Source organism: Syzygium oleosum, unplaced genomic scaffold (genome assembly GCF_021117445.2).
Source record: "Syzygium oleosum isolate NSW1041296 unplaced genomic scaffold, Sole_v2.1 Sole_v2.37, whole genome shotgun sequence".
NCBI classification, from domain to species: Eukaryota; Viridiplantae; Streptophyta; class Magnoliopsida; order Myrtales; family Myrtaceae; genus Syzygium; species Syzygium oleosum.
Window position 1 is genome coordinate 145,953 of NW_026607521.1, and position 51,404 is coordinate 197,356.

The 51,404-nt window shown below is 40.6% G+C and overlaps 1 protein-coding gene and 1 non-coding gene across 2 annotated transcripts; one reads left to right on the forward strand and one right to left on the reverse strand.

The window, feature by feature from the left end:
- The first annotated feature begins 15,060 nt into the window (after positions 1-15,060).
- LOC115688535 (uncharacterized) lies at positions 15,061-31,860 on the forward strand. Its single transcript, XM_056305319.1, is given in 12 exon segments — positions 15,061-15,287; positions 15,290-15,444; positions 16,197-16,335; positions 16,747-16,779; positions 16,782-16,965; positions 17,049-17,149; positions 18,115-18,236; positions 18,319-18,410; positions 18,522-18,627; positions 23,107-23,261; positions 30,528-30,649; positions 31,578-31,860. Coding segments are annotated over 12 exon segments (1,464 nt in total). The 5' UTR covers positions 15,061-15,169; the 3' UTR covers positions 31,715-31,860.
- A 994-nt stretch (positions 31,861-32,854) lies between these two features.
- Positions 32,855-32,960, reverse strand: LOC115688629 (small nucleolar RNA R71). Its single transcript, XR_004006599.1, has one exon. It is a non-coding gene; the product is annotated as a small nucleolar RNA R71 (small nucleolar RNA).
- Positions 32,961-51,404: the final 18,444 nt, after the last annotated feature.

The following is a 51,404-nucleotide window of genomic DNA, read 5'->3' on the forward strand; positions in this document are numbered from 1 at the left end:
GGGATATATTGTAACCAAGGAGGGCATTCAGATGGACCCAGCTAAGGCTGAGGCTATTACAAATTGGGAGATTCCGAAAAATATTCATGAGGTACATAGCTTTCATGGGCTTGCGTCTTTTTATCGGAGATTTGTTCGGGATTTCAGTACTATTATTGTACCTCTGACGGATTGTCTGAAAGGAAGTAAATTTGTGTGGACTAAGGAGGCAGAGGCTGCCTTTCAATTATTAAAGAAGAAGGTGACTGAAGCACCTGTTCTCATTCTTCCTGACTTTAATGAGATTTTTTAGGTGCATTGTGATGCTTTAGGTGTTGATATTGGGGGTGTCCTGAGTCAAAAATGTGAACTTGTAGCATTCTTTAGTGAGAAGTTGAATGAAGCGAAAAGGAAGTATTCAACTTATGATAAAGAATTTTATGCTATTGTGAGGAGTTTGGTTAGAGATAATCCGCGACAATGGGACTTGACATTGCCTCAGGCAGAATTTGCCTATAACAAATCTGAGAACCGAACTATAGGCAAGACTCCTTTTGAGGTGGTTTATGGGCGTAATCCAATTACTCCATTGGATCTCACACCGATATCAGTTCTCAAACAATTTAGTTCGGAAGCTGAAGAACATGCAAAGCATATCAAAGAGCTGCATTCCCAAGTCCATAATCAGATCAACAGGCAGAACATGAAGTATAAGCAGCGCGTGGATATATACAGGAAAAGAGTCGTCTTCAAGGAAGGTGATCTAGTTTGGATTCACCTTAGGAAAGAACGATTTGCAGCGGGTAGGTTTAGCAAGCTTCAACCTAGAGCTGATAGACCCTTCAGAGTTTTGGAGCGAATTAGTGACAATGCTTACAAGATCGATTTGCCGGGTAAGTATAATGTATCCGGAACTTTTAATGTAGCAGATTTGTCACCTTACTACGCTGAAGAGGAAGAAGATCCTGAAGAGATTGGCGACAATGAAGACGAAGCAGATTCGTGAACAAATCTTTCTCTAGCAGGGGAGGATGATGCACTTAGGGGACCGGCGGACCCGTTATGCGACTAGACGAACCGACGGGCTCGAAGTCAACGATCTCGGATTAAGTTCAAATTTGGTCGGCTGAAGAGAAACGGCATGCTGATCAATACTCACTGCCGTTGGCTGTGACTAATGATGGATTTTCGTGATTCGGGGTCGTTTAGATGGATTTTTCTATTATTTTAGTATTTTTTTAATGGGTTAATTTAGTAAAGGGCAGTTTCGTAATTTTGCGTTTTGATGTTTATTAATCCTAGTAGGGTTAGGTTTGGAGATATATAAGCTTGTTTTAGGGTTTCGTTTGAGCAGACTTTGGATATTTTGATTGTTAATCGATTGAGAGAACAGTTTGTTCCCCGTTATCGTTTCGATTCTTCTGTTTAGCCTAATTTCTTTCGCGCTTCGGCATCAGAAAAGAAATACAAATGGATTGAAAGTAGAACATGACCAAACCATCTCACGACCTTCTCTCATCTTATCTTCAATTTGGGCAACACCTACCTATGTAGTCGTTTCCACATCTAATCACACCAACTTAATTGAAAATGGGAGAAGTACCAGCTATTTGAACGGCAATTCGAAAGACTATAGCCACACTAGATTCATTTGGACAATCACCAAACTTTATAGGGGACCCCGATCAAAAACTTTTTTTTAAGGATATTAGAATCGGAGATTGGTTTGGGGACCAAATCTGTCATAACATAAATAATAGGAACAATTTATTTTATTCCTTTTGGAGTTGGGCAAGCCGACCCACCCCGGTTCGGCTAGACCGGCCTCGTCTACTTAGCATCAAAGCCAAAGTAACCCTTGAACCTACGATATCTAACAATCGGGTCATTAAAACGTTTGACATCGTGTGGAAAAAGAGGAAAAATATCCTCTACCACGTATAAACTTGGCCTATCTTGCCATTATAATTCCGTACAATTCTTTTGGCCTGCCTAGAAAAAAATTAGATTAATTTCCAATCTAAATACCCAAATACGCTTGGCCTCTTAAACGTATACATAAACTGCAAGAATTGCGATTTTGGTGCCATTCTGTTTTGATGACCCTCTAAAAATAATGCTTGGTTGCTCGTGGTTTTGGCTCAAGGCCGATGGCGGAGGTGATCGATTTTGGGGTATCGTTCAGGGTAGCGAATATGCAGAGCGATACTTCCAGTCGCCCATGATTTGCCTTTGTTCTCCTCAGCCGTGCCTAGAATCTTCTGACTTGTTGAGGGTAATTCGTTTCTTTATGATGCATTGTGCCGGCGCAGCGTCGTTGGTGCTCTTTATGTTTATCTTGTCCTTTCCATTGCTGGCTTACCATTAGTACTTCTTTCAACAGTGAATAGGGAAGCAAAGATGCACATCATTGTCGAGTGTCGTGTATACAAGCATCTTTCGCAGAACCTTCATCGTAGTTACAGTTTTTAAATTAAACATTTCCTGGTATGCAGGGGGGAAATGTATCTTCTTCTTCCACTACAAAAAAACACGAAATTTGCGACGGAAATTTGCAACGAACATTTTTCCATCGCAAATTTGCGACGGAAAAACGTTCGTCGCAAATTTCCGACGAAAAATAAAACCGTCGCAAAATCCGTCGCAAATTTGCGACGGCATTGTAAGTCCATCGCAAATTTGCGACGAAAACAACGTCCGTCGCAAATTCGTAGTTTATCAGCCCGTGATATTCCAACCCTATCTCTCTCTCTCGCTCTCTCTCATTTTTCTCCCTCTTTCATATGTCTGAAATCAGCAAAATCCGCGCACGCACATATTAATCTCGGTGAAGCTTTTGTACTGGTAAGTGTCATAGCTAGCTTCGTGACTATTCGTCGTTGCATTGTAATTTCTTTTTTTTTAATATATGTTTATGTTTGTTTTTTTTTGTATCTGCATCACCGGTTTAACGACCGGCGACCGGCGACACCTCGCCGGCCTTTGGATGAGGCCGAACGGCCACGCTGTTTTGCGACGGAAATAGTTTTCGTCGCAAATTTGCGACGAATAAATGAAAATTCTGTTGCAAATTTGCGACGGATACTGTGTGCCGTCGCAAATTTGCGACGGATACCTGATTCCGTCGCAAATTTGCGACGAATAAATGAAAATTCCATCGCAAAATTTGCGACGGAGTTGAGTATCCGTCGCAAATTTGCGACGGAAAACTATTTCCGTCACAAATTTGCGACAGAACATAGTATCCGTCGCAATTTTGTGACGGATACTCTATTCAATCGCAAATTTGCGACGGATACCTGATTCCGTCGCAAATTTGCGACGAATAAATGAAAATTCCGTCGCAAAATTTGCGATGGATACTATGTTCCGTCTCAAATTTGTGACGAATACATTCCGTTTCCATCGCACATTAAAAATTATTAAAAAATGATTCTTAAGTGATTATTCTTTTTTGGGTATATGCCTAATTGAAGGTCTCGCAATCCAAGTGGACGTTGCAATTCTCATCAAATTGATCACTTTCTCCTACAAATATTTCAGTCAAATATTTGGGTAAGTTTTCTTTACATTGTAATTTTTTCTATTTTTGCAATTTCATATTAATTGTTGCGCGAATAACAAAAATTATAATTTCCAAAATTTTATGGTTTTAATTAAGAACAATAGATATGATATTTTAACTATTTTACCAGAATTTTTTATTTTAATACAGACACAATGCAAAGAGAAAGGGCTTGGATGTATAATAAGAACTTACCTGGACGTCAAGGATTGACAGATGAGTTTCGTACTGGGTTGGAACTATTTTTAGACTTTGCTAGTAGTAAATATGAGTTTATGGATGGAAATAAGTTAAGGTGTCCGTGTAAAAAGTGCGGTAATGGTAAATTTCTTGTGTGTGATCAAGTTAGAGAACACCTTATTAGACTTAGGTTTACCCCGAACTATTATAATTGGACTACCCATGGTGAACCATTTATATATGATGAAGGATATGGAAGAAGTGACCAATTTTCAGTTAGGGAAGAATGTGGCTATTATGAGCAATTGAACACATACGAGAGGATGGTGATTGATGCAGCTAGTTATAATTTTGTCACAGAATCAAATCATGCAAGTACTAGTTTTACTCCTACACGTGAACAAGTGGGTACTAGTCATGCTTCACAATTGGAAGATATAGGAGTAACGGGTTTTGAGGAGAATGTGTATAATGAAACTTTTCAATCTAATCAGTTCTGGGATGTCTTGAAAGTAGCAGATGAACCTCTATGGGCAGGTTGTGAGGACCACACTCAGTTATCGGTGACAGCCCGACTATTAAATATCAAGGCAGAGCATAATGTGTCTGCGGATTGCTTCAACTCTTTTGTTGAAGTAATGCGGGAATCATTGCCTCGTGATAACAACATGCCAAGTGATTTTTATGATATGAAAAAGCTAGTGGATAACTTAGGTCTTCCGGTTGTAAGGATTGATGTATGTAGTAGGGGTTGTATGATATATTGGAGAGATGATGAAAATGCAGAATCTTGCAAATTCTGTAGCCAACCTAGGTACAAGATTAACAGGAGGCCGGGTCGTAATCAGAAGCGTAAACCATGCAAGCAAATGTTTTATCTGCCCTTAATCCCCAGATTGCAAAGGCTTTATGCGTCTAAAGCCATCGCTGAACACATGACTTGGCATGCAAATCATGAAACGAAGAGGGTCTAATGTGTCATCCTTCGATGCGAGAGGCATGGCAACATTTTGATAGAACATACCCTGAGTTTGCAATGGAGCCTCGGAACATCAGGTTAGGTCTCTGTGCCGATGGATTTGCTCCATTTGGGAAAATAGGAAAAAGTTATTCATGCTGGCCAGTTATCTTAACACCGTACAATCTTCCACCTGGTATGTGCATGAAGACACCTTATATATTTTTGACATTGATCGTGACAGGGCCGCAAAATCCGAAAAAGTTAATAGATGTTTATATGCAACCATTGATTGAGGAGTTACAACGGCTATGGGTTGAAGGTGTCCCTACGTATGACGTTTCTACCGATCAAACATTTGTTATGAAGGCTGTCCTTCTTTGGACGATAAATGACTTTCCAGCTTACGGAATGTTATCTGAATGGAGTACAGTTGGGATCTTAGGATGTCCGATATGTTTGGAGAGGACAAAGTCATTTAGATTAAAACATGGAAAGAAGCCTAGCTATTTTGACTGTCACAGACAATTTTTACCGCTAAGTCATCCTTTCAGAAGGAATAAGAAAGAGTTCAGCAAGAATAAGACTGAAAGAACGTGTCCACCATTGAGGTTGACTGGCGATCAAATTTGGGAGCGTGTGCAGGACTTTCCAGCGGTTGTTGAAAACCCGCACGGCACGACTTTTGCGTACGGAAGTATACATAAGTGGACAAAACGCAGTATATTTTGGGATCTACCATATTGGAAGGCCCATCTTATTCATCATAATCTTGACGTCATGCACATAGAAAAGAATGTTTTCGACAATGTCATAAATACTGTGATGGATGTCGCCGGAAAAACAAAAGACAACTTGAACGCAAGAAAAGATATGAGAGATATTTGCGATCGGCCAATACTAGCTGTGGATACAAGCAACAGGGGACTAAAACCGAAAGCAGTTTATACATTGGATAAGGAGCAGATGCGAGTTGTTTGTCAATGGTTGAAATCTGTGCGGTTTCCTGATGGATATGCTTCGAACCTCGGGAGATGTGTTGATTTGAAGGAATGCAAGTTGACAGGTTTGAAGAGTCATGATTGTCACATCCCGATGGAAAGACTAATTCCAATAGCTTTGAAGGAAGTTTTACCAAACTTTGTATGGGGCGCCATTACAGAATTAAGCAATTTCCTCCATGATATTTGCTCGACAGTGTTAAAAGCATCGCACATGGAAAAACTAGAGAGAGATATTCCAATTATTCTTTGCAACTTAGAAAGGATATTTCCTCCAGCGTTTTTTGATTCGATGGAGCATCTCTTAGTTCACTTGCCTTATGAGGCCAAAGTTGCAGGTCCCGTCCAATTTCGATGGATGTATCCATTTGAGAGGTAATGTTTTCTTTAAAATACAGTTCAAATGAGTTTATCATATAATATGTCCCGATAAGCTTCTTTCTATTTTAACTAGATTCTTATATCATTTGAAGAAAAAAGTGAAGAATAAGGCATGTGTTGAAGCTTCAATTTGTAATGCATATATTGTGGAAGAAGTGACGACATTTGCATTATACTATTTTGAGCCGCACGTTCAATGCAAGAAGCGGAGAGCAGGCAGAAATGATGAGGTCCCTATTGATCCCAATTGCACAGCATTCTCTATTTTCAATTATCTGGGTCGACCAAGCGGCGCATGTCAGTTTCGTTACTTATCAGGCGAAGAACTTCATGCAGCCCATACTTATATTTTACTGAACTGTCCAGAAATCGAGCCATACTTCAAGTAAGTGTAAATTTGTAAATATATGTTTTGCATGTCAAATATTTGCTAATAATGATATGGTTTTTAATATTAGGATTTTCCAAACTTCAATGTTTGGACTACAACCAAATGAGTTTGACCGTTTGTGCGATGAACAATTTGCAGCATGGTTCAAGACATATGTAAGTTGCCTATTGATCAAAACCAAGTTATTAAAATTATATACACCATTTAGTTAAATACATATTATTAACTTTGCATGTGTAACCTTAGGTTCACAGTAATTATGATGAAATTGGAGGGCAAGGATTACTATATTATCTGTCATGGGGTCCACAGTTAAGAGTTCGAAGTTGGCCAACATATTTCATAAATGGATATAATTTTCATACTCAAGAATATGGAATGGGAAAATCCACAATGAATAGTGGTGTGTCTGTTCGGTCATCCAATGGTGACAGTTCGAAAGATGATTTTTATGGCTTGTTGGATGAAATCACAGAGATAGAGTACCCTGGACCATTAATGATGTGGGTTGTGTTATTTAAGTGCACGTGGTTCGACCCCGTCAAAGGAATGAAGGTGCATATGAAGTTCAATTTGGTTGAAATAAATCACAAGAAAAGGTATATGAAGTATGAACCATTTGTTTTGGCACAACAAGCAATTCAAGTATGTTATGCATCATATCCTAGTTTGAAACGTGACAAAGCTGATTGGTGGGCTGTATGTAAAATCAAAGCACGAAGGAAAATCGAGGAACACTGGAAGGATAGAGCCTACCAACAGGAGGAAGTATCTAACACGGTTGAAATTGAGGAATATAACATACCAACTTTACGAGATCCGTGTGGAGCAATGATAGATGTGGATTCAACTGAAATTTGCGAGTAAAATGTACAAGAATGTTCAGAATTTGATTTTCAGACAGATGACGAAGACGAGGACGAGGACGAGGATGAGGACGAAGACGAAGACGAAGATTAAAATTTTTATCACAAAACACTACAGATGTGTAATTATTAATACTACAAGTGCTATTTTGGTTGTTATCATTATTGTTCTTGTTATTATTGTTATTGTGCTTTTTTATTATTGTTATTGTCGATTATTCTTTTTATTTTAATTGATCGTCCGAAATTTTGTCCCTAAATGCCGACAAGTCTAATATTATTAACGTGCCCTAACATTTCCGATATTCTAATTTCTATTGCAACATTTGAGATGCCTAAATTTTGGATTGAAAAAAAGATGTAGCAAATTTAGGACCCAAATAAATGAGATGCTAAATTTTTTACCGAAAAAAAAGTCACAAATTTAAAACGTTCATGTAGTATGTACATATTTGCGCCGGACTCATGCTTTCCGTCGCAAATTTTGCGAGAGAATTTGTACCGTTCGAAATTGTATACGGATAATTTAATCCGTCGCAAATTTGCAACGGAATTTTTTTTACGTCGCAAATTTGCGACGGATTTTTATTTCTGCTGGAAATTTTTTGTCGATCGCAAAATTTGCGACCGATAAAGAAAGTCCGTTGCAAATTTGCGACGGAAAGTTGATTTTGCGATAAGATTTTTACCTCTCGAAATTTTCGGCGTAAAAAAAATCCATTGTAAATTTGCGACGGACTAAGATTTCCGTCGCAAAATTTGCGACGGACTAAGATTTCCGTCGCAAAATTTGCGACGGACTAATCTGTCCGTTGCAAATTTGCGACGGACTTAGCCGTCCGTCGCAAATTTTGCAAAGGACTAAGATTTTCGTCGCAAAATTTGCGACAGACTAATCTGTCCGTCGCAAATTTGCCGTTCAAATTTGCGACGGAAAAATTAATCCATCGCAACTTTGCGACGGAAAAATTGATCGGTCGCAAATTTTGCGACGGACTAAGATTTCCGTCGCAAGTCCGTCGCAAAATTTGGGATGGACTAAGTTGTCCGTCGCAAAATTTGCGACGGACAACCACAGTCCGTCGCAAATTTTAGGAGGGAAATTTTGCCGTTCCAATTTGCGACAGAAAAATTAATCCGTCGCAAATTCGCGACGGAAAAATTAATCCATCGCAAATTTACGACGGATTTTTAATTCCGTCACCAATTTGCGACGGATTTTTGTTTTCGTCGGGAATTTTTGTCGGTGGAAAATTTGCGACGGACCCTTACGTCCGTCGCAAATTTGCGACGGACTTACCCGGTCCGTTGCAAATTTGCGACGAAACGTGTAGGTCCGTCGCAAATTTGCGACGGACATCAGCGTTCTGTCGCAAATTTGCGACGGAACGTGCAGGTCCGTCGCAAATTTACATCGTTATTACCCCTCCCCCTTCCCCGACGCCGCCCCTCGCCCGATCTGCGCATTCCCCCCCGCCCGTCGCAGTCGCCGCCCAGCTGTCGCCGCTCGTCGCCGGCCCGCCCACAGCCCCCCGCCCGTCGCGTCGCCCCTGCAGCCCCCGCCCGTCGCCGGTCGCCCCCGACCCGCACCGCAACCCCCGCCCGTCGCCCGCCCCCGGTCGCGCCCTCGCCCCGCCTCGCCGACCGCCCCGCCTCGTCGCGCCCTCGCCCCGCCTCGTCGCCCGCCCCCGCCCGCCGCCACCCCGCTGGCCCGTTGCCCGCCCCCCGCCGGTCGTCCCTTAGCTCCGCCTCGTCGCCCACCTCCCCGGCGGTTGCGTCCCAGCGGCGGCCGGCCGCCGTCGCCCGCCCACTGGGAGCCGGCCGGCCGCCACCGACGCCGTCGCCACTTGCGCCGCCGCTGGACCGCCGAAGCGCGCCGTGCCGTCGCCGACTGCCCTGCCACCGCCTCCCGGTCGCGGCCGAGGCTGCCGCCTCGGCCCGCCGCCGCCGCCCGCCCGACGCCGTCGCCGCCCCACGCCGTTGCCGCCACCCGACACCCTCGCCGCCCCTGACGCCGTTGCCGCTGAGCTCCGCCATCGTTCGCCCGGTCGTGGCCGAGTACCTGGCCGACTAGTCACCATTTGAGCTCACGCTTGCGCCGGGACCGCCACTGTTCTATCGGCCGATTTTTATTGTCCTTGAACCAAGTAAGTAACTCTCTAAACCCTAGTTAGTATAATTAGGTAATTAGTCGGACTTGTTTAAAGATTATTTGGGATCACTTTTCGTTGGCTAAGTTACGGGTCGATTTCAGGATTGCATGTGGCTTTGATCGATAGTCGACTGGTTAATTTGTCTATTATACAGATGATTAAGCGTTAAATGACGATAAGGTGATTGATTAAGCGTTTTCACAGAAAATGATTGAAAATTGAACAATTCTATAAAAAATCACGGAAAATTACGGAAAATTAAAACAACGGTATATGTTGGCAACAAATATGAAATTTGACCGTAAAAATTTTTTAAACATTTTAAAAAACAAAAATTTCATAATATCACAAAATGGCAAAAATTAATAGTGACCACCCATTTTCAATGAAATTTAGATTTTTTAACGTTCCGGGGAAAAAAATATTAAAAAATTAAAAATTTCCATAACCTTATAAAATGGCTTAACATAAATGTAGTCACCCATTGTGAGGGAAATTTTTATTTTTTTGGGTAAAAAAAATTAAAAAAATATAAAATTTCAATACTGCACAGAATTGCCTAGAAAACATGTGGCCATCAACTTGCAGTGAAATGTAAATTTCTTTAGATGGCCAAAAAAAAATTAGAATTTAAAAATTTTCAAAACTTCACGGAATGACTTATAATACCTGTGGCCACCCACTTTTAGTTATATTTAATTTTTTTAACGTGCCCTAAAAATTATTAAAATAAATAAGGACAAAAATTTTGGAAACTTTACTTAATAGCTTAGACTACCTGTGGCCACCCAATTTTAGTATAGACAAATTTTTTTATTTCACGAAAAAAATTTATATTAAAAAATAATAATTTAAAAATGCTTAAAATTTTAAAATTTCAAAACTTTACAAAATATCTTAGAATATCGGTGGCCACTAACTTTTAGTGAAATTTTTTTTTAGGGCCCAAAATTTTTTTTTGAAATAATAATAATTTTTTTCTTACAAAACTGTATAGAATGACTTAGAATACCTGTGGTCACCCACTTTCAGTGAAATTTAAATTTTTGTACGTTGTCAAAAAAAATTTAATCAAAATGAATGCGATTCATATAGTGATGTTTAATACCTGTAGCCACCCAAATCGTGCTCATACATTGATGTTTCATATCAAAATGAATGGGATTCATAGTATATTTGTTTGTAGGAAATTGCACGTCATAAACACTCGACATTGGCTCATTTCAAGAAAACATTTTCTCAGTCTTTCCATCAAAATGATAAGCTTCGTCATATACATCATTATGTGTTCGTAATACGTGTCAATAGTTCTTTACATATTCGCATAACCTTCCTACTTGTCAGTATAAACGTGGAGGTCACATGCCTAGAAGACAAGGCTCTTCCTCGTCCTCGTCCCCGTCCCTTTCCTCTTCGCCTGTCCCGGCATCTAACCCTCAACCACAGTATGGTCCGTCACAATATGGACACGTTGGCCCTTCCTCCAACACTCAACAACATGTTACGGGACTTGGCCACATGCGAACTGAACGTTCTCCAGTTCAATCTCCTTTAGCTCCCTCTCCTTCCGTTCCACCCCATTATTCGGCGGAACAATCGAATATTGACGGAAACAGAGGTCAAGAAGATAATCGATTCTTCATATGCCCATTTGGAGATTCGTAAGTACTTCATTTTTATTTTAGTATATGTAATATTTAGGGCTTTAGATATTGATGTCAATTGAATTGTCCATATTGCACAATATTCATATGAATGCAGATTCACGAATGCTCCGTCTGTTGTGAGGGAATTGAACAAAATAGTAAGAAACTTTTGGATGGGAGAGTATATTACTTACAGAAATGCTCCACAAGAAGTGAAAGAAATGTGGTGGAATGAGTTCAAGGTAAGTTTTACATATTTTATTTTCTCACCAATTAAGTGTGGTGTAGTATATTGATGGTCAAGAATGATGTAAAGAGACCATAACAACTCTGTAGTTTTCGATACCTAAAGGATCAGATATTTTCCCCGACATGAACTTTACAAAATCTGTCTATATTTGTCTGGTGCATGGTTATGGATATGTAATCATCATAATAATTTTCAATTTGTGTTTTTATTCATTGCAGCGGAAGTTCAAGTGGGAGGAAGCGGAAGACAATGAAGTGAGAAGAATTTTCGATAAGAAAATAAGTGATTTTATGCGAAATGTCATGAATAGAGCGAAGAGCAAGCAAGCGAAGCCGTCTTTCTTTACAGCTGACAATTAGGAGGCAATTAACACATTTTGGGCATCTGAACAGAATCGGCAACTCTGTGAGCAGAATAAAAAGAATCGATCTTCTAGTTCTAGTGATGGGTCAGCCACATATGCTGGGGACTCTATCAACATTGCGGAGCATCGCAAACGACTGGTAAGTCTGTTAAATGAGTTATAAGTTAATTTAATTCAATTACTCATGTTTACATTTTGTAGGCACATGAATTAGGGACGGAACCGACATTTGCAGCTACATTTGAACGCACATTTCAAAAGAAAGATAAGATATGAACTGGCGATCGAGCAAAAGCTGTTAAGGTATGTAAGGTTATACTTTGGCTTATATTAAACTATAATGAAAACCGTGAATGCTTTCAATATTTTTGGTAGATATATATATAGTGATTTTATTTTCATCTACATTGTTAATGTAGGAAAAATATGATGAACTTTTAATGAGCAGTGCTAGTGGTAGTGATGATTGTCCTGAGTCCCGGCCACCAGTTGATAATATGGCATTATAGATGGAGGCAATGGGTGGGGCGAAAAAAGGGAAAATATTTGGGATGGGATCATTATCAAGGATGTACATGCTGAATAGTCCTGGAAGTTCATCATCCACTGGGACTGGTCGAAGGAGGTCACGAGCAGACGAGCAATTGACCCAAGAAGTGAATCGTCTGAATAATTTACTTGTTAAGAAGGATGAACGAATACATAACTTGGAACAACAAATGAGAATCGTTATGCAACACCTTAACATCAATCGCTATGACGATCCTCCTGTACCTCCAGCCAATCCAGTAGGTGATGGGTACAATGATGACCAACACATTGATGCCGAGAATGCTGCTGATGATGATGATGATGAAGATTTTCTCCGGTCTTTCCAGTTAAAATTCTCAAAATCAGGGGTAAGCTTGCTTCATAATCTTGGTTTTTCATAATTTCACTCATATTCATATGTAAGAACATTTATGTTCATCCCGAAACGTATTTTTGTTAACCCTTTTGTTATTTTACACCTAGTTCCACATCCATGCATAAACGCTTTTTTTATATTCTAGACTGATTTATGTATCGACATTTCCTCAGGTCTCGACAAAAGTGACTACTTTTGGTGTCCTGCCATCGTACCAAAGCCGCGTCTTCTTCTGTATGGTTTTTTTGCGTCTTCTATGGTTGTCCCGTCTCTTAGTTCATGTTTTGACTGTATTGTAAGATTGGATATCAAATAGTATCATGTCAAACTCTACAACTTTTCCTTCTGTTATTTGTTTCAATTATATGTCATTGTGGCTGGTTTGTCAGAATTTATGGTTTGTTCGTTTTTCTGTTTCAATTATATATCATTGTCTCCTTTGATTGATATGGACAAGAATTTATGGCCGAAATGATATAAAAATAGCGACGAATATTTTAAGCCGAATTTTGCTATCATTAAAGTTTGTCACTAATTTGCGACGAAATTCGCGACGAATTTTCTGACGAAATTCGCGACAAATTTTACGATGATTTTGCGACGAAAATTGCGACGAAATTGCGATGAATTTTGCGACGGACAGAGTCGTCGCAAATTTGCGACGAAATTGCGACGGATTTTTGCGACGAATTTTGCGACGGACAAAGTTCGTCGCAAATTTGCGACGGATTTTTGCGACGAATTTTGCGACGGATTTTTGCGACGAATTTTGCGACGGATTGAGTTCGTCGCAAATTTGCGACGAATTTTGCGACGGATTGAGTTCGTCGCAAATTTGCGACGAAATTTGCGACGAATTTGCGACGGATTTTTGCGACGAATTGAGTTCGTCGCAAATTTGCGACGAAATTTGCGACGGATTTTTGCGACGGACAAACGTTCGTGGCAAATTTGCGACGAAATTTGCGACGAAATTGCGACGGATTTTGCGATGGATTTTGCGACGAATTTGCGACTGATTGAGTTCGTCGCTAATTTGCGACGAAATTTGCGACGAATTTGCGACGAATTTTGCGACGGACTTATTTCCGTCGCAAATTTGCGACGGAATATTTGCGACGAATTTTGCGACGGACTATGTGCCGTCGCAAATTTGCGACGAACTTGTGAATTTTCCGTCGCAAAATTTTGAGACGACCTAGTAGCGACGGAATTTTTTCCGTCGCAAAATCCGTCGCAAATTCGATTTGCGACGGATTTTTCCACGTTTTCCGTCGCAAATTTCGTCGCTAATCTGGTGTTTTTTTGTAGTGTTCTTCTTCTTGCAACGACAGCCTTTAGTCCGGTAACTCTCCTTTTAGCCACACTTCTTTTCAGATTACATTCACAAGGGTGCAGTTGATACTCCAACCTGCACAATAGAACGGAAATCAGCTCACAGCTTCTTTGGTACATGCACAGAGATTTTGGTGGCTTGTAGTGTACATAGAATAGCTTTTGACGCATTTGTCTGCTTAAAATGATTTACCCACTATAACCAGTTGGGCATTGTCGAAGTGGAAGAGAGAGGAAGAGAGGAGGAGATGAAAAGAAAACCGCACTTTACTCATTCACCTCACCTGGACATGGACGAGGGCATGGACAGTGGAAAGTGGCTTGCTGGGTTCTTGATAGATTTGGGCGTCGTCAAGTGTTCACGTTGCCGTGGAAGAATGATAATCTTTTTTTGACGATTTGACTTGTCCATATTTGGTGCTTTGTCAAAGATACGAAGTTCTCTCGACAAGAACTTAATCTTATTTCTGAAAAGTTAAAAGTGATTACAAACTGTGGAATATGTAAGCACAAAACAAGATTACAATTTGACTTTGACGTAATATGCGCTCTGGCTTATTGACCTTGAATGATTAAACGTGCTATCTCTGCATGGCTTCATACTGTGACCCAAGATCTAATAGCGGGGGTCTTTTGACCATTATACAAGCATGATACAACAAATTACGTACCGAAGACAATTGCCTTAATCATGCGAAAGAAAGAACTTATCCAAGAAGAGAAGGCGAAGAGCGTGGACGGCTCCGTTTGACGCGGAGCAAAACCCGACATGGATCAAGAACGGATATAGTGCGAACCCATTAGAACTCGTATCTAGTTCGGCTTTGCTGCTCTGTAAGTACAGTAGAAGACTATTAAATAACCATAAAACATGTTTTGTTTTGTTTGTTTTTTTTTAAATTTCAATGTATTATACAAATGAAATTAAAAAAAAAATAGAGAGAGAGAGACTGGTGGGGGTCCCATCCATCACCGTTTTTTTTTTTTTTTTTGGTTAAATCCCATCCATCACCGTTAATCTCTACGCCAAGCCAAGCCAACCCCCATTAGACGGACAGAATCTTCCTTTGCCATTGCTTGGCTTCTTCATTCGAGATATCACACTCGATCAATCCGTTCTGGAGAAGCGACGTTGCCCCCCCATTAGAGCAGCTGCCGACGGCGGAGGAGGAGGAGGAGGAGGAGGAGGAGCGATGGGGTGGTGGAGGTGCGGCGTGAAGAGCCTGAGGTACTCGACCATGGTGCTGGGCTCGTCCAACGCGGCGGTGGTGGCCCTGGGCGGGTGTCTCCTCCTCCTCTCTCTCCCCTCATGCGGCCTCGCCGGACGCTCCCTTTCGCCGCTGTCGCCTTGGCCGCGGCCGTCCGGATCGTCGCCAATACGGGGATCGCCCAGCAAGCCACGGCCACGACCGTCCTCGAGTCTTCCGAGAGCCCGGTCGTCGATGCCGTTATCCGCCATCAGAGACAGGTATTCCTTCGTTCCTTCCTCTCGTTTTTGAGCGAATCGAATTTCAGCTTCATTTTGCTCGGAAACTCCTTTCTCGTTTACCTCGTGGGGGTTGATATCCTTCTTTAGTGGAGAGATATCTAGGGATGATTCATTGCGACAGATGACTCGTGCTGACTTGGTTTTGGAGGTCTTCCCCGGTCTCCATTTAATGATATAGATTGAATTTCAAGGAATGCTGTTAAAATCTGTTATTGCTTGCTTGAATCTCATGGACTTTCTTCCAGGAGCCTCTGTTGTAGAGCGAGGAAAATGAAAGCTTGATTTTACACGAGTGTGCTGGACCCTGTTAGAAAGCAAGGGCCACTCTACTCTCATCTTCAGTAGAGATGCTAGATAAATTTGATAAATTTTAAGACTTTAGGTCCAGATGTTCTTGCAGATTTCTTCCGACCGTCTTAGTTGCGTATATCCGGATCTCCATTTTGAAGACAGATTTATCTGAAGACATCTAATATGACCCATTTCATGAATGTCTGACTTTGTGCCTTTCACAATTCAAGTTAGAACCCACCACCTGTTTTGCCTTCAAGTTTGGACATGCCAATCTTGATGAAAAAATTAAAGTACGCTATATTTTTCCATTTTTCACATTATCCAGCCAGCTTGACAAAGATTTTAAGCAGCCTGCATACTTGAAGAGATCAACTTCACCTCACTGTGGGCACATTCCATATGATTCTGAATCATTCCTTTCTTTTCTGCATGGACAGACGAGGTATAAAAAATGGATTTGGTGGACCCGATTTGTGACGGTTGTCATGATGGTGCAATTTGTGGGTGCAACTTATCTTGTGCTCAAGATATCTAAGTCTGTTTCCCACAATGAAACAACGAGTGACTGCTTCTTAGGTGAGGGAATATCTTGCACCAATCTTCGACGATTAAGCCTTCTGTTTTCCCAATTCGATTGTTTGAAGTGTCTTTGAGTGCCGTTGCTCACTAGTTGACGAAACATTGTTCAGTTGAAGATATAATGTTTCTTTCCTTTGTTTCACCTCTTTGCATTAGTTTTTATCCATGAATCAACTTGTGCAGTTTAATCGCGTATTTCTTTTTGCTATTATGATCATGAGAAAAAAGAGGTAAAATCTAAATGGAATCATTCTGTTTGATTCTTGATTGAAGCATGACTTAGAAAGGGTATCTTGGGCATTGTTTTCTTTGTGTTCATCTGACTATTTTCTACTAAAAGTTATTTGAAGATTTCTGCTTTGCATATCCACAAATCTTTGCTCAAACCCTAAGGCTATTGACATGTAGGGATTGTCTCCAAAGGAAGCATGTGGAAGTGGAATTGCTGGCTTTATTCATTGTCATGGTGTGTTTTGTTGCGCTACTTCAGTGTTTTACGGGCTCTGATGTTCTAAGGTGGAGATCATTTTATGCAACTGAGGACAATGCATGGAAGGCCCACTATAGGGAGGTATTTGATCATGGCATGCGTGAGGCATTATGCTGTCTTGGACGTGTAAAATACCTGTAGGCTTTTCTCCAACTTATTTGCCATTCCCCTAATTTACGTCATGATTGGTTTTCTAATTCCACTACGCTTGTCTCTCCAGGAGTGTTATGGATGAAGATGAAGTTTATTCAGTAGCACGAGTACATGGGGATCTTGTTGCCTATCGTGCATCAGGCACTGGCCACTTGGAACTTTTGGCAGGTTTGCAGATTAGTTTGTACAAATTTCTTGGTCAATCGAGCAAAAGAGAGAATGCTGATGTTCATTAAAAAGTTGAGTTGCATTTGTCTCTTCTTTTTCGTGTGATGTCAAAACTGTTGGTTTTCTGGAGCTCTGATTCTTTGCAATTTAAATTATGTGCTTTGGTGCCGATTCTGGAACATATATGGTGTGATGTGCTTCTAGAATACTTACGTTAGGAAATTTGCTCCCCCATCCTTGGCCATTGCCAATAGAGCTGAAAGCTTAAACCATATGATGCCCCCAGTTTCATCTCATGACGATAGTAGTCCAAGCAACAGAGCAAAGTGCAGAAGTAGCATAAGAGGGAGCTGGCACAATCAGATGGAGAATGAAGATGACCTTAATTTTGTGATTAGTTCTTCTAATATTGTAAAAAATAACTCTTTTTTAATGGTTTAGCTCTTGTCTAGGATTACTTCAAATATGTTGAGGATTTCAAAAGGTCTATATATAGAGAATTTAAGATGACAGGCAACGCTACAGCTGCTTTGGGGCATGCCATTGTGAACTTGCATACTTCTACTTTTTGATAATTATATGTGGGTTCACCCACTGTCCCGACCTGGCTTTCGTCAATTCTGCTTTCTAAGTAATTTAAGAGGTCTTTGGGCATTGCACATTGTAGCTCTTATCAGTAACATTTTTGTACATACAATTATGCTTATTCCACTGGTAGGAGACTTTATCATTTTATTTATGCTGCATTTTCTTTATCTTGTATGGAGAATAAAAGCTGCTTATCATCACCACTCTGCATTTCTGATGGTTATTTCTTTTACATATATTTTTCTGATTGTCATTTCTTTTACAATTTTTCTGATCGTCAGTTCTTTTACATATACTTTTTTTTATTGTTGTTGCATTTCTCTTTTAGTTTACATTTGCATTGTATGAATTATATCATTTTGCATGACAATTTTCAGGCCTAGCTCTGTTTCAGAGGAACAGTTTTTCGTCACAACCTCATGAAGTGCTAATAAATGCACCTAGAGGACAAATCGAGGAGGCTGCCACTCTTCATAAGTTTGCTGAAGCTGCATACACAGTATTTGATCTTCTAGTTTATTGAATCATCTCTCGATGAATATTACTATTTCCACTTCAATTCTAATCATCACACTATGCAGGGTCCTTTGCTCGATTTTGGAAGAAATCCCTTCATCTTTCCATGTGCATGGCTCTACAGGCAGGGGATCTTGACTCCCTGGTCCTGCAACAGGTTCTTATTCCATTTGTCTTTTAATGCCTCAGTATATAGTGCCTCTTACCTCCAAGGCTGATGTCGTCTTGTTTCACCTGTTCTTCATCTTTTTAACTTATGTCTTGCCAGGAGGCCAAAACTTCATGGCGATAATTGGTGGCGTGGTCATGCAGCTGCCTTCTTGAAGTATGCTGGTCTGCCTCCTGATGCACTTCGCCAAGGCCGTGTCTGTCAGGTATGTATTTTTCTGAAAAATGTAATATTCCTCTTCATGGATTCTATATAGTCTACAAGAAGATCAACATGGTATGGGCACAAGTTTTATCCCGGACAAAACACAATGTTTTGGCTGCTTCCACAATTCTCCAGTTAGAGGTGGCTACATTAAGTATGGACATGAAAGCAAGAACAAATAGGAACACCAAAAAAGTGAAGTTAGTTTGACAGGCCTCTGATTTTTTTTCCACCAAAGATGTTCATGAAAACTTCCTTTTGTTATCTACTGCTTTTTATGGACGTGCATTGTCATGTGTTTTGATGTCCAGAGATTACAAGACGTGGTCAAATTATTCGGGCCAAGGATTACAAGATCCAAACTGGTGTCTTCACCCAGATAGCCAGGAACTATGAAACAATCTAACCCAAGAGACTTAGCCTTTGCCTTTTGCTTTGATGGAACCTGAAACATGAGAGTAAAGGCCTAATGCCGAGCCAACTCTATCTATCCATTGTTTCCTACACTTTAAAATTCAGCAAACCAAGTAGTGATCTAGACAACTTTGGCAAGATGCTAGTGAAAAGAAAGAAGCAGATATCCCCATTATTGGAAATTGTACATTTGTGATTGCCTAACTACCATTGAGTGTGTAGATATATGTGACCATATTTTGGTGACGAATTCACTTTATAGTTGACTCTGGGTTGGAGGCGAGTTCAAGTCTGGATTTTCTGTAAAATGCCTGTTGACAGCATTTTGCTTCAGTTATGGCAGATTTGGATGGCAACTGATCCTTGCCTTCTGCCACTTATAGTAGGGTAATGCTATATCTCACTAACTTTGATCAATTGGGATTGGCAAAATTGAGCTGGGTTGCGAGGGTAAAATAATTGGTTTAAACTTCTTAGCTCCTTTGGACTTGTCAGTTCTGCGGCAACAAGGAAGATGTATTTCAATTTGAAATCTGTACTTGATGGGGTTAATAATTTATGGACAATTAGCACCTGCAGGGTATGCCTTAGAGGGAACAGGGTTTCTTATTGTAGCATGCATGGTATTGGAAATTCGCTCGAGTAACATGGTGATCATGTGGATCTGCCATTTTTCCCAGGGAATTGCTTATTTAAAGGAGAATGGAACCTTCTTTTGGAAGGTGGAAAGAATTCTTGTAATTCGTAAGTCAAGTAACTGTCATTGAGCAGTGTAATCTCATTATTACCCGAGACCAAGTTTAGCTACAATTCATGTTAAAGTGGAATCTTCCAATACAATAGTAAGTTTAATTGATAAACATATAGCGACAGGGAAGTTGAGTTTTTTTAAAGGAATTCCCTAATATGTATTTGTTATGAGTTCAAAAGTTATTTCCTGTCCTTTACAATGAATTACAACTATGCTGTTTCATTCATGCAAATGTATTGCAACTTTGATGCCTCATTTGGTTATGATAAAAAATTTCAAGTTCGTAACTAAGGGAAGAAGACCACACAGTTTCCTGTGTTATTTTTACGTCTACCGCAGCATTACTGATTGATCGAGTTATGTCCCCATTTGATAATGAAGAAGTACAATAAGCACAAACTCAAGTCTTATTTGTCAACACCAAGTCTATTATACTTAGTCAGACAGTCAAATTCTGAGGACATGTTCCAATTACGAATTAAAATGCTAGAAAAAGGAACTTGGATAGGTTGCATGATGTTATCATATAGCTGAATTATTCTCTGCAGCATTAAATTTTCTTGCTTCTAAGCCAAGGTCTGCTTTTCTTTATAAAATTTTGGTTTCCACCACCAGCTAAAGTACATAGAGAGGCTCATTACCATGCTTGTGATGGGCATGGGCCAGGCTGGTTCTCCAACCGCCTTTCTCGCCTCGTGGAGAAAATCATGCCACATCACTGTCCCATAGGGCGGGTGACATCTCCCCATCCCCATCTCTGCAGGCATTACTTCACAAGCACAAAGTTGAGTTTCTTTACAAATCAAAGGTGGAGAGAGAGAGAGAGAGAGAGAGCTCAATACCAATTGAAGCAATTCTGAGGAATGCGTATCAAGTGCTAATTAAAACGCGCGAGAACGGAACTTGGATAACAGCAAAGGGGAGAGAGAGAGTGATGCAGACTTAATTTCAGGCATTCTTGTAGAAGCAAGGGAGGGAGAGAGAGAGAGAGAGAGAGAGAGAGAGAGCTCAATACCAATTGAAGCAATTCTGAGGAATGCGTATCAAGTGCTAATTAAAACGCGCGAGAACGGAACTTGGATAACAGCAAAGGGGAGAGAGAGAGTGATGCAGACTTAATTTCAGGCATTCTTGTAGAAGCGAGGGAGGGAGGGAGGGAGGGACTGCTCAATACCAATTGAAGCAATTTTGAGGAATGCGTATCAAGTGCTAATTAAAACGCGCAAGAACGGAACTTGGATAACAGCAAAGGGAGGGAGGGAGAGAGAGAGAGAGAGAGAGAGAGAGTGCTCAATACCAATTGAAGCAATTCTGAGGAATGCGTATCAAGTGCTAATTAAAATGCGCAAGAACGGGACTTGGATAACAGCAAAGGGGAGAAAGAGAGTGATGCAGACTTAATTTCAGGCATTCTTGTAGAAGCGAGGGAGGGAGGGAGGGAGGGAGTGCTCAATACCAATTGAAGCAATTTTGAGGAATGCGTATCAAGTGCTAATTAAAACGCGCAAGAACGGAACTTGGATAACAGCAAAGGGAGGGAGAGAGAGAGAGAGAGAGAGAGAGAGAGAGAGAGAGAGAGAGAGAGAGAGAGAGAGAGAGAGAGAGAGAGAGAGAGAGAGAGTGCTCAATACCAATTGAAGCAATTCTGAGGAATGCGTATCAAGTGCTAATTAAAACGCGCAATAACGGAACTTGGATAACAGCAAAGGGGAGAGAGAGTGATGCAGACTTAATTTCAGGCATTCTTGTAGAAGCGAGGGTGAGGGAGCTACTATTATAGAATTTGCCTGAACACAAGAGAGAGAGAGAGAGAGAGAGAGAGAGAGAGAGAGAGAGAGAGAGAGAGAGAGAGAGAGAGAGAGAGGTGGCTACGAGTGGAGCTGGGCACAGCTTGCCCACGGATTTTACTTGTCCCACAAGGCACAGGGTTGGTTTGGTCGTTCCCTGTGCCCATACCTAGACTGTATTTCCCTCGATGATCTCTGTCATGGTGGTGCCAACTCTAGTCAGGATGTTGGTGGCGGAGGTGTTGCTGGGACAGGAAGGGGTGCAATTGGCCAGCCAATGTTTTTGGTGGACGCAACTGTTCTTTTGCTAGTGTGGTAGTGGCCAAAATTTTGGGCATTGGTTGGTTGACCTCAGTGGGAAGGGGGACCTGACCAACTGTTTAAGTGCTCACTGGTGCCAATGATTATAATGGCCACTCTTGGACTAACAGAGGTGATGGTGGCCAGTGGGCGCACATGGATAAAAGATTAGGGTTTCAGTGACCTACGATGTGGGGAGACACAGGTTGGTAAATAGTTGTGCTTGTGTGACAAGCTTGGCTGGACTTAATGCTGGCAGCATTCGTTCAGTTGTTCTTGTTGAAAGCTGTTTAAGTTAGTTGGCAATGGTGATCAGTTGATAGTTGAGTGGTGCCAAATGCCAGCAGCTAGACGACAGTGGTGTGGAGATGATGACATGGAGGTGAAAGTCGTGGTGGCAGTCACCTGCCAAATGTGGCAGCAACAAATGTCATCTGGCGTTGGACTGACATCAGGCTATTTAACAGCTGAGTTGCTTCCATCCCATTCTCACCCCCAGCAAAGTTTTAAATTTCCATGAGAACATTAACATGAACACTGGCTGCTCCATATATGAGAAGCAGCATATGTTTTTCATATAGTACGATTAACGGAACGGGGTTTGGTTCTGCTAATACTAGTGCAACAAGATCTAAGCCTGTGTTCGATAAGTGTGGCCCATCTGATGGATTCTCATATTCTGTTCTGGCTGTCTGATTGATATTCTCTCAAAGACGAACATATTCAACTTTTAGTTTGTAGTGTGTTTATGCTAGACAAGATAAATGTGCTTAATTAATTGGTCATATGAACTCTAGTCCTTTCGATTCATTACCATCTTAAAGCAACTTTGGCTGCTTGCTCAGCGGGCAATACTTAAATGAACAATTTATGAGCACAAAAAAGGATATGAGTTGCCTTGCATTAATCTCCTTCACATATGGTGTGCTGTGTTCTTGACTTCTGGCCTTTTAAGTACTTGGATACTCAAAGTCTAACCAAGTAAATCACATCATTGTGGTATTATAACATACCTAGGTGCATTTTATTTATTTGGTACGTTATGTAATTGTTACCATTTTGATTGCATGCTCTCTTAAAGAAAATATTTCAGTATTTGGAGAAGAATGGTGTTCCTATTTTTTCCCATGCTTGGTGTCTAACTCAATTCTTTTGCCTAACAGTTATATATCATGTTCACTGTATTTACCTTCTAGTGATTTATTTTTTCTTTTCTTAAATCTTCCAGGCAAAATGTGAGGCTGCATATTTCATAGTTGTTCTCCATCATGCAAGGACGGTTGTAGTTGCTGTTCGTGGAACTGAGACACCTGAAGATCTCATAACAGATGGTTTATGCAGAGAATGCACCCTCTCTGCAGAAGATTTGGATGGATTGATGAGGCAAGCACAACCATCCCCTCTCCCCAATGCATGTGAATAACCTACATTTCTCATGTGACGGGTGTATACCATTGTAAAAAATTGAAAAGATTGGGCGTGATGAAGAACACTGTCCTTTATCACTCGTGAAGATTTTTGGGTCACAAGAGGGGGCAAGGTTACCCAAAACGACCATGTTACTACTCAAATGGCTCGCATTGCGACGGAGCAAATTGCTTACTTCAGAATTACATGAGAGAGCTCTAAGTATAGAGCATAGAGAGACACACACAAAACCTCAATTACTCTGATCAATAACCACTTGCCAACTAATTCCTAAATTACTAAGGTGCTGTTTATCTGATGAAAATTCTCTAAAATTCTGTTTTCCTTTTCTTGTGAACTAAACACATGGGAAATGCTTTTGAGATTCAAATTTGAAAACACGGGAACTCTTTTTTGAAATTTAGGCTTGCAGACTGATCGCTTTTTTCAGTGTCTTCAATTTGTCATTGCAATAGTTATTTTAGTGGACATCTTCAGTTGTGCACAGGTCTATTTCGTCAGTCACCATTCTCTTTCGCATTTGTTCACTCGGTCTTCACCTTTGTCTGGCTACTGTCTCTCTCTTAAAAAATGAAGCTTAAAATAGGCTTCTCTGAAGCCTAAATATTAATTAGAATTTAAGGTGACTGAAGCACAAACCTTCTGATCATGGTGTCCACACGTGCACGCAAATATAAGGGGAGTTATTAGCCCAAGGAGGATGATGTGATGCTTTTGCTCCCTTCATCATGAAGGTGAAGCTTTGTGATGCACCTAGGGGATCGGTGGACCCGTTATGCGACTAGACGAACTGACGGGCTCGAAGTCAACAATCTCGGATTGAGCTCAAATTTGTTGGGCTGAAGTGAAACGGCGTGCTGATCAATACTCACAGCCGTTGGCTATGACTAACGATGGATTTTCGCGATTCGGGGTCGTTTAGATGGTTTTTCTTTTTTTTAGTATTTTTTTATGGGTTAATTTAGTAAAAGGTAGTTTCGTAATTTTACATTTTGATGTTTATTAATCCTAGAAGGGCTAGGTTTGGGGTTATATAAGCTTGTTTTAGGGTTTCCTTTAAGCAGACTTTGGATATTTTGATTTGATAATCATACTTGGAGAACGAATTGTTCTTCTGTCAAATTTTCTTGTTCAGTCAATCTTTCTATCGCGTTTTGGCATCAATTGGTATCAGAGCACAGGTTGCTTGAATCAATGGCTAAACAGAATTGCGGTCGTGGACGGCGGGCTCGTGGTGGCCGAGGGCATGGAGGCGTTCCTGAAGCAGACGACCAACCGCGTCTAAGAGATCTGCGAGACGTAGAAATTGAAGAGCAGAGAAGACGAATCCAGGATTTGGAGCGACAACTTGCGGAGGCGAGGTTGGGCGTTCAATCCGAAGAAGAAGCAGAATCTGAGGATCCATCCGATGATGAAGAGGAGGACGTAAACCCTTTCGGGGTTCTGAACCAGGGGCGGAATCGAGGAGTACGACCTGGAAATCAGCGCTCTTCTCAAAATTTCGGAATGAAGATCGAGATTCCCGAGTTTAATGGTAAGGCTTATCCTGATGAGTTTATTGATTGGTTGCATACGGTAGAACGGATTTTTGATCTTAAAGACCTAACTGAGGGGCAAAAAGTGAAGTTAGTGGCTATTAGGCTGTGAAAACATGCTTCGATTTGGTGGGAACACGTGAAAAAGCAACGTGCTAGAGAGGGGAAGCCGAAGGTGGATTGCTGGGAGAAGATGAAAAAGTTATTGCAGAAATTTTTTTTGCCTACCCATTATAGGCAAGAGGCGTTTATCGAGTATCATAACGTCAAGCAAGGTGATAAAACAGTTGAGGAATTTACAGAAGAATTTGATCGCTTGCGGATGCGTTGTGATGTGGCGGAGGAAGACGAGCAGACGATTGCACGATATCTGGCAGGGCTGCGATATGAGATCTCTGATGTTGTCCAATTACAGCAGTATTAGACATATGAGGATGTGTGCAGACTAGCCCTGAAGGTGGATGGGCAGTTTAAAAGAAAGAGCAGTAAGTCCAAGTGGTCTAGCAACAGTTCCAAGTGGTCAGATAAAGAGTCCCGGGGGAAAGCAGGGAGTTCTTCAGCCCCGGCAGCAGTTAAGGGCGCTGGTTCAAAATCTGCAACAAAAGGAGAGCAGGATAGTGCTGGATCTAGCAGGGGAGGAGCTACAGGCAAGCGATGTTTTAAGTGTCAAGGACTCGGGCATTTTACTGCTGATTGCCCGAATCGACAGTTTGTGACACTTGTAGATAATCTAACTTTTGATGAAGACCCAACTTATGATGAATCTGATGGAGAGCAAGCAGATGCGGATCCAGATCCGGAGGATATTGTCTATGCCGATTCTGGTGAGTCTTTAGTGGTGCGTCGGGTTTTAAATATTGCTGAGGTAGATGATGAATCGTGGCTCAGGCATAATATCTTTCATATTAAGTGCACTAGAGGGGGAAAGGTGTGTAGTATGATAATTGACGGTGAAAGTTGCGAGAATGTAATATCTACCACTATGGTAGAAAAGTTGGGGTTGAAAACTGTCAAACATCCTCAACCATATAAGCTGTCATGGCTTAGGAAGGGGAATGAGGTAAAAGTGAGCAAGAGGTGTTTAGTGCAGTTCTCGATTGGGAAAAAATATACTGATGAAGTGTGGGGTGACGTAGTTCCAATGGATGCTTGTCATATTCTGTTAGGAAGACCTTGGCAGTTTGACAGGAAAACACAGCATGACGGATTCAAAAATACATACACCTTCAAGAAGGATGGCCGGACCATTACTCTGGGTCCTTCAGATTTGAGAAAAGAAGAGAAAAGTAATCTGCTTTCCAAATCAGAGTTCCAGGAGGAGGCGGTGAATGCCCCAGAGCTTTTTGCTGTTGTAGTCATGGAGCAGAATCTTGATAGTCCAGAAATTTCAACTCAAGTTCTGCCTATACTTGAGGAGTTTGCTAATGTCGTACCAGAGGAATTGCCACCTGGATTGCTACCCATGAGGGACATTCAGCATTGTATAGATCTCGTTCCAGGAGCTGCTATTCCTAATAAGGCAGCTTACAGAATGAATCCTAAGGAGCATGAGGAGATGCAGAGGCAAGTGCAAGAACTATTAGAAAAAGGTGCAATTCGAGAGAGCATGAGCCCTTGTGCAGTACCAGCTTTGTTGGTTCCTAAGAAAGACGGGTCGTGGAGAATGTGTGTGGATAGCAGAGCTGTTAACAAGATCACAATCAGGTATTGCTTTCCTATCCCGAGATTTGATGATTTAATTGATCAACTGCATGGAGCGACTATCTTTTCGAAGATAGACTTGAGGAGTGGATATCATCATATTAGGGTGGGTCCTGGAGATGAATGGAAGACCGCTTTTAAAACTCGAGATGGTCTGTATGAGTGGATGGTGATGCCTTTCGGGTTATCTAACGCACCGAGAACCTTTATGAGACTGATGAATCAGGTGTTTCGTCCTTTTATTGGCCAGTTTGTCGTCGTATATTTTGATGATATTTTGGTTTATAGTGCATCGACTGATCAACACTTGCACCATTTGAGAAGGGTGTTCGAGACATTGAGGGAGCAGAAATTATATGCTAATACCAAGAAGTGTCACTTCTTGACTGATCGTGTGACCTTTTTGGGATATATAGTAACTAAGGAGGGCATTCATATGGACCCAGCTAAGGTTGAGGCTATTACAAATTGGGAGATTCCGAAAAATATTCATGAGGTACGTAGCTTTCATGGGTTTGCGTCTTTTTATCGGAGATTTGTTCAGGATTTCAGTACTATTATTGCATCTCTGACGGATTGTCTGAAAGGAAGTAAATTTGTATGGACTAAGGAGGCAGAAGCTGCCTTTCAATTATTAAAGAAGAAGGTGACTGAAGCACCTGTTCTCGTGCTTCCTGACTTTAATGAGATTTTTGAGGTGCATTGTGATGCTTCAGGTGTTGGTATTGGGGGTGTCCTAAGTCAAAAATGTAAACCTGTAGCATTCTTTAGTGAGAAGTTGAACGAGGCGAAAAGAAAATATTCAACTTATGATAAAGAATTTTATGCTATTGTGAGGAGTTTGGAGCATTGGAGGCACTATCTTATTTCGAAAGAGTTTATCTTATTTTCTGATCATGAAGCCTTGAAATACATCAATGGGCAACACAAATTGAACGCAAGGCATGCAAAGTGGGTGGAGTTCCTTCAAGTTTTCAGTTTTTCCATCAAGCATAAAACAGGAGTGGTAAATAGTGTGGCAGATGCTTTGAGCAGAAAACACTCTTTGCTGTCTACAATGCAGGTAAAAGTTCTAGGCTTTGATACTTTCAAAGATTTATATGTTGATGATCCTCATTTTGGGGATATCTGGAGGAAGAGCAAAACGGAGCCTTTTCAGCAATTTCAGATCATGAAGGGTTACCTATTTAAAGGTAACAGATTGTGCATTCCTCAATGTTCTTTGAAGGAATCTATTATTATTGAGGGACATGCAGGCGGTTTAGCTGGACACTTTGGCGTGGATAAGACGAAGGCCTTGTTGAGTGAACATTTTTATTGGCCTCGGATGGAGCGTGACGTGACACGTTTTATAGAGAGGTGCAGAATATGTCATGTGGCAAAGACCAAGAGTACTAATGCAGGATTGTATATGCCCCTACCTGTTCCAGTTGCACCGTGGGAGGATGTCAGTCTTGACTTTGTCTTGGGTTTGCCAAGAACGCAGCGGAGTAAGGATTCAATAATGATGGTTGTCGATAGGTTCTCGAAGATGGCCCACTTTGTCCCGTGTAGCAAGTCCTATGATGCTTCACAGGTTGCTCGATTGTTTCTGCAGGAGACTGTTAAGCTGCATGGAATTCCTAAGTCCATAACCTCATATCGTGATGTGAAATTTGTGAGTCACTTCTGGCGCACTCTTTGGAGGTACATGGGTACAAGTTTGAAGTTTAGTTCATCTCATCATCCTCAGACTAATGGTCAAACAGAAGTTGTCAATCGAAGCTTAGGGAATTTGCTGCGGAGTTTGATTGGAGATAATCCGCGACAGTGGGACTTGGCATTGCCTCAAGGGGAATTTGCATATAACAGATCAGAGAACCGAACTACAGGCAAGACTCCTTTTGAGGTGGTTTATGGGCGTAATCCAATTACTCCATTGGATCTCACACCGATACCAATTCTCAAGCAATTTAGTTCAGAAACTGAAGAACATGCAAAGCATATCAAAGAGCTGCATTCCCAGGTCCATAATCAGATCAACAGGCAGAACATGAAGTATAAGCAGCGCGTGGATATACGCAAGAAAAGAGTCGTCTTCAAGGAAGGTGATCTAGTTTGGATTCACCTTAGGAAAGAACGATTTCCAGCGGGTAGGTTTGGCAAGCTTCAACCTAGAGCTGATGGACCCTTCAAAGTTTTGGAGCGAATTAGTGACAATGCTTACAAGATCGAATTGCCGGGTAAGTATAATATATCCGGAACTTTTAACGTAGCAGATTTGTCACCTTACTACGCTGAAGAGGAAGAAGATCCTGAGGAGATTGACGATGACAATGAAGGCGAAGCAGATTCGAGGACGAATCTTTCTCTAGCAGGGGAGGATGATGCACCTAGGGGATCGGTGGACCCGTTATGCGACTAGACGAACTGACGGGCTCGAAGTCAATGATCTCGGATTGAGCTCAAATTTGGTGGGCTGAAGCGAAACGGCGTGCTGATCAATACTCACAGCTGTTGGCTGTGAGTAATGATGGATTTTCGCGATTCGGGGTCGTTTAAATGGGTTTTTCTTTTTTTTAGTATTTTTTTATGGGTTAATTTAGTAAAGGGTAGTTTCGTAATTTTACATTTTGATGTTTACTAATCCTAGTAGGGCTAGGTTTGGGGTTATATAAGCTTGTTTTAGGGTTTCCTTTAAGCAGACTTTGGATATTTTGATTTGATAATCATACTTGGAGAACGAATTGTTCTTCTGTCGAATTTTCTTGTTCAGTCAATCTTTCTATCGCGTTTTGGCATCACTTTGGTTTTAGCTCCCTGGAATATTGAAGAAAGTTTCCTCGCTAAATCTTTTTGTTTGTCTTTTGGTTTTTACTGTATAAAATTAACTTTAATACGTCCCTTTTTTTATCTATCTAAATCTTTAGTGTGGGAATAATAAATTGGAACTTCTCAGGATTAATAATTTGAGGGTATTGCTTTTAAAAGTTTATTTTGTCGGTGAAAATAATTTGTTTAATGAGTGTATGAAGAGTATATTAGTGTAAGGAGAATGAAGAGTATATTAGTGCATTATATCGATATCGGGATAACTCAAAAATTTACCAAACACTGTTTTAATAATGTTAATTTTTAGAATATAATTCTTTTCCTATATCATATGCATTTAGATAACCCAAAACTAGAAATGAAAAGTGTTTTCATTCTCATTTTCTGTGAAGACGAAAATGGAAAATGTTTTCATGAACCAAATATGCCCTAAATATACTTCAAGTGTTGAATAATATCTAATACTATTGGATATATTTAGTAGTATAACAATACGTCAAAACTATTAAGTACTATTACTGAATATATTTCGTAGCATTGGATGTATTTCGTGGTCTACCCAATCCTACTAATGCTACTACTTCCATTTGGTTTTTAGTAGTATGTATATCCAACTCTTGCTAAATACTCGTCAAAACATGAAATATATTTTGTAATTCAGCAATTAGTTGGGAGTGGGTTTGAATGAGGTAGTTAGGGGTTTGGGAGTCTCTCCACGATCTATACTTAAAGCTCTCTTATGTAATTTCGAAGTAAGCCATTTATTTCATGTGGTAACCTTCTAAGCCTTGTGGAATGCCTCATCTGATGAAAATCAATGCATCTGAACAAAAATTCCAAACCTCATCACATCTCCACATGACCTGGCACTTGGCTATTTGTCGCCATGTCTTTGAGTTGCCTTTATCTACTCTACTGAGTTGGATATCACATCATTTTAGTGGGCAACGTGAGAAGGATACACTATTTTCCTTCGAGAATTTGGAGAGAATGAGCTTGAATTGGTGATAGTTTGCAAGCATACTCCTGGTTGTCCTTGGCCCTATAATAATATATCTACATCTATCAGGGTCCGAAATCTCTGCTTGTATTGGAAAATGTTAATTGCTCTAACCTATCTTGCTTTCTTTCTCTCATTCCTGTGAAACAATCTGACATGAACTGCAAACTGCAGTGACCCTTGCTCTGACATAAGGCAAAATATCGAAACCTCTTTCCCCCGTTATGGGCACTCTGGAATTGTTGTGGCTGCACGAGAACTTTTTCTGCAAATTGAAGGAAATCTTAGAAACAATGGTTAGTTTACTTTATTTTTCCGCTGATATTGTTGTCTACAATTGTCAATATAGTGGTTGTGGGCCATCATAGCCTGTGCTTTTTATGGAGTAATTTTGTTTGAGGTGTGGCTGAAGATCTTTGAGGACAGGATGGTTAGCTGTGTTACTGCTATCAAGATCTCTTCGTGGGTACAATGTCCAGACATACCTTTTTTTTTGGGGGGGTTGCCAGAGAGAGAGAGAGAGAGAGTTGTGGCTGTAAAACATCCTTTTTGCTTCTTTAGTTGTTCAGCGGATGCAAAATTCTCTATATTTGTTTCATAATTGTACTGTATCATTCAAAGTAACTCTATCCATTGTTTGACAATGTTTAACGAGTGAATAGTGTTTACCGCAAATTATTTTCTAAACTGTTGTATTTCATAAGCTGTGTCCTTACATGGACTCAATGAGGAGTTGCTTAAAAATGAGAACAAATGCTCTGAAAGTAAGCTTAGTCCTTTTCCATTTTAATTACATGTTAAGATTTTACTCTACTTGCTCATCTGCAATCCCTACTGTGAGAAAGCTATAAGACTCTTTTGCCTATAATTCTGTGACGGATTTCTAAAGTTTCCTACGAAGGCTTAGGTTGAGTTTGTCAGTCAACTGAGTACAGGAATATATTTTCAATGTCTACTGAGTACTCATCAAGTATAATAGTATTGAAGTTTTATGGACTTCATGGAAAATAAGATGTTGGCCATAGATTAGCCAAGGGGTTTTCCTGCATTTCATTTCTCATAAAGAAGTGTGACAGAATTTCACGCTTGTATGTACTGAATGATAATTGCATCTTTCTATCCAAAAGAGCTGGTTCTTTCACTCCAAGAGCTGCTTTTTCCATTGAAGAATTATATGAAATGAATTTAATTTGTCCTTTCTTTCATGTGCTACTTGTGAAGCAGGAGATGAGGAGCCCACATTCAGGAGCCATCTGTCCTCATTGATGGGTCCGGGATGTGAGTGTGATGGTTATAATTTGCGGATAGTGGGGCACTCACTTGGAGGTGCCATTGCTGCTATGCTAGGCCTTCGAGTATGACCATTCCACTTATAGTTATTTGTTTGGCTCTCACACTGCTTTACTCATTATGGTTCTAATCATACTGAAGAGACTGCATGTGAAAGTAGATGGCTTATATGTATTACGATAGAGAATAGAATTTGGAAAGATTAGCCATGTGTACATACATTATATTTAAATTTGCAAACTAGGAAGCACAAGATTATAAAATATTACATAATCTGTATATACCATATTCATGAATTACCTTCGAGCTATGTCTTATTCCTCATACTCCCCCTAGAGTTAGGGCACAGATTTCACGTATACAACCCAAATATCAATTCCTCATACTCCCCCTATGTCTTATTTCATGAATTACCTTCAAGCTATGTCTTAATTTTCATTTATTCTCAATTTTATTTTGATTAGTTAGATAAATTTTAGAAATAGTATTTTTTTTATATTTAATTGGTTTATTAATCATCAATCTCTATGAGACGATACTCTTCTCATCATTATATTACTTGTTCGAGTTCATTTACATTTAGAATTTTACGAACAAGTTTTTGGCACCATTGCGGGGGATTTTATGTTTAATACTAATTAATATTGATACCGAATAATTCTAAATGTAATCTAGCTTTCATTATATTTTCATCAGAGTGTACATCGGTGTATGACATGTAGCCAACAAAGGAAACTTACCGAGTTTGATCTGAAAATCGAACGGACATTTATAAGGCGACTAAGAGAACAGATAAATCACGCTAAAAAAGATGGAGGGAGTTAATGAGGCTGGAAATCCACGTAGACTCTTGAGAGATTATGCTACACCGACAGTTTAGGGCACCACATCAAGCATGAGTAGGCCTGCAATTCAAGTAAACAACTTTGAGATTAAGCCATCACTCATTCAGATGCTTCAACAATCAGTGTAATTTAGTGGGCTACCAAGCAATGATCCAAACGCTCACATTAATACTTTTCTTGAAATCTGTGACGTAATTAAATATAATGGAGTTGTAAATGATGCTATTAGATTAAGATTATTTCCATTTTCCCCTAAAGACAAAGCTAAGAGTTGGCTCTCTTCTCTTCTTGCTGGATCAAATACTACATGGAATGATATGGCCCAAAACTTTCTTGGTAAGCTCTTTCCATCTGCAAAGTCTACAAAAATGCGTAACGATATTACTAATTATATGCAGATGGATAATGAATCATTGTATGAAGCATGTGAAAGATTCAAGGAGTTTTTTAGGAGATGTCCACGTCATGAACTACCCTTATGGATGCAGGTACAAACTTTTTAAAATGGGTTTAATATAAATCTTCGTTCTATGATTGATGCAATTACAGGGGGAATTCTGAATAATAAAACACTAGAAGAAGCCTGCAACCCATTAGAGGAAATGGCATCCAATAGTTATCAATGGCCTATTGAGAGGATACCGGTGCGAAAAGCTAGTGGAGTTCATGAAGTGGATGCTTTCACTGCAATTGCTGCACAATTTGAAGCACTCGACAAAAAAATAGATAACATGAGTATTTCAGTCATGAAAATTCAGAAGGTAACATGCGATTTTTGTGGTAGAGGACACGTTAGTAATAGAGTGTCAACAATTTTACACAACCTATTGAAAATGCTAACTTTGTTGGAAATTTTAACCGACCACGAAATAATTCCTACTCCAACACATACTGTGACGTCTCAGAGCGTCACATACTAAGGCTTTCACTACTCTTTTCACTTATAGCACAAGCGGAAGGTAATTTTTAAGTTAGAACTTAAAGCATGAAGGAGACCCAAACAAGATAACAAGTCTAATTACAACTTGGTGGAGTGGGGGTTTCTCATTGCCATTTCCATTACTATGTACATATCATTGGGCATTACAACAAAAGACCACATTTGGGAAGCCAAAAAGTTATATTCCCCATCATCATACATGTGGTTCTATACACACACCGCCATTAACATCTTGCCCACCGTCGTCATCCATACCAAAAAGTGACATTTACGACATCAAGAAATGGCATCCCCCACTAACACCTCACTACCACCATTTCACTATGGCTCGTCCTCCTCGGGATCACTTTCCTCACTTGGGTCACTCTCTTCGTTTCCACTTCTATTCCCTCCGTCGTTCATGAAACGGAGAGGTCCTAAAAGCTCGCCACCAACCTTCACGCACCATGCTACAAAATGATAGGGCACTAACGGTGCCCAACCGACATCCATCCACACGACGGACACATGACAAGTGAACAGCAAGTTCAAAGTCAAAATGGTTATATCCTCCGTATAGCTATCAAAGTATAGAGGAAATCCATAACGAGATAAAGGCGGAGCGTCCATTCTGACTATCTGAAAAAAATTAAAGCAACGGGAGTGAGCTTAAGCTCAACAAGAGATGAAAACAAGTTTCATAAATCTATCAATCCATTATGCTCTTGATTCTTAGGACACATCTACATGAATTGCATTCCAAATCAACAAATAAGAATAGCACTTCTTTGGAAAATCATATTTATCAAGCGATCATGAAAGACATATGCCACACACAACGTATTGCATTTCATACACCACCTGTATCACATACATCATATAGCATTTCTTGTACCGTATATGTTTTGCATATCATATCATGTTTCATGTACATGTCAATTGGATCCACCCCCATCTCACGATACAACCGGTGGCAAGCTGGCCCATGCGGGTCACTTTCGGCACACAAACCAGACTTCCATGGTACAATGACCATAGGTATCCCACTCTCCGGGGCATCTTGATTTCTGGAAAAACCAAGGCATTCTCCTCCCGGCCAACAATAATAACAACAACCCTTCACCGAGGCATTCAGGCACACAAACCGGCTTCCATGACACAATGACCATAGGCATCCCACTCTCCGAGGCATCTTGATTTCTAGAAAAACCAAGGCATTCTCCGCTCGGCCAACAATAACAACAACAACCCTTCACCAGGGCATTCGCGGTTCGTCAACCGTAGGCATCAAATAAACATTTCCCAAGCATAACTAGTACATGAAAACATGCAAACATGATACTCTTGAGTGCATAACAACAAGTCACAGCCATAACATCACATTCTCTTATACACGATAGCTGTTTTACCACATTTCACATTCTGCCACTACATGTATAACTTCATTTCCCCCATAACTTGACCTCCAATCAAGGTCTAACATATCTCATTTGAAATCTCAAAATGTGGACATGCAATCACCAGAAGACATCAAGTTCAAATTCTCAAGTTTTCACGTAAGAAAATGTGCACCTTTGAAATTAGGTAAATCTGGACAGTTTTACACAGTAAGGGGAATCCCTTCAAAATAAATAGTAATGGACTTCGAAAATTTTAATTTTTGGATATGTTATAAAAGACATCTGGATGAACATTTTTCATGAAGAAATAAAAATAAAAATATTTTTTTAAGTATCTCATTTATGAGCTCAAAGTCAGACTAAAAACTGCTCGCTGGAACAGAACTTTCATTCCCCAAGATCAGCCCTTTACCATATCCAAAACATATCCAAAAATTCTCAAATTTTTATATATTGTAGAGGAAGAAGTCCTCAAGAACTTTTGTAAAGGAAGTTTCTCAAAATCAGCTCAGAAAAATTTGTATAAAATATAGAAAGTGTAAACCTCACCGAAATACCCATTATGGGCAGTTTTACACAGTCTGAAAATTTGGCTTTCATACAATCCAAATCAAGTCCAAAAATTCTGAAATTAAATTATATGAAACTTCAAGACGTTTGGAACAATTTTTAAGAGGAAGTGTTTGGAAATTCGGACCATAAAAGCCTCAAAAAAAAAATAACAAAACGAAGTGGTACAGAGGACCCGAATCTGGGATTTCCAGAACTAAAGCAAGAATTGAGTCCGAATAGGGAAAACCATCAAACTTAACCTAGCAAGACTCATACCCAGAAACATGCAACACCCATTTCCACCTCCAAACAACAATCTTTACCCATTTAAGTCACATGCACTACAAGTTCTTACCTTAAAACACACATGCAAAACCATTTAAGGCTTGAACTCCAACATGCGAGCTAAGTAGAGGCTTGTACACTCACATGCACACACAATCCTTACCTGGGCAGCAACATGCACGCCCATTTGACACCACAAAACCAACATGCAAGACTATACAAACAACCCACAACCACAAACAAGCAAAACCAAGGGCAATGAGAGATTAATAGGCTTAAGAACAAGCATTATCTCCTTGCCTTGAGTTGTCTAAGACCGGTAACGCCTTCCCTTGGGTGTTGATTACGCCCAAGACACAAAGAACAAGCTGGAATGAAGATGGTTTGGCGGTGTGGGTGGCTGAAGTGCGGCGGTGAGAGGGAAACGGCGAGAGAGAGAGATGGGTGAGAGAGAGAATGAGCTTGTGGGTGTGTGTTTGAGAGAAATCAGAGAAAATGAGAGTGTGAGGAGGGTTTTGGGCTGCTGAAGGAGAAGAAGGGCTTTAGTGTGCCCAACAAGCTTAATCAATAACCCCAAAGTCGAGTATCTGGCAAGCTTCTTCCCCTTGCATGAAATCTTATTGGGCAAGGGGTGATAAGCAATCATTACTAGGTTTAAATCAAAAAAATAATTCTAAATGTGGGGGCATATGTGGCCGGCCATGCAGGGGTATTGTGGGCACAATTTTTGTGTCCCAAGTGTCCAATTTAAGTACACCTACTGTCCATTTAGGGCCTCACTTAATGTCCAATAATTATGTACCCCATTTGATCCCTAACCTTATACTTGTGGCCACATATTAAGCTCTTTAAATAGTCCAATGCATCCCAATGATTTTCTCAGCTCATAAATGTACCAAGTTCCTAATTATCGATGTCTCGGCAGTACCTCAATAATTAGCTAACAAATCTTGGTCATTTCTAATAGCAATTCTCATAATGCTATTATGAAATTTGGGATGTCACACATACAATATGGGATGGCACAATCATCAAAAAGTGATGAAGTCGCCACCGGGATTCAAACAACTAGAAGAGACAAAGTCCAATCTGGAAGTTATAGTCACGAAACTAGCTAACACTACTCAAGACTTCATCAAGAGCATATATGTGAGATTTCAGAACCAAGGGGCTTCAATCGGAAATGTGGAGATGCAAGTGGGTTAGTTTGCAAACATGGTGTCGGGGAGATAACATGGTTCTTTGCCTAGCAACACAGAGACAAATCCAACTGAAAATGTACAAGCTATAACCCCGAGAAATGGTAAACAAGTAGGAGAAGAAGATGCCATACAAAAGATTTCCAGAGACAAAGAAGAGGAGGTTAATAAACAATCAAATGAGCCAGGCAAGAGCAAAGCTTTTCCAGATAATCCCAAACCATATGTGCCACCAGTTTCATTCCCTTAGTGACTCCAATAGCACAAAATGCATAAGCAATTTTCCAAATTTATTGATGTATATACGGATTATGTATTACGATAGAGAATAGAATTTGGAAAGATTTGCCATGTGTACATACATTATATTTAAATTTGCAAACTAGGAAACACAAGATTATAGAATATTACATAATCTGTATATACCATATTCATGAATTACCTTCAAGCTATGTCTTATTCATCATACTCCCCCTAGAGTTAGGGCACAGATTTCTTCTCTTCCCCTGAACCCTAAGCCCTAAAACCCTAAACCCTATTTCGAGGAAAATGGATTATTTCACGTCAATATAGATTATTTCTTGAAAAATGGATTATTTAACGTCAAAATGGATTATTTCATGGAAAAATGGATTATTTCTTTTTAAAATGGTTTATTTCACGTCAAAATGGATTATTTCCTGTCAAAATGTATTATTTCACATCAAAATGGATTATTTCATGGAAAAATGGATTATTTCACGTCAAAATAAATTATTTCTTGTCAAATTGGATTATTTCAAGTCACATCAAAATGGATTATTTCTTGCCAAAATTGATTATTTCACGTCAAATTTGATTATTTCATGGGAAAATGGATTATTTCACATCAAAATGGATTATTTCAAATCGGAGTGGATTTTTTCGTGGAAAAATGGATTATTTCTTCTCAAAATGGATTATTTCACATCAAACTGGATTATTTCTTTGTAAAATGGATTATTTCATGTCAAAATAAATTATTTCATGTCAAAATGGATTATTTCGTGGAAAAATGGATTATTTCACGTCAAAATGGATTATTTCATGGAAAAATGGATTATTTCATGTCAAAATAAATTATTTCACCTCAAAATGTGTTACTTAATGTCACGTCAAAATGGATAATTTCATTGAAAAATGGATTATTTCACGTCAAAATGGATTATTTCATGGAAAAATGGATTATTTCGTGTCAAAAGAAATTCTTTCACATCAAAATGGATTATTTCGCATCACATCAAAATGGATAATTTCATGGAAAAATGGATTATTTCCTGGAAAAATCGATAAAATGGATTATTTCTTGGGAAAATGGATTATTTCACGTCAAAATGGATTATTTCTTAGAAAAATGGATTATTTCATGTCAAAATGGATTATTTCATGGAAAAATAAATTATTTCATGTCAAAATGGACTATTTCACGTCAAAATGGATTATTTCAAGGAAAAATGGATTATTTCTTAGAAAAATGGATTATTTCACGGAAAAATGGATTATTGCTTGTCAAAAATGGATTATTTCATGGAAAAATGGAATTTTTCACGTCAAAAATGGATTATTTCACGTCACGTCAAAATGGATTATTTCAATGAAAAATGGATCATTTCCTGGAAAATGGATTATTTCACATCAAAATGGATTATTTCATGGAAAAATGGATTATTTCACATCAAAGTGGACTATTTCCTCGAAAAATGGATTATTTCACTTCAAAATGGTTTATTTCACGGAAAAATGGAATAGTTCACGTTAAAATGGACTATTTCACGGCAAAATGGATTATTTCATGGAAAAATGGATTATTTCACGTCAAAGTGGATTATTTCATGGAAAAATGGATTATTTCTTCTCAAAATGGATTATTTCACATCAAACTGGATTATTTCTTGGAAAAATGGATTATTTCAAGTCAAAATATCATGTCAAAATGGATTATTTTACGTCACGTCAAAATGGATTATTTCATGCTAAAATGGATTATTTCACGTCAAAGTGGATTATTTCGTGGAAAAATGGATTATTTCACGTCAAAATGGATTATTTCATGTCAAAGTAAATTATTTCACGTCCAAATGGATTATTTCATGTCAAAATGGATAATTTCATGAAAAATGGACTATTTCCTGGGAAAATGGATTATTTCAAGTCAAAATGGATTATTTCATCGAAAAATGGATTATTTCATGTCAAAATAAAGTAATTCACGTCAAAATGGATTATTTCACGTCACGTCAAATTGGATAATTTCATGGAAAAGCGGAAATGGTCTCGGCACAAAATCATCAGTATTTTGTGTTGTAGGGTCGAGCTCTTCTAACGGACGATGCAGGTTGCAATTTGGGGTTTGTTTTTTATCTCAAGTTGGAGCAGAGGTTTCATTATCAGGAACAGGATGTTTGTGAGCTTTCTGATTAAACAACTGCACAAACTACCGAACGACGTTCCTTGACAATTCTGCAGCACACCGATTTACCACGATATCATAATTTATACAGCCATCAATTTGTACACTGAATCTTGGTAAACTGTGCTCCAAGGAAGTACATTGACTGCTATCTTGTACATCACAGCCGAAGAACTGTCGTATATCAATGGGAAGTTTAGCATGAGGAACATCAGAAGTAGCCTATTGGCACATCAAATGTGTGACGTGATGACATTAGAAGTTAAATTTTTTCTCTCTCCTTTTTTCTTTGGGGAAAGAGAAAGCGAAAAAACAGAAAGCGCAGGGAAGGGGGAGGAGCTAGTACCAGTCGTAAAATAGTGGAAGTTAATGCCTGAGGACAAAGTAGGAGATCAAGGAACCGACAATAGTGACCCAAGAAACTAAACAACAAAAACAACAAAGTCACCCTCATCCCACCAAGTGGGGTAAACTATGAAAATTTTCTTAAGGCATTGAGCTTTATTCTACATCAAGTCTTTTGTAAGATCTAAATCAAGTCTTTTGTAAGATCTAAGTGTTCCTCCTAGAGAGGAAACAAGAGAAATTCTTCTCACGTAGAACTTTAGCATTACAAGTCTGCCCCGGTTGGATCTGGTTAGTTTCTCCATGGAACTGACTTTCACAAAATCATCCTTTTCAAGGCAATGGAGTTACACGACAACAAAAAGCATTTACATCCTAAAATTCATATGGGAGGACAGTTCACTTTTCTTTGGGAACCTCTTTATTCTCACAACAGGTTTTAGGACAACTAGAGTCAAGACAAGATCAAGTATTCCTCAAAGACAGATATATTAGCCCTCAATTTCTTTGCAGATATCAGAATAGAACTAGGAAGTAGACAAGCACTACACTGCCAGAAGCAGATAAATATAAAAAATTTTAGCTATCACCTCAAGAAAGTTAGAATATAAGAAACAGCAAGCTAAAGAGCATTCTTAACAAAAACACCAGGGGGTGTATTCACACAAATTGCGTCAACCTGCCCTGCGAAAGAGCTCCAGGCACGTGAGGGGCTCTGAGAAGAACTTTGATGTCCGTCCACCGCAGTTGACTGGCCATTTTGCATATTAGATGTTGATTTTTGTCTCCAGTAATCGAGTATCTATGGAGCAGCTTGTGTTTCTTCACTGGTGACTGATCATCAAATGAAGAGGAACTGTCTTTGTCATCAGAAACTTGATGATGCGTCTGCACAGCCCATAGATCTATCCTTGGCATAAATACAACACTAGAGCCCACACTGGACTGGCACATTTCACTACATAATAAGTAGAGGTGTGTTAGAATGAGAAATACCAAAGTGTATTACTTCACCGCACTTACTCCCAGCGCTGAATATGAGGGTCCAATGTTACAAGGAAACACATTTGTAATAAGTACAGTCTAGGAGCCGCTCCTTAGCTTTCTTCTTCTCTGAGAAAATTTCTTCCTCTCCTCAATTTCTCCTCTTGATAGTCCAGACACTGCTCTTTGTTGTTGTCGCCGCCGCCCCTACTCCGTCCTCTCTTTCTCCCTCAAGCTTTTATTTTTAACGCCTGTGCTCACTCACATTTTTTTTAACACGTTATTCCTTCAACGGAGGTCTGTCATGAACTGACTTCTACGATATGCATCTCTCCACCGATCCTCTTCCCATTGCCAGATGATTTCCATTTTACTCGTCGGAGGGGATGTTTTACCTGGAACAACGGTCGGAATCAAATTTAGCAAGAACAGAAGAATCGAGCTTGAGCAAAGAAAGAAAGGAGCGCAACGAAACCCGCAGATCTGTTCAGTGACAGGTCTGTCGACAGCGAAGTGGCGTGACAAGTCTGTCAAGAGGCTTGAGCGAGTGCAGATAAGCGTTTCTTTTTAAAAGGGGCAAAAATGAAATTATGGAAGAAAATTGAGCATAGGATGGGAGACGGGAGATTCCCGACAGATGGGAAATAACCCTAACTCTAAAACCGAGACTTAAAATAAATTATGTGACATTCTGAAATCCGGCTTACTTGGGATTTATTAAATGAATGATTTATGGACGTGCTTGTAGTTAGATCTCGCTCGGAACTGATCATTCCTGGGATACTAACCATTAGGGAAAGGCTAATTAGGGATTTAAATTCGCGCGACTAAAGAAACTCGATCGTGAATCGACTTTTGACTATAGAATTGTCGAGGTGATATTTTGAGCCAATGTAGGCCGATCCAAGGATAGTTAGGGATCGATTTGCCACTGTCATATTAGTGGATCGCGGGTGATTCCGCTTGACCACGAGATGAACTGACGAATGACCCTAAACCTATACCAAACGATCGCGCCCGTCGGAACTAGCGATCGATCCTCGCGATTAAGTAACAACCGAGGTCGTCACGACCCGAGTGAACTTGAACGTGGCTTGATTCAGTATCGGCCACGGGTCGAATGTGCGAATTTCTCCAAAAGCCACCCGTTAGTTTGAGATATGCTCAAGTTACGTTATTTAAAATTTAGTCATTGATTAGAGACTAAGTTGGGCATTGAAAATTGGGAAAGTCACGACAGAACATTTGGACGACGTTGTTATTGGCATGATCAACCTTAGAATTGTCCGAATCCTTCAGAAAAATCGAATTCCGGCGAGAAGTGGCAAATGACCGTTTTACCCTTGGAACTTTGTTAAGGCCAAGTGTAAATGGGGAAGGGCATTTTGGTCATTTCACCCTCCCTTTAGAAATAGAAATTTTTGGACAATTTTGCCCTTGAACTTTTTATGAAATTCCAATTTTGCCCCTGGATAGTTTTGGCAAGGATTAATCTGGACCGTCGATCTTAGGATAAGATCAAATCGTGGCCGTTGATTTGGGATTAGAGAGGAGGGTAGGATGGTCATTTTAGGGGGGGTGAGACACCAATTATTGGATGTTAGTATTTATTCTCTCTCTCTCTCTCTCTCTCTCTCTCTCTCTCTCTCTCTCTCTCTCTCTCTCTCTCTCTCTCTCTCTCTCTCTCTCACGTTTTCTCTCCCTCTCCCCTCTCTCTCGGCCGATCACCCTTTCCCCCTCCCCCCTCACGTGAAGAGGCCAGCCGGCCACGCCCTTGGCCGCCGTCGCCGCCATTCCGTCGAGCCACCGTTCGCCCCTCCGTCTCGCCACATCACCGCCACCACCGTCCCTCTCTCTCTCTGGTTTTTCCCTTTGGCCGAAACACCATCACCAGCCACCACTTTTCAGCCAAGAACAGCCGAGAAACCAGCAGCCCATCGCCGTCGATTTTCGCCGCTCGTGGACGCCGGTGAGTTGCCGGTACCCCTTTTCGTGGGACGCCGCCGCCGCTGCTGTTCGCTCTCTGTCCAGCCACCGTTGAGACCTCGATTTCGCGTAGGAATCACAAGTAAGTGATATCCTAACCCTCGCCTAGGATAACGGGTATTTTCGAGTTAGTTCGGGGCCGTTTTAGCGAGTTTTAGGGGTTAATCATGGGACAATGGTTGGACTGATTTGGCTGAGTGTTTTTGGTGAAATTGTGATGATTTTTGAGGTGGAATTGAGGTTAGAATTGATTGGTTAAGTAATCGGAATGATTCCGAGTGATTATCGTGGCTTATGGCACGAAAAACGGGCCTAAATGTGCCGTTATGGTGATTTTATGTGATGGCCGAATTACTGTTCATGCTGTGGCCGAATTAGTGCATATTGATGATTAAAATATAGTGCGTGTTGGTTCGGGAGTTGTCAGTAGGAGTACGACACCCGTGAATGGCGGAATTTAGCCTAAAATGCAGAAATTCGGGTTAATGGTGCACGTGCGAATTTAATTGGGTTGGCTGATTTGTGGGTGAAATGGCAATGGCTCGGGACTGAATTGATGTTGAATTGGGTACTGGAAACTGTGGCTCACATTGATGAGCATAGGACCCGATTTATGGACTAATTGTGTCGGTTTGGTGTGTTGGAATGTGGCTGGTTTGTGGTGCTTGTTATGGCTTGAATTAAGCATGAAAATGTTGAATCTATGCCCATGATTGTGGCTGTGATTGTGGGCCCGATGGTGGCCTTGTATGTGTGTCGAATTGTTAATTGATTGATTGAAGTGTGGACCGTTATATGCACGCATGGGCTGAATTGATTTGACTGGCAATTGGCCATGATTGGGCGTTAATTGAGCATGTGAAATGCGTGAGGTTCGATGTGTGCATGGGCCGAATTTGATCGGCGGATAATTTGGCATGTTGATGCGTAAATTGAACGAGTGAATAAATGAGAAATTGTGTGAATTGTCGTGAGTGTGGTTACGAAAATCCCTGAGGCGGTACTACTACGCGGGGATTTGATCCGTCCTGAGGCGGTACTACTACGCGGGACGATGCCCAATATTACCGGAGGACGGCCAACCTGAGGCGGTACCATTACGCGGGTTGTGTCGTAGGTGGTGGATGTTGAGCCTGAGGCGGTACAATTACGCGGGCAAGATACATGGTCTGAGGCGGTACCATTACGCGGGCCACGAAGTGTTGTGAATATGAGTTGGTCGCAGTGAACTTGAGGCGGTACTATTACGCGGGTCACTGGTGAGTTGAGTGGAAAACAGGAGATGGTCGCAGTGAACCTAAGGCAGTACCATTACGCGGGTCACTGGCGAGTTGAGTGAAAATAGGGTGATGAGGCAGGAACGAATACGTGAAATGTATTCGGAATGTGCACGTGGTTGGAAATTGTGTTATTGTGGCTAACGTGCATGTTGCACGCATAGAAAGCCTAGGTAAGTGTAAATTGTGTGCCTGTTATGTGGTGATTGAGTGTGTTTGTGTTTGAACTTGTCTGGAGGTACGTGTTAGCCTAGGTGGGGTTTAGGGTGTTACTTGCTGAGAAGTGTTCTCACGGTTGTTTCAACCAAACAATTTCAGAACCCCGGCTTGAGCTATGAATCTTCCACCGCCGCCGCCGCAGCGTTTTGGGATACCGATGCACACCAACCATAACGTGGTAGAGTACCCAACAAGCGAGCAAGAGGCTCAGAGGGATTCAGACTCGAGTTTTGAGGAGTCGGACTCGGAGTGGACGCCTTCTAGAGGACGTAGGGGTTAGTTTTAGGGGTTGAGTAAAGGATTTTGAAGTGTCTCATTTTTGGAGTAGGGTATACCCAGGCTACTGATCTTTTTAATATCGGTGGTGCATAGTTTAAAAGTTCGGTGTGCATGTATATTATGTGGATTGTATATGGTGAATATTGTATAAGTTTGAATCAGTAATGGATGTTTATTCTCCCGTGTACCCCTGGTCAAATATTGTCTGGGTGTTTGTGGCTTTCGCTGGTGCTTTATATCTCTGATGAGTTGATTTGGGTCGGCGATATCCTGGGACGTCGCGATATTCGACCGTAGAGGGATGTCGCGAGCTCGATGGGATTCGGGGCGTGACAAATTCTGAGGCGACTCGCCTCTATCGGACGCAAAAAAAACCCTAAATCATTTCGGGTCCCGACCGCAACCACCATCGTCATGGGATTCACGGAGTTTCTGGACAAAGCCCCTAGAAGCAACCGTAGAATCACAAGTGATTTTTTAGAAAACCACTGTGTCCTTCGCTTTCTAGGCCTCCCATCTCCACTTGCAGAGGCGTGTACTTGCCGCGGTTCGGAGGCCCGGAGGTGTTGGAGCTCTGCGACAATGTCAAGGTCCCTTATTTAAACATTCTGACGTCCTCGTTCGCGCTCGCGCTCGCGCTGTGTCCATCAATCCGATCGATATTAAAGTGAGTTACTGAGCTGCTTACTCTTGATTGGAGTTCGGTTTTGCTATCAGTTGGTTGCTTTTTAGGTCGCCAGAGCTTTATGTGATCTGACAGAGACAATTGAAAGTCGTGATGACCTCGATCCCTTTTGCTTTAGCTGTATGGTGAACTCTGGTGCAAATTTAAACTAGGACTTGGGTTGCTTTATCTGCTAGCTTCTCTGAAACCTAGAAACTCTTCGTTGAACACCAAGGTAGGAGTGAACTCGAAATGTGTAGCTTTCTCGGGTTGCAGCCTGTTATGTATTGGTTGTTGCTATGGGCAATCGTGGATAGGATGGATAGGATGGTGAAGTGTTATGCTAATGCCCGTGGAATTTTTGTCCGGCATGGATTGAGGTCAATTAGACGGTGAGCTTTGGTGCGGAGCAAGCTGTTGACTACAAAGTATGTCGTTTGTTGTTATTGTATTTTCTATATTTTTGGATTTTACTGTAGAGAAAAACATTTATATGGTAAAGCATCTCGACCATGGAAACTAATTCGTATGTAGGCACCTGTCTGTTGTATTGTTGAATCTATTTATTTATTTTTGCTTTCTCCATTTCATGACATGGTGCCCAATAAAATAAAATAGAATAAAAAACCATTTCTTCACATGGAAATAAGGAAGTTACATGCCTATTACAAGAGCAATATATATTTTCTCATAGAACTTCTTGACAGGAATCAATCTATCTGCTTTCTCTCCTCTTTGAAAAAATGATTACCCTTGACAGGACATCGAATTGGCAATAAAAGGGAAGTTTGTTGCGGTTTTGGATACTATAGGTGGACCAAAGATGGAGAGAATAGGCGTTAATTTTTTGAAAAGAGGTGGACGCTATATTACACTCCAGGTAGGATAAAGCGTAGTTGTATGGTTTCCTCCAGTATTGCAAGTTCAGACTTCACTCAACCTCAGTTGCAGGGGAATTTAATAATTATGGATTTTGATTCTGTTGGGTTCCCTGCACTTTCAACAAGGTTACGAAAGAAACAATTTCAGTACCTCAACTCTCATGGAATAGGTATGGTTATGTTTTTCTCAATGGCCCAATACCCAAAAAAATCCCGATTCTAACCAAAAAAAGTTGAGGGTTTTATTTGTCTGTGTTCTTCCATTTCTTGCTTGGTACAGTTTTGTTTTCATTTTCAAATTCATGCCCCTAGGTTTGTTGGATGCAATGTCCATCTTATAAATCCCGTTGTCTTTGATACTATATGGTTCTTCCCTTCCAAGTGCTGGTATACTCGTTTACAATTACCCTGTTTATAGAGGAAACGGCATATTTTGTTGACCGTGTCAGTCATGCTTCACTATACATATTAATCTTCTATTGGCCATCCAGATGGCGGCAGAATATTTCGAGACATTAATGAGGCCCGAGCACAAAGGTTTAATGGAGATCCGCAAGCTATCTGAAGCTGGGAGGTTGCATATACCTGTTGATAAAACATTCCCAATTACACAAGTGAGAGAAGCACACGAGGCTAAAGAGAGGCAAATTGCCGGAAAATTGGTGCTGGAAATCGACTGAAATGTATGCAGAAGCTGATGTGTTCGGTTAGTCTTTATAAATGGTTCTCTACTTTGGAGGGGTAGCATGGGCAAAGAGGTGCGTGCAGAAAATTCTTGGCATCTGAGTAGATAGACTTCGCGTTTTGGCTGTCTTTGCTGGATCAAGTCTGTTTTCCAATTAATAGTGATCTCACTTCGACAGTTGTTGGCCCGTGTTTCGTTGTAATAAATTACTTTAAATAGACTGATTTTAAGCTCCCAGTCCTCACTTAAATAATGTTATTGGGAATGACTTTATACACTTTATCAATACATTGACTAGCAATAGTATGGAAACCTAAAGTGACTACTGAACTGCGATCGCAAAATAAGTGGAGAGTGACTAGCTGGATGCTCAGTTCTTGATATAGATTATGGACTCAAGGGATGCAGTTGAAACTACAGAGATTTGACTTGCGTCCGTGGCTCGTAGAGAGAGGGAGAACGACATTCAGCTGATGATTCCAGCGTAAAAGGTTACTCGGTAACATTGTGCCAACTTCCGCGAGATAGCAATTACGGTGCATAGGAAAATCAAAAATTTAGAATGGATTGCATTTTCAGAAATTGTCATAAGACAACCCTCAGAAGAACAAACAGGAACATTCGGTATTCGGAAAATGACTAAATAAATGACTTTCCTTAAGATTAATCTATTAGAAGAAAAATTACTTCATATCGTTTGGACAGTCCTCGTCGAGATAGAAACAACGATACAGTTCTCGTGATAATGTAACACTTTAACAAGTTAAATCAGGCTAACGGCCTAACAAAATGTCAATTTGTAAAGTTAAACACTGAAAAGAGCAAGATATTACAATCCGCTGCTTCTATCATCAACCCTAGTCTGCAAATGCTTTGACGGAGTAAGCAAGATGAATCGTTTGAGATGTTTCGTGCATCGGTTCTTATAGGATATTCAGAGGAAAATGAAAGTATTGACCATGAAATCTATCTTCACAACATTACAAAGGAGTATAATAGATAAAGTCACTGCAACAGTACATACATCACGTGGCTCGCCAACCAAAAAGACGGGAGAAATGTTCATAATTACACGAAACGATCTTTGAAAACAAGGAATAATTCCAATACACGGACTTCTCGAACCAACACAACCATGCTGTTTTTCCGTGCTCATCTAATGGAAGGAAAGATTGTGACAAATTATCGGTTATTAACATGATGGCCCAGTTGTTGCGACCCTAAAAAAGATCGAAGGTTTAGGAGTATTGCCTAAATAGCGGGCCGAATGGCCCATCGAATAGACGTGGGCTCGCCCAAGCCCATATCCCGCACGACATTGGGTTTTCGAATTCTAAACAAGTATATAAGAAAGATGTAAATAAGGAGCCGCCACTAGTCTATTTGAGTCGACTAGCAATCAAGTGAGGTATGAGAATATATCTCACTACTCATGCAACCAGAGATTGAGAGGCCGGGGACTTGATTACGCTAATTGATCGACTAGCACCCTTTCGGTACCTAAACTTGATCGCTTGCCAACTAACGAGTACATGCAAATTTAAGATCCTATGATTCATCTTGACCAATTTAAAAGAGAAAATAACAAACAATTTATTAAATGCTCAATCAATTAATAATCGAAATATCAGTGCGCAATCAACGACCTAGCATGGGTCTCTAAGGCAACCAAGATTTTATGTAAAGCCATAATGGCTTACTCAAATTTGAAACCAATTTTTAAAGATTTTCGAATTTTTTATACTAAACCTAAAACTAAATAAAATTAAACTTAGCACTAAAATTTAACTAAAACTAGTTAAAAGGCAAAATCTTAGATTTTCTTATTCTTCGGGGCTTTTTTTTTTGAATTTTTTAATTAATGATTTTTTAATATTATTTAATTCTGAAAATGGGGCCCAGGTCAACTCGACCCGCTTCACGGGTTGGACCCGGACCATAGAGGTCCGGGTCGGAGTCAGGTCGCGGGCCGGCCATTAAGGGCACGAATGATAATCATTCTGCTTCAGAAATCAACTTCTGGCCAGAAATTGATTTCTAGAATTCTAGAGGAAAAATTTGTTTGATAAAATAAGAGAAACTTTCTACTTCTAGAGGAGAATTTTTAAAAAAATGTTTTGAATTTTTTTATTATTTTTATTTTTTTTTGTCTAAGACCGACAATCGGCGTTAGCGGATGGCGGCCGGCCTCACTAGCCTTGCCCTAGCCGGCCATGGCCAAGATGGATTCTGGAAGAGAAATTTGATTCTGAAGTAAAAAAAAAGAATTTATTTTGTCAAACGCATATCTGCTCCAGAATACAAAAATTGCTCCAAAATAATAATCCATAAATTTTTTAACAAATACATTTCTACTCCAAAATGCATTATGGAGCAGAAATTCTACTCCAAAATGGTTATCATGCCCACCCTAACTAACCGGCCCGAGCAGAATTGAGCCCGGCGAGATAAACATAAACTCAGCCCATACCGACAATATAAGAAACCTACTGGCCAGCCTAATTCGGCGGCCCAGGATGAAATGAAAATAAAAAAGGTAAAAAGAGGAGCCCCAAAGCCCAACTCCAATTAAAACAAAAGGGGGCCAGAATTCTAAACGGCCCACTCCCAGCGTGCCTACAGGCCCGCACGCACAGAAAGAAGCCCACGTTCCAATTTCTTTTCTCCGGCCCGACCCGACCGTGCTAAGGTCGTCTCTTTCACCTGACTCACGCTCGAGACACACCCGATGCATGACGTCGCGGCCACCACGGCGCCACTCCCCGCGGCTGCCGATCTACTCCCGCCGATACCGCGGCTCAACCTCACGGCCCTCTAGCATCAACTTGCGGCCATCACCGACCGATGGAGCCATTCCCAGAAACCAACACGGAAGACCAAAAACGAGTCGCCAAAACACAGCCGCCAAGCAAGAACCCAAACGAACGTGATAAACACACATATGCGAGACAAAGGAAAAGGTAACGAACTAACGAGACGGGAACCAAGGCAATCATCAGAAAAGCGGGGAGATTCCAACTCGAAGGTTCGTCCATGTCCGATGCTGGGTTCGTCGACGGGAATGAGCGACTGGAGTCGTTGACGGCGAGGACAGAAATGCCGGTTTTCGTCAGCGAACGGACGCTTGATTCCTTGCTTGACTTATCCTTTTTTTTCTTCCAGAACCGAAAGGATCGCTGGCTCCTCCTCTCTTCTTTCTGCCCTCTGTTTCTCCCTTCTTTTGTCTTTCGTTTGTTGCTTTTCCACAAGAAACTTTGAAGAGACCAAAGAGATGATCGGCCTCCCCTTTTTTCACGCTCTCTGACGCAGCGCAAAGCGTATAAGGAACGATAACACGCAAAGTGTATAAGAAATCTCCAATTTTTAACATCTAAAAATTCTGTCGTCTCAAACATGAATAAACACCTTTTATATGAGGTGTTAACCCTAACCCTACTAGGACTCTAGCATACCCAAAATTACAAAATTACCACTAGTAGCAAAAAAATAAAGCCCAAAAGAAAATACTAAAAAAAATTGAAAAATCCATCTAAACGATCCCGCAATGCCAAAATTCATCATTAGTCACCACCAAAGGCATGAGAATTGATCAGGAGGCCGTTTCGCTGCAACCGACCGAATTTAAGTTCCAAACTCGTCGACCTCCAAGTCTGCCGATTTTAGGAGTATCTTCCTCTCTTCGACTTCTGTTGGGATTTCTACCTGTCCAATCGGCCCAAAAATGCACTGCTAATACTCTCCGCATCATTCTCCTCCACTTGAGGAAAACTCGTCCTCGAGGTAGAATTAGGATCTGGATACAAATGCTCAGTGGATTCATGAAACGGTGACAAATCAGCAACATTGAAAGTGTTGGAAATGCCCATGCTACGTGGAAGGTCTATAACATAAGCATTATCGTTAATCTTCCTGCTGACAGTGTAAGGTCCGTACTTCTTTGGCTGCAACTTGCTGTAAGAACCAATGGGAAACTGCTCCTTATGAAGAAACACCATGACTTGATCGCCTACTGCAAACACCAACTTTCGCCTGTGTTTATCTGCTACAACCTTATACTTCTGATTAGCCTCTTCCAACTTCTGTTTGACTTCCTGATGCACCTCTACAATCTGCTTAGCCACATGATCCGCTGCTACACTCTTGTTTGTTTGCTTGCTTGGGCAACTGAATCAAATCCAGGTTATGCAGAGGTGCCTTTGTATAAACGACTGAAAAGGGTGACTTACCAGTAGAACGGTGAACTGCATTGTTGTAAGCAAACTCTGCCTGCGATAAAGCAATATCCCACTGCTTCGGTTTGTCACCACAAATACTTCGAATTAAATTACTCAGAGTTCTATTGACCACCTCTGTCTACCCATCAGTCTGGGGTGAGCCATGCTACTAAAGTTCAAAGATGAATCAAATAGCTTCCACAAGGTCCCCAAAAATGCCTCAGAAATTTGTTGTTCTTATCCGAGGTAATAGACTTAGGGACACCATGCAAACGAACCACATCCTTAAAGAATAATCTGGCCACACTTACTGCATCAGAAGTCTTCCTGCAAGGAATTAAGTGCGCCATCTTGGAAATCTGTCAACCACAATGAAAACAGAATCCACGCCTCTTTGGGTTCGTGGCAAACCAAGTACAAAATCCATAGACAGATCTTCCCATAACACTTTTGCACATACCTGCTGACATCTCTACGCAATTGGGGCCAGTAAAACCGTTCCCGGACTGCAGCAACAGTTTTGTCACGTCCCAGATGTGCAGCTAACCCACCATTATGTAAATCACGAATTACATTCTTTCATAATGATGTCCGAGGAA